The 69990-nt window shown below is 43.0% G+C and overlaps 1 protein-coding gene across 1 annotated transcript; it reads left to right on the forward strand.

Moving 5' to 3' along the window:
* Window positions 1–18662: 18662 nt before the first annotated feature.
* On the forward strand, window positions 18663–54408 carry AMDHD2 (amidohydrolase domain containing 2). Its single transcript, XM_073636641.1, has 11 exons — window positions 18663–18889; window positions 23470–23606; window positions 27447–27586; window positions 32683–32737; window positions 36431–36643; window positions 38550–38638; window positions 43784–43928; window positions 44100–44207; window positions 46703–46771; window positions 49888–49989; window positions 54034–54408. Exons 1-11 carry the CDS (start codon window positions 18807–18809, stop codon window positions 54117–54119), a joined length of 1227 nt encoding a protein of 408 aa, XP_073492742.1. The 5' UTR covers window positions 18663–18806; the 3' UTR covers window positions 54120–54408.
* Window positions 54409–69990: the final 15582 nt, after the last annotated feature.

A 69990-nucleotide genomic window follows, 5' to 3' on the forward strand; every position in this document is an offset into this window, starting at 1 on the left:
CCTGCTCTAGGGTCTCTGCTAAGAAAAAAACCATATATAATGTTTGGGGGTTCTTTGTAATTTTCTAGCAAAAAAAAAAAAATGATGATTTTTACATGTAGGAGCAAAGTGTCAGAATTGGCCGGGTTGGTAAGTGGTTAAGGTGCACTTATCCTTTGAATAGAAATCCCAGGCTTTCCTGTATGGCTGCACCGCAGTTTACAGTAAAAACTTGGATTGCGAGCATAATTAGTTCCGGAAACATGCTTGTAATCCAAAGCTCTCGTATGTCAAAGCGAATTTCCCCATAAGAAATAATGGAAACTCAGATGATTTGTTCCACAACCATTTATTCATAAGTCCTTCAGTTTATAGTCCATAAAAAAAAGATTAAAGCAATGTGCTAGGTTGTGTAACCATAATATGTCCATCCACAAATGAAAGCCTCCACAAGGGGATTAGAAGCAAAATCCAGCAGGAGCTACAGAGTATAAAAGAGAAGAGAGGCGCCTCTAAGTGTAGCAATATGGTTACATTGGATGAAGGTGCAACATTTAGCAACTCACATGGTTGATTAAAATAAGCACATCTAAGTATGCAAGCATCCGGGTTAAAGATGTCCACAGACCATCCTCCGCATCGCCGCTTCTCACCACTGTCAGTCTCCAATCATGACCAGGAAGACTACCTTGCAATAGAGCGATCTGAAAGTGAGGCTTGAAGCGCAGCGTGGAAGGGATGACGTCGATTGCGGTGAGGAGGATGGTCTATGTGGACAGATTTACCCCGGATGCCTGCATACTTAGATGTGCCTGTTTTAATCATCAACCATGTGAGTTGCTAAATGTAACTATATTGCTACACTTAGAGGCGCCTCTCTTCTTTTTATTCTCAGTTGTGACATGACGCTACTTGTATATCAAGACATCGCTTGTTTATCAAGTCAAAATTTCTAAAAAAAAACATTCGCTTGTCTTGCAAAATTCTCTTAAACCAAGTTACTCTCAATCCAAGGTTTTACTTGTAGTGTGAAAAGGAAACCATATGGGCTGGGTATGGCCTGCTAAGGCGGTGCAGAAACAGAATAGATTTGAAAGCACTGAAACATCGTGCTTCAAAAATAAGTCACTGGTAACCAGTCCTATAGGCTCAGAGCCCTGTCAATGACATGTTGAAAAGATCTACACCAACTGAATGATGAACGATTGTAAAGCGTTTTTTTTAAATCTGGCTCATGTACAGCGTCTCTCCTGCCTATGTTCAGGACATCTCTGATGTACAGAGTATTCACTTTTATTCATTTTTCTATGGTACATTTCCCTGGATCTCTTATAAATGACTTGTAGTGGTGCTGTGCAGTCATGCTATTCAGTTAGCCAACCCTTGTCAATTGAGTTTAATGATACTGGCCAGTTGTTGGCTGAAACTGACTTTTTGGTGAGTATGACAGTTTTTGTTTGTGTAACAAAACTACAATATCCTGTACTTAGGAGAGCCATAAGACTGACTGGTAGCAACCTGTAGCATGCATTTTTACCTTTCTGTTCATTTGCAAGACTGGACCCTGATTGTTTGAAGGAGTGTGATGTACCTGGATCCCATATATGTAGATGTCTGTTGAAGGTGGTTTCTCTTCTCCCACAAATGTTTCTAAATTCAGTTGTTTATCGATATATATAGAAATCTTTGCTTCTACCTTTTGTGTTTGATATGACAATGCATTTTTAGCTCTGAATTTCTGATGCGTTACAAGAACATGGACCTCTCCATCTCTATGAACCCTCCTTGTATACAGACAGAGCACAGGAAAGCCAACAGGTATAACAAAACTCTTCCAATCATACTTAGCAGACCAATAGGGCACAAATAAGAGAAGTTGATGATCCACTTTACATACACTTTGATGTGCAGGTATTAAACAAAGATATTTTCAAATGCATGGACATGCCCCAGGAAGCTTTTTACCATAAATTTTAGTGCTGATGCAGAACATTTGATAGTCTGGCAGGATAAATGTATGGGACTGCTACCCTGGCTGACCTGTTTTTGAAGACAAGCTCTGCAGTTGTCATCCTCCTATCACTACTTAGTCACTCATCAGGATTAAGTATGTGAATTTTGAGCTCCTCACCTTTGTTTGTTTCAGCTCAGTGCCTCTTTAACCACTTCAATTGCTAAGCCTTTCTCTGCTGTAGTCTAAGGTTGGCCATACATGGAGCAAATTTCTTTCCTGCAGCACAGTGCTGACAGGGCAATCACTTCTGCTGGACCATTGTCTTCTCCTGGTGGGGGAAGCCAGTGATTATTGCTAGCGTCTATAGCAGCCTCTAGCGATAATAGTAAGAGAATACAGCAGCTGCTATAGCCGGTAGTGAAAATCACGGTCTTCTCTAGGCGGGGGGCGGCTTTGCAGACAATGGCTCGGCAGGAGGGATTCCCCTGTCATCACTGTCTGTGTCAATGGGGAAATCATGCAAATTTCATTTATCCAACCCATTGTTGCAGGAAAGAAATTTGCACCGTGTATGGCTGGCCTAAATTGACATTGGCAATTAAGACTGTTGTGAATTGTGGTGCCAGGAATCTTCTGATTTTTGATGATTCTGACAGGTAGTGCTTTAAAGTGGACCTTCAGCCTCCCAAGCATGATCCTGCCTGTCCACCTTTCTTCCCGTCCTCTGCAGGAATAGGGCTTTTTTTTTTTCTTTTTGTTTTTTGTTTTTTTTTCTTGTGTTTTTAAATAGGATGTCCGCCCCGCCTCCCCGTGCACGTCACTTGCTGGTGAACTATGCGCCTCCTGGGATATGTACATCACATATCCCAAGAGGCATAGCCTTTTATTGAGGAAAGGAGGAAGGGGGTAGGTCTGTCAGCGCGTCATCGGGTGGCGTGGTGGCTGAACCATGAACACCCAGCAGCCTAGCAATGATGCCACAGGGAAACATGGCGGCATGGGAATGAGCACTGCCAGAAGGGAAGAAGCTCTCAGCTGGACCGTATCTGCTTTGGAGCACTGTATTATAATGCACTGTGTGTTAAGGCAGTCTATTCAAAGCACCAGGATGAACAAAAAAAATTGGAAATGTGCTTTTTATATGTATTATTATCCTTGGATGCGCGACGCACCACATTGCATGGTAGTTCTGAATATTAATGTCATTTCATCTGTTACCACAATGCACTAAGACTGACAGGTGTAAATTTGACACAAGCTGTGTTGCAGGATTTCAGAGCTCAAAGTTTCATTTTATGACATGACGTGATACACAAAAAAAAAAACTTAACTCCTTCAGTTTATATTATTATACAGTGTAGTTTGTGCAGACATAAATTAGTGCACTGGCACAATATTCATAGGTTTGTAGTTGCTACAATTCTGAACAATATTGACCTTTGAGGCTGAGTTCACATATGTGCGCCCGTGGGTTTGTGCCTGGGGTCTGGTGCATGTCTGTTCACCGGTTCAAGTTCAATTTGGGTACAAATTTTTGCCTGAATTTGCATCTGAACTGGACCCAAAGAAGTACAGGACCCTTCTGCAATCCACACCTCGGCCGCCCCGGGCCTGTGTGAATCGGCTCTATTGTGGCATAACACACATCCAATTTGCATATATGTGAACCTGGCCTTAGTGAGATTTTAATGTTCCCACACTTGGTGTAAATTGCATCTACAGCATCCAATGTTTTCATTAGGCCTTCTGCAGCAACAGACAAGGTATTGACAGATATTTTCCACATGTAGCAGATGACCATTGTTGCAGAGGGAGTGTTGAAACATATTTACCATCACTGGGATTTTCCATGTAACCACAATGAAGAAGCTTTGTGGTTACATTGTGCTTCAGAGCGCTCTGTAGCAAGACTGGAAACTTTGGTGAACATCTATGGATCTGCAGTGTCACTGACATCAGTCAACTTCATCACCCACCTGGACCCCCTGCAGATGCTGAAGCTATTTTGAATTGGGACTGAGAAAGTGATCACCACTGCACTGCTTTTATAAAACAATGCCAGAATTTTAGTATCCTGTTAGGATTGGGGCACCTCATATGGATATACTTATTCAGGGTCATTGACTTACAACAAAAATCAAAATAACTCCTGGAGTATAAGCATTCAAGAAAAAGTCAGCAATGGCAACTCCGCTATGTAGGCGACCTTAACTGGTTCTGAGCTGTGGTCTGCACTACTCATGGATTAGACACACAGGGGTTAGATCCCTGACATCTCCCCCTTGAGACAGGGCAAGGGACACAGATTTCCCAGTCCCTTTCTCTGCAGCCTTAGCTGCACTGAAGATGAATAGATAGGAGACAGAGGCTCCTGTCCATTCATAAACTGAAGCATTGTAAACACAGTTCAAGACGCTCAGCTATGGACCGAGTCAGTGATTACAAGACATATTCAGAGACAGGGAGGCATCATCAGGGCAGCCAGAGAAAAGGGACGCCTGCTCTTTAATGGCAATGGCATTACCATCTTTCTCAGTAGCTACCCAAAAGCAACGTGCCACCTTCTTGGCGGTTAAACGGCGCCTACGTGATCTGCAATTGCCATACAGCATGCTATACCTGGCGCGCCTACGGGTCATCCACCAGGGTAAGGCCCGCTTTTTCACCGATCCCAAAGAAGCGGCTCACTGGGCGGACACACTAGGCCCCTTGGAGCAGAGGAACCAGCAACGGAGATCCACTCTTCGCTGACCAGCACAATACCCCATTGAACATATGCCGACAGAACTTTCCATTTACTGATATCCTGACTCTACTGCCTATTGGTATCGACAGGAGAGACTGGGGGTCAACACACGGAATCCGGCATACCCACACTTGCACTTCAACTACAGGAAGGTTGAGACACCTGATAATGCTTCAAAGGAGACCGCATTCTCATTATCCTTTATGGCTGACTATCCTCATCACCGCCATGCTGGCTTAAACTATGAACATCCTGTAGTCAAATAATTTATCATGGCCGGGCTACTACCTATCCAGCCCAGTAAGCGCACAAGGGTGGTAGCGTACATCCACAGTCCCCCCCCCCTTTATTGTTATCTAGGGTTTGTTGACAACAGGACTACTTTAAACACCCCCTGCTTTGCAGTTCTAGTTCAGGGAACAACGCTCTCATGTGTTTGGGTATGGGAGCCAGGAGGGTTAGGGTGGCTTGGGAGGGTTGGAGAATTTTCCCTATTTTGTTGTGATTACATGACTGTTATTTTATAATAATTGTTTACAGGTTCACAGGCCATCAGGGTACTCAGGTATTAATGAATAGAAACACAATGTTCTCTCATATGTATTTATCAGGATGAGCCCCAACCTCTCGAGAGGTACAGGGTCCCAGGCCCTGGTTGGCTCTTGGACATCTCGAGAGATGGACGCGCACGTTTTTGACCAACACCCACGCATGATCTCATGGAATGTTAGGGGGCTTAACTCTAAGGTAAAACGCTCTATAATGTTTGATTACTTAGCACGACACAAACCGCATGTAATCCTTCTCCAGGAAACCCATCTCTAGGGCTCCAGGGTTATGGCCCTTAAAAGAGCCAAAATAGCATACGCTCTTCATTCCACCTATTCCACGTATGCCCGAGGGACGTCTATCCTTATTGCCAAATCGGCACCAATCTCAATTAAACACATCAAACTTGATCCTAATGGCTGTTTTGTGGTCCTGGTGCTGGAAATTCTGGGCAAACCTTATACAGTGACAAATATTTATGTCCCACCACCTTTTACAAAAAAATTCTTTGAGAAGGTGATGGGCATGATACTAGAAAATGCTGAAGGCCCCTTAATAATAGCTGGGGACTACAACACAGTTTTAGACAACTCTATGGATAGATTTAGATGCTCTACACTACCCCCACGCCCTTGGGATCCTTCCTAACCCAATTTGACCTGGTGGAGGCCTGGAGATGGAAACATGCGAATGTGCGGGAGTACTTATGCCAGTCTGACTCTCATGATACATTATCACGAATTGACCTCTGTCTGGTTTCATCCGATATACTTCCCCTAGTGGCAGGAATCTAATATCTCCCCAGGGTAATGTCAGACCACTCGCCTTTTATGGTGGACCTCGCTCTGAACACACCCTCATCGTACCGGGTATGGAGGTTGAGCCCATTATGGTTAGCAGACCAGGCTGTGATAGATAAGAGTTTAGCAGACATGAAATCATTTTGGGTAATTAACAAAGTGCGCCCTTCCCTGTCTGGGATGCTTTTAAGGCCACTGACCGTGGCTCCTTTGCAGCTGCAATCGGGCGGGCCCACAAGGCATCGCAGTCCAGACTGTTGGACGCTGAAGGAGGACTTAGGAATGCGGAAACTGCTTATTCTGCAAACCCTACCTCCGAAGCGCACGCTACCTGGCGACACAGGGCCAGAGAATTAGAACTGGTACTTCTGGAACGCACACAAAAAAAACTATATCAGAATCAACGAATATTTGAATTTGGGGATAAAAATAGCTGCCTACTGGCCTACTAAACTAAACTAAAACTCCAGGCCTTGATGAATTCCCTATTGAGTGTTACATGCAATTTCGGGACCTACTGGTCCCACACTTGTTGCGAATGTACAATTTTGCCCTTAAAACAGGACAGTGTGCGCCCTCCATGTCGGAAGCACTAATAGTTTTGATTCCCAAACCCCATAAGGATCACCTCCTATGCGAATCATATAGACCGATTTCGCTTACCAACTCAGACATAAAAATTCTGGCCAAAGTACTCGCCAAATGATTGAATACAGTAATTACAACCATTATAGGGGGGGACCAAACCGGATTTATGCCTGGACGATCAACTTCTATCAATTTGCGTAGACTTTTTACCAATCTACAAGCAGCTCATGACACGACTGGCTCCCGAGCTGTACTGGCCTTAGATGCTCTCAAGGCCTTCGACTCAGTCGAATGGCCATATCTTTTTGAAGTCCTGGCTGAATTTGGATTTGGCACTACCTTTATAAAGTGGGTACAACTCCTATACTCCAAACCCATCGCTAGACTAAGGGTTAATGCGTTTATATTGGATGCCTTCCAGATAAAGAGAGGTCCCAGACAGGGGTGTCCGTTGTCGCCGCTCCTGTTTGTGCTGGCAATAGAGCCCCTTGCAGCACTGATAAGGTCCAGTGGGGAGATTAAGGGACTGACGACTTGGGGTCTAGAGGAAAAAGTGTCCTTATATGCGGATGATATGTTGATATATTTGGAGGACCCCCAGTCGTCACTCCCAGCCCTGCTGGAGAGTATCCAGCGGTTCGGCCACTTTTCAGGGTTTCGGGTCAACTGGGACAAATCCCTCTTGTTCCAGATTGACCAAGAGACACCAATAACACTACCACCAGAGTGCCCACTACAAATAGTTCACACTTTATGATATCTCGGGGTCCCGATAAAATACCCTATCTCCTCTTATGCCAAGATTAACTTAGACCCCCTTATTAGTAGATTAAAAAACGCCCTGCAAACATGGAATAATCTCCCTCTTACGCTGTTAGGAAGAATAAATATTTTTAAAATGATCTATCTCCCGCGATTCCTATACGTCCTGAGCAACTCACCAATATACATAACCAAAGCCATATTTAAAGAGATAGACTCCATAATCAATTTTATATGGAGAGGCGGTGTGGTGAAGATTGCTAAACACACTCTACAGCTACCTACCTTGGAAGGGGGCCTGGCACTCCCATGTCTCCAAACGTACTATATTGCCTCGCAACTGGCGCATGCTCATTGGTGTCCTGAGGCCAACAATGCAGCTGCTGCCCTGGAGGCAGCCATCCTCACCTCATATGAATCTCTCCAAAATTGAGTACAACGCATGTCGCTTAGGGGGAGGGAAGGAGTAAATGTTCTGGCCATGACCCTGCGGAGCTTTAGAATTTCTAAAATACTACCACCCAGTACCCAAGCTATTTATTCTCCCAACGCCCCACTATGGGGAAACCCATGTCTTCCAGAATTCTATCAAAGAACTGACGGGGGATACTGGTTCAAGAAAGGGGTGAAAACAATGTCACACCTATTTGTAGATAATATGTTCCGATCCTTTGCGGAATTCCAGAGAGACTTTGGACTCCCACACACAGCCTACTTTCAATACCTACAGATAAGACATACCGCTGCTGCACAATTTGGGTTATGAAATATAGAGATGCGATCTTCCCAACTTGAGCATCTACTAACTGACTCCTCCCACACCAAACTTCATCTTACTATAAAATTTTACTCCACTCCACGACTACTAGGCTCACCACCATTGAACAAAGATGGCGCTCAGACATACCAGAGCTGACGGAGGAGATATGGGAGGAGATTCTTCCCCTGCAGGTCCCCTCCGTCATCTCTTCAAGGGACAAGGTGATCCAGACCAAACTATTATATAGAACATACTTCACACCAAACTTATTGTATAGACTAAAAAGATTACCCACTCCTTTATGTACTAGATGCGGAGTGGCCGATGGCACATTCTTCCATCTAATGTGGGAATGTGCTCCAATAAGAAAGTTCTGGTCGGAGGTTACAGCCTTCATCAGCTCTGTAGCTAAGATACCAAACATTTGTAATACTCTTGGATGCCTGCTGGGTTACATTGATGATGAAGAGTTATCCAAAAATGCACAGTCCCTTATACGCAGTGATGTTTTACGCTAAAAAAAACAATAACCATGCATTGGAAATCTCAATCCACTCCGACTATAAAGTTCTGGCTCACCATTATCAACCAAGGAATACCACTATATAAGTTAACATATGAAGCTAGAGGACGCCCCAAAAAGTTCTCTATTGATGGGTCAGCTCAGAAAGTACCATACCACCTGCCCCCTAAGTTATAGCAAATGATAGAGATATTATGGTCTAGAAACTAAACTGAAGCGATGTTTGCTATGATTATACACCTGTGTAACTATTATTGTTATGTTTATAAAAACAATAAAAAAGTTAACCTGTAAAATAAGGCTTACCTATAGATACTGTAAATATCTCCTAAACGTGTGCAGTTTAGGAGATATTTACTGCATGTGCAGCCGATGACATCATCGGCGCATGCACTCTGAAGGTATGGCCGCCTGTGCCATTTCTTCAGAGCCCTGTACCCTGACCGGCAGCGCATGCAGAAGAGTGACGTCACGCGGCTTCAGTCAGTCACACAGCCGAAATCCGCAGACCCAGAAGGAAGATGGGGGAAGATGCATGCAGCCTCCAGCGGTGACAACGAGGCTTCGTTTACAGGTAAGTTTCACATAATGTGCTAGTATGCGATGCATACTACACATTATAACTTTACTTTGCAGGTTAGGGAAAAAAAAGAAAAGAAAAAGGGAAGCACTTTAAAAGCTGCATTTGGCCACTAGATGGCGCTAGGTATCATAGCACCATCTAATGGCCAAATGTGGTATTTACCTTTTAAAAATAGTGAAAAACATTCATCCTGCACAGAAAATAGACTAATAACAATCGTTTTTTACTGCAGTCACACAGAACAAATATATGTATATGCACTTTCACTGGGCTAATTGCTATGCAAACTTTTAATAAATATACCCCATAGTGTCTGTTCCCATTTTAGTGCTACAGTGCAGTGCGTTTTAAAAAAATGCAACATTTCCATTTTTTTCTGCGTTTTAGTGAATTGGGAAGTTCATAGAAATCAATGGCAACAGTTATTTTTAAGCCCCGATCATTTGCAGTTAACCCTATCTGCTCATTGCTTAGAAAATTCAAAATGTTATTAAAAGTGAAAAGTTATGCCGCGTACACATGATCGGAAATTCGCCCAGCAAAAGACTGATGATAGCTTTTGGCCGGAAAATGTGACTGTGTGTATGCTCCATCGGACTTTTGCTGGCGGAATTCCTGCCAGCAAAAGATTGAGAGCAGGTTCTCAATTTTTCGGTCAGAAAAAGTTCCTATATGAAAATGCAATCGTCTGTACAAATTCCAAAACGCAAAATTCCTACGCATGCTCGGAAACAATTCGACGCATGCTTGGAAGCATTGAACTTCATTTTCTCGGCTCGTCGTAATGTTGTACATCACCGCGTTCTTGACGGTGGAAAGTTCAGAGAACTTTTGTGTGACCGTGTGTATGCAAGGCAAGCTTGAGCGGAATTGGGTCAGAAAAACCATCCAAGTTTTTTCCGACGGAAAATCCGCTCGTGTGTACGCGGCATAACATTTCAATCAACTCTCCACACAGCAGGATTTTGCGATGTGCTATAATGCCATCCAATGCACTGTGGAAAAATGCACCAGCATGTTGTGAATGTGGCACAAAAAATTTTGCTGACTGGGGTTGAAAAACGCCAGTCACTGCACATAGTGTGAATGAGCTCTCATGCTCCAAAACAAAATACACCTCTAGACATGTGCACACTGAAATATTTTGTTTCGGAATTTCGTTTTCGTCCGAAAAATAAATTTATTTAGTTACTCCCGAAATTCGTTTTTATCTATTTCGTTTTTCGCTAAAAATTGCATTCGTCCGAAAATCCAAATTAATTAAGGTCAAATCTGTCATTGAAGGCTTATGGTGTCTGTCGAATGTTCAAAGAAGATTCGACGGAGCAGCTAAACTGTACGATGCCGCAATCGTACATTTCCGATCGAATTTTCCGCCTACAAGCTAGCTGTAGTAGAATTCTAATGTTGTATTTATTAATTATTTTACTAGTCAACCGAGATTAGAATTTTTCTATAGCCTATGGGCAGATGCATTTGACCGAAAATGTACGATTGCAGCGTCGTACAGTTTAGCTGCTCCGTCGAACTTTCAACAGACACCATAAGCCAAGGATTCGGCGTTTGTATGTTTTTCGTTGCTTTGTCAAATCTTTATCGTTCATGTTGAATGGTCTACTCTACCCCAACAGTCAGCCAACTTTCACATTCGTTTCTCAATCTCCAAGTGCAATGGCGGGCGCGGCATCCGACGTTGTGTGAGATATGGCATTATAATATAGAATCTATAATAATAAATCCCCCCCACAACATGGGCAGCCTCTGAAGCTATCACAACACTAGCAACACTAGTATCACTATCAAGTTCACAACACTAACACAATACCCTGTTTCCCCCAAAATAAGACCTAGCGTGATTGTCAGTGATGGCTGCAATATAAGCCCTACCCCCCAAATAAGTCCTACCCTGTTTCCCCGAAAATAAGCCCTACCCTGAAAATAAGACCTACAAGGACTTTAACTAGGGCTTATTTGGGGGGTAGGGCTTATATTGCAGCCATCACCGACAATCACGCTAGGTCTTATTTTCGGGGAAACAGGGTAGCAGAAGATTATTATGAAAAAGTTAAGTTGAACTGTAGCTTGCTTCACTATTGTTCTGCTGCTGTGCTTATGCTTAATTGCTAAATAATTCAGGTTCTCTGACAAACGGACCAGCTAAGATTGACTGTCTTCTGAAATGATTCAGTGTGTGTGTCTCTCTCTGCTAGCAAATCATAAGTGAAAGTAAGTTGGCTGTACGTGTGTACTTAGTTCTAGCTATTTAACTGCCCCTCCTCTTTGGTTACAATCGGCCAATAACATTCATCATCATCATTATTTTTATTTTACTTCCCCCACCCAATTCCAGCAGCGATCTTTTCTCTCTATGTTGAATCTTTTTCTCTCTATGTCGAATCTTTTCTCTCTATGTAGAATAATCTTGGACTAATAGAGTTAAAGGGGTTGTAAAGATAGAACTTTTTTCACCTTAGTGCATTCTATGCATTAAGGTGAAAAAACATCTGACAATACTGCCGCCCCCAGCCCCCCCGTTTTACTTACCTGAGCCCTCGAATGTCCCGCGCTCGCCCCCGACATCCTCTTCGTTGATCAGCCTGACCACTGATTGGCTAGAGTGGATGGACTGAAAGCAGCGCAGCCATTGGCTCGCGCTGCTGTCAATCACATCCAATGACGCGGCGCGCCGGGGGCGGGGCCGAGTGATACAGTGAGCGGCTATGGGTGCCGGCTGTATCACGGGAGCGTGCCCGCAAGAACTCACCACCATGCGAGGGAGCTCGCATGAAGGTGATTAGTTCTTGCGGGGAGGAGCTGAAACAGCCACCAAGGGACCCCAGAAGACCAGGTTCGGGGTCACTCTGTGCAAAATGAGCTGCACAGTGGAGGTAAGTATAACATGTTTGTTATTTAAAAAAAAAAAAAAAAAATTTATGTTTAGTGTTCCTTTAAGGTTAGGCACATTCGACCACAGGTTCGATAGACACAGATTTTTATTGTCAGCATCATGTCGAATCTCCTATCTATATCAAACTGTTGTCGCAACGAAAACGAAAATAAAGCATTTGTTTATGTCGGATCTTTCGGTTTTCGTACTCTGCGCTTTCATATCGTTTGTTAAAAATTTGGACAAAAATGTATTCGGACGAAAACGAATGCACATGTCTACTCTATGCACACACATTGCTCTAAATGGACCCTTACACAAAAAAGGTTATTTTAGAGCTGCCCTTTTCCAAAGAAAGATTTGATCTGATGCTTAGCTGCACAGCAGGTCTACAGAATTAAATTTAACCCATAATTCATACACATCAGTCTTCATCCTGACCATCCACTTACCAAAGCCAGCTTCTGCCTTCTAATAGTCAGCTGATTTCATGTTTGACATGACATTCAAGTGTTACTAAACCCACAACAGTAAAATCTGTCTGTATATGCAGAAGAGCATGCTTGTTATACTCACTGTAGAACTTAAGGGGTTAATCCTCTGTATTGTGTAAAAAGTCTCTTTGATCCCCATATGCATAGATCCTTCCCCTCCTGCAGGGTCTCTCTGGGCAAGGCCAGATAAGACAGAGTCAGAGTGGTCCCCCTGCACATGCTCAGTTTGGTCTCTATTGCTGGAGAGAATATTTCCTTGTTGAGCTGAGCTTTTCAGGTCAAATGATATTGACATCACACATGTGGGCCTGTATACAGGTCCTAAATGACAGCCCAGTCCCTCCCTGCTCCTTCATGCCTAGTAACTAAAAAAGAATACAGTGGGTGGGATGTCAAATCTTGATTGATGGTTGATCCGCCTCCCATAACAGCATGAGGACACAAGCTATAGTGGAAATCTCCACCTACCTGAACACTCAGCACTTGGGCAGACCCTGCAGTTTATCAGGTGACCATGGTGAACAGATCAGCCAAAAATGTATCTAGTGGCAGTATTTTAATGTAAAAAGAAGATTTATAAGCTGTGGGCACTGTTGGGGTGGGGGGAGCGCAGAAGAACTATTTTCATATTACTGGGTTTAATAATACTTTAACTGTACTGCCTTCAAAGAAAGAAAATTGGCCTTTAGGAGGGATGTCCTTGCATGCACACTGCACAGTCTGACTCTTAGCCAACAGGCCAACCTTTTCTGTTGACAGAAATTGGGGGCAGCCCTGAGTTGGGTTTTCAAAAATCTGCACAGATAAAACCTGACATGTCAAAATATTCATCAAGAGTATCATTTGTAAAAAAACAAAAAAAAAAAACGCACCTGTCATTGGAATGAGATAATGTCATCAACCTGCTGAATCGGTAGCCAGCATTTCATCTTCTCACCTCTTCCCCAGTGATCACTACACCATTATTTTAACTTTTCTTTAGCAAGTCACAAGGTGAGAGGCTCCAACAGGGTTTGATCTGTGTCAAAAATGTGTGAACAGAGGAAGCCGGATTTACATGGCTGTGTAATCTCTATGCCAGCATCTCAATCCAAGAAGTAGATGTTATTGACCCTAGATAACGCCTGAGCATGGATGGTGACATCCTTTTGATAACGAAAGCAAATTTGCACAGGGCCATCCACATGATGTGAATATGATTCATCAGACCATGCCACCTTCTTCCATTACTCCATGGTCCAGGTCTGATGCTCACATGCCTATTGCAAGCATTTTCGACTGTGGACACGGGTCAGTATGGGCACCCTGACCGGTCTGTGGCTATGCAGCCCAATACACAATAAACTGTGATGCACTGTGTGCTCTGACACCTTTCCATCGGAGCCAGCATGACCTTTTTCAGAAGTTTAATATACAGTAGTTCTTCTATTGGACAGCCAATAGAAGGCCAGCCTTCGCTCTCCACGTGCATCAATGAGCCTTGGCTGCCCATGGCCCTTAACAATAAAGACAAGAAAGACTTTGCTCCAAGTGAGTAGATCTGAGTAATTCTATTCAATGGGTAGGACTCCTCTCATGGCTGCACGCCTCGGCTCGCCAGCCATAGGATATTCATGTGAAAAGAAAGTGGCTGCATACTGAGATATCGAAAGTCCATTTATTGTATAATCCTAGTAAAATACATCACACACACCACAGGAGTAATAGCGGGTACAAAGGTTAAAGCGTTTCACACAGTTACATAGTGCTTACTCATAGCCCATGACCCTGTTGCTGGTTCAATGGTTTTCCTTCTTTGGACCACTTTTGGTTGGTCCTGATCACTGCAGACCAGGAACATACCACAAGAGCAGCAGTTTTGGAATTGCTCTGACCCACTCATCTAGCCATTACGATTTGGTCCTTGTCAAAGTCACTCAAATCATTAGGCTTGCCCAATTTTTCTCCTTTCAACACATAAACTTCATGGACAACATGTTCACTTGCTGCCTAATATATCCCACCCACTTTCAGGTGCCATTGTTACAAGATAATTACAAACATTATTGGCGCACTAGAGACATGGTTGATCTGATAGGAAACAGCTGATAATAATCCAGGCTGACAGTGATCACAGCACAGTAATCTGTGAATGGAAAAATCAGTCCACAATGCTTGAACAAAAGCACCTCCCGCTCACCCCTTGGACCTGGATGTGATGTCACCGGCCACTTCCCAGTGCACCCGTGCCTTCAGAAAACACTGGAAGCCACCAGCATGGCCAGGACCATAGGCTGCACTTCCATCCACCGCACGGCGTCCTCCCTTAGAGCGGATGATCCTTTCATATTTACATAAGCGCTGAGAAGTTTCATACACTGTAAGTTGCTATCCTATATTGTCCAATTAAAATGGTTCTGCTGCACTTAGATGGCGCTGCTCTTCCCTCTTCCCTCACTGTTACAAGATAATCAATGTTTTTCACTTTGCCTGTCAGTGGCCATAATTATAGCACCCTTGTGTACAGTGTAGGAAAATTTAGTTGGGCTCCACTATAGGCAGAGGAGTATATATTGTTTAGCGTTAGTCTAGCAGACCTCCAGGGGCTGAGTCTCTGTTGCCTCCCCCTGGCTTCTAGAACAGCTGGAGAGTTCAGAGGGGCAGAGGGGCAGAGATGAGACCTGAATATTTATGGATTCTCCTCCAATCCCTGGGTAAGGATGGCCCAGAAGGTGGAGAGACAGGCCATAAGTATTCTGGAGCCTGGTCATGTGGGGAGCAGAGTCCAGGGTCCTGTCGCCTGGAGGGGGACCCCTGTGTTGAAGGGCTCTTCCCCTGGGCAGAAGGAAGGAGTCAGAGGAGAAGAGAGAGCAGCAGCTGAAGCCCCACACAATTTCAGCTAGGCTTTGCTAAGCCATCCTGGGAGCCTTTGGGACCTGTCCAGCAGGAGGCCTGTTCAGTAGTCACATGAGCTACAGGATCCATCATAGCTTCAACCACCACACCCTAGGGCCTATAGAGGAGAAGCAGCCAGGTGCAATACCCAGCTAGCCTTCTACAAAAGGATAGCTTAGAGTCACTTAAAGCCAACACAGCTACCCCACACCACTTGTTTGGGGAATCTAAGGAGAAGTCAGGTCCCTTGGCATCTTCTACGGAGAGAAAGCATCTGCATTCAGTGTTTGGAATCTTTGAGGCCTCAAGCTGCATTCAAGCCACAGTTCTGGGCATCCCATACCTTCCCATTCCTATCCAAGTTTATCTCTTAATAAACTATTAAAAAAAAAACAAAAAAAAAAACAAAGCACCCTGGACTTTTTTTTTTTTTACTACTGAGTGAATATAAGAATGAATAGATTAAGGGCAGGTATGCCTGGAGGGAGCACACCCCTCCTTATAGGCACAGGGATGCACTGGACACCCAGCAAACACACAATGGCAGTGAAGGCATCCCGTGTGTCCCTGCACCCAATTCATCCAAATGTTCTCATTGCCACCATCTGTACCACCGTCTTCATCTGTGACATCCTCAGGAGTCTAACTGTCTCTTCTGATTTCTTTAAGACAGCCCTCTTATGACATGCATGTGCCGTGTCATCAGGGGCCGGCTAAAGGTACCAGAAAGAGACATCTGGCCCCCTGACAATGTAATTGTGCATTAGCATACCCCAATAGCCTCCTGGATATGTGATGTGGATATCCTAGCAGACTGCAGGCAAGTGACACATCTTAGAGAGAAAAGTCCCCATTATTCCTCACAAGGAGAAATTATGGGAAACAATGGGATTTTGGAGGTGCCTATAATTAGGCTGCGTTCACATTGGGGCGGCGGGTCCATTAGTGGTAAAGCGCCGATAGTTTTAGCGGCGAGATACCGTTGTTTTAACCCCTGCTAGGGGAAGAAGGGGTTAAAGCACCCGTGTTGCAGCGCATCGGAAGCGCTTTTCAGGCTCGTTCCAGTGAAGGGAACTCTTAAGGCGTCAGCATACCAAGACATTTTGGACAATTTAATGCTCCAAACTTTGTGGGAACATTTTGGGGATGGCCCCTTCCTGTTCTAACATGATGCACACCAGTGCACAAAGCATGGTTCATAAAGACATGGATAAGCGAGATTGGGGTGGAGAAACTTGACTGGCCTGCACAGAGTCCTGACCTCAACCTGATAGATCACCTTTGGGTAGAATTAAAGCAGAGACTGTGAGCTAGGCCTTCTCGTCCACATCAGTGCCTGACCTCACAAAGTGTTTCTGGAAGAATGGTCAAACATTCCCATAGACACACTCCTAAACCTTGTGGACAGCCTTCCCAGAAGAGTTGAAGCTGTTATAGCTGCAAAGGGTGAGCCAACTCAATATTGAACCCTACAAGCTAAGACCCCATACACACTATTACATTTTCTGCAGATTTTTGTCTTCAGATTTACCAAAACCATATAATATGAGGCAGACATCTCAAGTCACCTGCGACTCGCGGGATACTCCCGTATTTGATGGCGGACTCACGGACACCCGCGAGTGCGGGACGATCTCCCAGCTGAGCCTGCACTGCCACTCAGCCTGGAGCAGGGCCAGACTTGCCTACCGGGATACGGAGAAATTTCCTGGTAGGCCGCCTGCCCTGGGGCCGCTTTGAGCTGCCGATCCAAATGCAGAGTCCTCCTCTCCCTCCGTTTGTGTAATCACAAACAGCGGGTGTCTCCCGCTGTGTCATGCAGCTGCAGTGTTAACTGTTCGGCGGTCGTCCACTGTAACAAAGCCCCGCCTCCTCATCCATGATAGACGGAACACTGATTCAATTTCCCAGCATTGTATCAGTGTTCAGTTGACCGTTCATAATGGATAAGGAGGCGGGGCTTTGTTATAGTGGACGGCCGCCGAACAGTTAAGACTCCAGCTGCATGACAAGGCGGGAGACACCCGCTGTGTGTAATCAAGGTACTGGCAAGGCTGCAGATGGGCACAGTGGGGCTGCATTGTTGACACAGTGAGGCTGCAGATAGGCACCGATGAGGATACAGATGGGCACAGTGAGGCCGCATTGTTGGCACAGTGAGGCTGCATTGTTGACACTAATGAGGCCGCATATGGTCACAGTGAGGCTGCATTGATGGCTCAATGAGGCTGCATTGATGGGCACTGATGAGGCTGCATTGTTGGCACAGTGAGGCTGCAGTGTTGGCACTGATGAGGCTGCAAATGGGCACACTGAGGCTGCATTGTTGTCACTGATGAGGCTGTAGATGGGCACAGTGTGACACAACATTATCTTTTAAAGCAGGGATATGCAATTAGCGGACCTCCAGCTGTTGCAGAACTACAAGTCCCATGAGGCATAGCAAGACTGACAGCCACAAGCATGACACCCAGAGGCATGATGGGACTTGTAGTTTTGCAACAGCTGGAGGTCAGCTAATTGCAGATCCCTGTTTTAAAGTATTAATTTATTATGGCATTTTACTATGAATGGGGGGGGGGGGGGGGGGCACGGAGCACAGCGCGTGACCTCCCTGAAATGAGTTTTTGTAGGTTGGGATGTCTGATGAGGTCAAACCTGAAGAGTTTCAATTTGTATGCAATCAGGCAGGCCCTTGCACTATATGGTTTTGGTAAATCCGAAGACAGAAATCTGCTAGAAAATCTAATAGTGTGTATGAGGCTTAAGACTGGGATGCTATTAAAGTTCATGTGTGTGTAAAGACAAGTGTCCCAATACTTTTAGTAATATAGTGTATGTGTGTGTGCAGAGTTCTCTGCTCTGCCTGTATATTGAATTCTCTGAGTTTGCCCTCTTGTGGTTAAAACTGAAATGACAACCCACTATAAAACCCCCCTTCCTGAATACATCATCAAGTCCATTTCCTCCTTCCTTTTATAAAAAGCATGTGCTAAAAATGGCCATTTCAAACAGAAGGACAATTTTTCCAAAGCAAATAGGAATACATATAAAGCGGCCTTGGTTTAAACAAATGTCTCATAGTAAAAATAAATGGCTTCTGCTGGAGTGACCTTCCCAAGATGGCCGACATGCCACCTTCAACATGGCTGCTACAGCCGGCTGGGTCACGTGAGGAGGGCAGAGCTCATCCTGTCATGTGACTGTGGCTCATGTGACTTTGGTGGAGTGTTGTGTAGTGAGTGGGGAGATGAGGGTGGATGGATGAGGTCAGGTGAGGAGTGCTGAGTGTCAGTTCCGGGTAGGAATGCCTTCCAATAAGTCAGTGTCTGATGCCCCCATCACCCAGTTCAGGAACTGCAGGATCCTCAGGGAGCACCGACTGCAGTGGTAAGTACCCCAGGAGGATCACACACTCCTCTGATCTGCGCTTTTTTAACTTGGATTTATGTATGAAGGGACGCTGTATGATGGTTTGTATAAAAGTCTAAAAATACTGGGCTAATCTACTAAAGTAATATGTGTCACGTTTCGCTTAATGAAAATCACATCCTGTAATGTGCGAAGGCACTCCCTGTTTACAAAAAATATATATTTTAAAGCGGAGTTCTGCTACAAAAAAAAAACAAATACTGCAGCTGCTTACTTTTAATAATCGGACACCTACCTGTCCCAGGGTCCAGTGATGCGGGGGGAACGAAGCCCCGCTCGTCTCCCCATCCTCTCTGCAGCGCCGGCATCGTAAGTGTGGGCGCCCGGCTGTGGCTTCACAGCGGGGCACCCACTGTGCATGCGCGAGCCGCGCCGCGACTGGCCGGGCAATCATCTGGGACCTGTGACGTGTCCCAGATGAGTGCCGAGAGGGAGGGGGGGAGAGGTGAACTTGCTCCTGGTGCCGCTGTGCGCCGGGAGGAAGTGGGAGCTGGAACCCTCTGAAAAGAGGGTACCAGCCCCCCCCCCAAAAAAAATTACATGTCAAATGTGGCATGTCAGGGGGTCACCTCCCTTAAAGCGGAAGTTCCATGTTTGGGTGGAACTCCACTTTAAGTTCATCTAAACCCTAACCGAATGACATTTAGTTTGCTAAAGCCCTATGTATCATAAACAATTGCCACCTGTTTGTTCACCTTTTCCTTTTTTTTTTTTTTTTTTTTTCTAGCATAGTGCTGATCTGCTGTCTCTTTGCAGCCACTTCCTGTCTGCATGCACTCCAGCAATGGCTGCATGGTGTTTGCCATGCCAGGCATAATGATGACATCAATGGACCATACTTGTACTGTGGGGTTCGGTTACTGAAAGCAAATAGACTGTTTGCCAGGGAAATTGCACTTTGCATGGGATTCTTCCTCAAAGTGAATGTGAAATGTCACTTTGCAAAGAATTTGCAACCACATGCAAGCAAAATAAGAAAAAAAAATGTATTTTTGCTAGCACAGGATTAACCACTTTAATCCCGGGCACTTTTACCCCCTTTTCAGCTTTCAGCGCTGTCACACTTTGAATGACAAATGTCATACAACACTAATTTTTATCATTTTGTTCACACAACTAGAGCTTATTTTGGTGGTATTTAATCACCACTGGGTTTTTTTTTTTTTTTTTTGCTAAATAAATGAAAAAAGGCCAAAAATTTTTAAAAATCCACATTTTTTTTCTTCTTTTCTGTTAACATTTTGCAAATAAATAACCTTTCTTCATAAATTTAGGCAAAAATGTATTCTACTACATATCTTTGGTAAAAATGGCCCCAAATCTGTGTATATTATTTAGTCTGTAGGAAAGTTATAGAGTCCACATACTATGGTATATATATCTGAAATTTAAAGAGGAGTTCCACCCAGGGGGTCCATTAAAAAAAAAAATAAATAAAAGTCAGCAGCTACAAATACTGCAGCTGCTGACTTTTAATTGGACACTTACCTGTCCCTGGGTCCAGCGATGTGGGGGATCGAAGCCCCTCTCGTCCCCCCCCCCCCCCCTCCGCTCGTCGGCGCCGGCATTTCAACTGTGGGCGCCGGGCTGTGGCTTCACAGCTTGGCACCCACTGCGCATGCGCGAGCGGTGCCACGCGCTGTGATTGGCCGCTCAGTCACCTGGGACCTGTAATGGGTCCCAGATGATTGACAGGAGGGAGGGAGCAGAGCCGAGCACTTCCTGTGCCAAGGGGGAAATGATGTCACCAGCCCAGGCACTGGAAGGGGCAGACTACGAGGGACCACCTAGCAACAGGCATTTAGAGGTAAGTAAAAAAAAAAAATATCCAAATGTTTTTTTTTTTTTTAGAATTTTTTAGGTATTTTTGTTTTTTTGGGTGGAACCCCACTATAAGGATGAGCTCCGGTGTGTTCGCACACTCCACATGCAGAGCCCGCCAGGAAGTCGACACGGCGCTGCGCTAATCACAGGCAGTGAAACATTGTCCCGATGTGTGGCTGCAGAGATCGGGAAATGTCTCACCGCCTGTGATTAGCGCAGCGTAGTGCCGACTTCCTGGCGGGCTCTGCACATGGAGTGTGCGAACACGCCGGAGCTCACCTTTACTGAAATTGATCAATCCTTCTGTACTGATGGCCTCATTCCTTCCTCACTCCTTGAGGCCCAAAAACACCGGGAAAATACAGGTATCCCCCAAATTACCCCTTTTTGGAATGTAGACAGTCCAAGGTATGTAGTAAGAGGCATGGCGAGTTTTTTGAGGTTGTAATTTTTTTTTAGAACTTTTTGGAAAATGAAAAAATTAAATTATTTGTTATCAATTATTGTCACCAGTGCAGTACAGTGTCATCATATAACTGGTGTGACTGGTGACAGTACGCAAAAAAATTAATATTTTTTTTTATTATAAATTTTTTTCTTTTTTTTTATGTTTTTTTTTATTTTTAACAGACTTTGACCAGAGCAATATAATGTTACCGTAGTAACATTGTACTACTCTGGGGAAGTGATCAGTATTTTTTTTTACACATTATGTAAAAAAATCATTAATTTCATTGCTATATACAAGCATTTTACTGAATTAAAAATGAATGTTTTATAAATAGACCCCTAAGTATACCGTCCTCATTAAGAGTGGGAAATAAGGGGGCATTAGTAAGGAGAGACTTTTTACCACTTGGGCAGTTAAATGGCTTGACGTTTGAGGAAAATGTAACTTCGTTCAGCTTCTGGCGCAGAAGGGTTTATAACCAGTACTTCCGGGTATGGTGGGTCATGTGACTATATACAGCCCTGCATTAGCTATTTATCCAGTGAATCTCAACTTACGCTGGACTTTCCATGGATTTTAAAGGCTGAACAATGCAGGGGGTGAATAAAAGGAGGGTAAGTGTGTGCTGGGGAGGAATACACTTGTCTTCTGTCTTCTGTGCATAGACAAAGCACAGGTTTACTTTAAAGCAAAAATCCTAAGAATGGGTAAATTATGCAGATATTATTTTTATACCTAAAATTGTATTTATCAAATGGTTCCACATGACCTAGTCTAAAAATTGATACCAAGCGTTTATCTTAAAATGATAGGCTATAAATCTGTAATACGACTACGGTTAGACTTACTGGTAATGATATTTCCAGGACAAGCTACCTGAAAGATGATTGGCTCCACCAAAAAGTGAATAAAAGTCCCTTCCACCCTCCCCGTCTTCTGTTGCCATAAAAGTAAGAACATGTGGGGAAAACAGAACAACAAACCAGGACACTAAAAGGAAGAAACCATGGGTGGGAATATCGACCATGTCATGTTAATACTGTTACGGTTCTCTTTTTGTGGTTTTCCCATAATCCTCTTCCAGGACAGCTACCTGAAAGGATAAACAAGGAACTTTCATACCTTAGAAATGACAGAACCCTTTCTTCTGAAGGCCAAATCATGGCTGTAGAAAAGTTATTTTTTTGTAGACACATCAACTTCCTGATGATTGCAGAAGTGAAAGAACATATCCTCATGAATCCTTTAGATGTGCATGCGCCAAGGAGGTACCTGGTCACTGGATGTTGTAGATTTTACTTAGGCAGTCTGCCTATTGGTTGCATTATTACATTCAAGTAGACTTGCTTCTGGAACAGTGATCAAGCAATTGATCAGCACAGCTAAAGTCTGCACCATCCATTGACCATCAGGGAGGAATCTAAAAGGTATGTGTTCTTTTACTAGTATATACATCAACATCCGGATGATTGCAGAGGTGAAAGAACATATGCCCACGAATCCCTTAGATGTGCATGTTCCAAGGAAGGACCTGGCTACTGGATGTTGTAGACTTTAGCTAGGCAGTGTGTCCATTGGTTGCTTGATTACATTCAATCAGACTTGCTTCTGGAACAGTGATCAAGGAACTGATCAGCACTGCTAAAGTCTGCACCATCCAGTGCTCAGCAGGGAGAAATATGCTTGTCTAAAGGGTTATCAGACATGTGTTCTTTTACAAGGCACATCACTTACACTCTGTGCTTTCAGTGCATCTGAATAGGTGGCTACGAAGGAAGATATTGAGAGAACTGGATAAAGTTTAGACACAGGCATAAAGGAAATGAATGCAGATGGAGATCTATGGAATGATTCTTAAGGTATTTATGGGGATTAAATGTACACAGGCTTTGAAACAAACAGGATGAAACAACCAAGAATTGAAACTTGAAGTATATACTGTATGTAGTTTTTTTATTTATTTATTTTACCTAAGTTATTCTTCAGATCCCATGGAGGTGTAGTCAGAACAATTCTGCACTCTCTAACTATAAGGAACCTCTTGATCGGGGATCCTCTGCTAGTCTATCTTTCAAAAATCCAGACAGAGGACAGAGGGGCTGGAGGGGCTTTTAGCCACTTTTTGGGTTGAGACCATCTAGAGATGGAAGAATACTGGCTCTGGTATTTGCACCTTTAAAATCAAATTAGAAGGTGAAGATTCCATTTTTTTTTCTACTGACTGCTTTCTTTAAAGTCTCACCTCTGTCCCTAACTATTGTAGGGAGAATCTATGGGTGCGGCAAGGGAGGATCCTCAATCCCGAAAAACTTTTCTTTGATGAGAAAGGGGCAGCTGATGTCAAGGTGGACTGTCATGGGAGAATCATTGCACCCGGATTTATTGACACACAGATCAATGGTAAGACATTTATATCTCGAAGAGTCCCTGTCCTGTCCTGCTTGTCTACAGTAAGAGAAGTGTGCTGCTTTTGTAGCCTGAATAGCCAGTTTTACAGAGAAATTATAATAGTTTTTATGTTTTTCTCATTATCTTTAAACTGTTTCTTATATAAAAAAAAAAAAAAAAAAAAAAATTCAACAATTTATACAATTCTTGTTTTGCATATAAGTAATATATGACAAATGGTTTGCAGAGCACTATGGGCTTTAAAAAAAGAGAGCACAGAAGTAGCTGTCTCTAACAGAATTAGCGCCGTCAATTTACACAGCGCTATATATATATACACATATATATATATATATACACATATATGATGTATGTATATATGTACATTCACATCAATCCCTACCCTCAAGGAGCTTACACTCTAAGGTCCCCAACTCACATTCATACATACATATACTAGGGCCAATTTAGACAGGAGCCAATGAACCTACCAGCATGTCTTTGGAGTGTGGGAGGAAACCGGAGTACCTGAAGGAAACCCGCACACGGTAAACATGCAAACTTCAGGCAGGTAGTACAGTAGTTGGGATTCAAACCAACGAACCTACTGCTGCTAGGAGGAAGTGCTAATCCCTTAGCCACTATGCTGCCCATGACATTTTTAAGGAGCGGTTTAGCCAGGGTACTGCGCCTGATACTCGAAATCAGAGAAAAGAAAAAATATTTATGGGAAACCAATCAGTTGTTAGCTTAAAGGACTTGTAAACCCTTACATATACCCAGTTCAGTGACTTGTTTCAGGTGATACACAGAGATGAAACAAATCCTCCCACATAAGTTGTACCTGTTTATCTGCAGTCTTCTCTACATCTGTTCTTGGTGTGAAGAGAACTCTGACAGCTGATTGGAGGAAAGGGACACACTCCCTTCACACAGGAACAGAGCTGAGGCTGTCAATCAGCTGGAGCTCCCTCCCTTGTCACCTTTTGTCTCTTGGTGTCAGGAAAACTTGTCAAAAGTGACTCGTGCTGATAGCAGAGGAATGAAGCAGCAGACAGAAGTGACACTTAGTGCTCTGGATTCAGACATGTACACACTATAAAAGGATAGGCTTTGTTCATCGTTCATGTCTGAGGTTTACAACCCCTTTAACTACTTAAAGACCGCCTACCGCAGATATACTGCGGCAGGGCGGCTCTATTGCATGAAACAACGTACCTGTACGTCATTTCGTGCAATAGACAACAGCAGCGTGCTTGCACTGATTGGCTCCTCCTCTGGCCAATAAGCAGGTCCGGTGGACGCGATGTGCGCCGGGACTCGCCAATCGTTCCGTCAGAAAGGTATAACCGCGAGCTGCCTATGTAAACAAGGCAGATCCCCGTTCTGACAGTGTTCCTGTTCTCTGTGTTCCCCCAGTCAGTCCATCCCCCACACAGTTAGCAAGCACCTCCTAGGGACACACTTAACCCTTTGATCGCCCCTGGTGTTAACTCCTTCCCCATCAGTGTCATTTGTACAGTAACAGTGCAAAATTTTTAGCACTGATCACTGTAATAATGTCACTGATTCCCAAAAAAGTGTCAGGTGTCTGATTTGTCTGCCGCAATATCGCAGTCTTGCTAAAAATCGCTGATCGCCGCCATTACTAGTAAAAAAATAATTAAATAGAAATGCCATAAAAATATCCCCTAGTTTGTAGACGCTGTAACTTTTGCGCAAACCAATCAATATACGCTTATCAAGATTTTTTTTTATAACCATAAATATGTAGCAGAATACATATTGGACTAAATTGATGAAGAAATTTGATTTTTTTTAAAAATTTTATTGGATATGTTTTATAGCAGAAAGTAAAAAATATTGTTTTTTTTTTTTCAAAATTGTCACATTTGTTTTGTTTATAGCGCAAACAATAAAACCACAGAGGTGATGAAATACCACCAATAGAAAGCTCTATTTGTGGGGAAAAAGGGACATCGATCTTATTTGGGTACACGCAATTGTCAGATAAATTAACGCAGTGCCGTATCGCAAAAAATGACCTGGTCATTATGGGGGTAAAACCTTCCGGGGTTGAAGTGGTTAAAGGGGTTTTCTACCCAGGAGTGATATTTTAGCAGTAGGTGAAGTTGGGTTGAGTCAACACCTATTTTTGTATATTGGACATTTTAAACAGGAGATCTCTCTTCCCAACTCCGTTCCTAACTACTCTTTGTACATGCTGTCCGTTTTCGTCCGATCTCTCCATAGGCAGCAGCGGCGCCTGACAAGCCCCTCCCCACTCAGTGAGCAGAGAGGGACCTGTCATCCGCCGGCTCAGCGGAGATCAACGGAGAGATCTCCCGCTGAGCCGGCGGACTGAGTCGGGGTCCGTGGAAACGGAGTCCGCCTCGTGTGAATGAGGCCTTAGCTGTATCAGCTCCATCTATAGGAGAGAGTATTCCCCTATAATGGCAATAGAAGGCGTGCAGACTGGGAACTCAACCCAGTGATCCAATCAATGGAGTCTCAAGAGATATAAGTAACTCCTGGGGGGGTTTAAGGACTCATGCACAAGCGTACAACGTAAAAACCTGACATTTTGAGCACAAGGGAAGCATAGGGGCAGTGTATAGCCCATTGCCAGCAGCCAGACAAAAGCAATGACAGGCTGAAGTATGCAGCAGCTGCATGCAACTGGGTGCTGTTCCAATCGAAATCCACGTTTAGGGCTGTGTACGAAGTCCACTCTTAATGTGAGTTCCACTCTCAACAGCTTGTCGTTGACTTTTTTCAGGCTGCTGGCAGCGTGTTGTATGCTGTACCCGGGCCTCACTTGCTCCCAAAAATGCTGGGGTTTTACGCTGTGCGGCTCCAACAGTCCATGTGCATGAGCCCTAACCAGCATCTCCTCTAATGGAAAGATGATGGCAGAAATCTGATTGCTATGGGCAACATTTAAGCAATATCCCTTCTGACAGTTTTAAGCTGCGAGGTCCATTATCATACTTTAAGAATGCAATGGCTTAGCAGGTCTCTTACATCTTCAAGGAGAACCTTTCATCTATGTATACATCTATGTGAGAAGCCTCAGGTGGAAACTGACATCTGTAAAACAAAGAAAAGAGGGCGCACCAACTTTGCGCATTACCCAAGTGGTATCTTTAATAGCGTAAAAAATGAAATTACTGAGAAGTATATAAATGATAAAAGTCCATAGTAGACGCAAAGCAACCAGGTCACTGAGACTGTTCCCAGCAGCTTGAAGGACCTTCCAGATGGCTGACGCGTTTCAAGGGGAGATCCCCTCTTCCTCAGAGCCAATTTTGGCTCTGAGGAAGAGGGATCTCCCCTCAAAGCGCCAGCCTTTAGGAAGGTTCTTCGACCTGCTGGGAACAGTCTCGGTGACCAGGTCGCTTTGCGTCTGCTACATACTTTGATATGCTTTTATCATTTTTATACTTATGATTATATTTCGTTTTTTACACTATTAAAGAAGCACTTGGTTGGTGCACCCTCTTTTCTTTTTTTACAGTGTTTCCTTTGGGTTTCTTCCCCCAACCCTTAGATGGCAGCAAAACCTGTGCTCTTGTTTTGAGCCCCCAAGAACCTTCAATAAATCCATTACACCACCCTCGAGGGCAGAAGAATACTTTTGCACTGTTTGTCTATGGAACCTGAGGTCTGCCAGCCATGCTGCACACAAGTGGCATCAATGTGGAGGATGCCACTGCCTCAAAACCTAGTATAAAGCCTGAAAGTTATTGGCAGCTTTTTTCCCCCAGATATTTAGTAGATTTAATGCCATTAAAATAATTTTGTACCTAGATTGAAGCTGCAGGTTATTCTTCACCCCCTTGTATATTTTAGGTGGGTTCGGTGTGGATTTTTCCCAGGAATCAGATAATGTTAAACAAGGGATTTCTCTGGTTGCTCGTAACATCCTGCCACACGGAGTGACTTCTTTCTGTCCGACTCTGGTGACATCGCCGAAATCGCTTTACCACAAGGTATGACCTAAGAATATGAGTATAGCAGTCTACAGCTGGAGTTTATTTTTAATGGACTGCTTGAGACAAGAATGAACGCCTGGTCCAGCCATTGACAGTCAGATCAAGTAGCCCTTGTGCAGCCAGGCCGAGGATAAAGGGGGGGAAGGTGGGGTGGGCAGCCACCCCAATCACAGAACCTTCACGTGGGGGCAGGGCACAGGACAGTACACCCATCTACCTCATGTGTTACCAGTGAGAAAGGTGTGGGCAGTTCTGCATTTTTTCCATGGGCACTGGGCGAGCACTGTATGCACGCCATACCCAACCAAGGCAACCTAGCTGTGTTTCTTGACTGTACTAGAGAAGATTCAGACCACCAAGCTGGCTGTGCTGTCTAGCACTGCTCTGTAAATCTCAGGACTGGATGGACAGAAATAAATTCCCTCAAATTACCCCAAACTCACTCATCCATGTCTTTATGGACCTTACTTTGTGCACTGGTGCGCAGTCATGTTGGAACAGGAAGGGGCCATCCCCAAACTGTTCCCACAAAGTTGGGAGCATGAAATTGTCCAAAATATCTTAGTATGCTGACGCCTTAAGCGTTCCCTTCACTGGAACTAAGGGGCCGAGCCCAACCTCTGAAAAACAAACACACACCATAATCCCCCTCCACCAAAAGATTTTTAACCAGTGCACAAAGCAAGGTCCATAAAGACATGGATGAGCGAGTTTGGAGTGGAGGAATTTGACTGGCCTGCACAGAGTCCTGTCCTCAACCCAATAAAACACCTTTGGGATGAATTAGAGCAGAGACTGTGAGCCAGGCCTTCTCATCCAACATCAGTGCCTGACCTCACAAATTAGTTCTGGAAGAATGGTCAAACATTCCCATAGACACACTCCTAAACCTTGTGGACATCCTTCCCAGAAGAGTTGAAGCTGTTATAGCTGTAAAGGGTGGGCCAACTCAATATTGAACCTTACAGACTAAGACTGGGATGCCATTAAAGGTCATGTGCGTGTAAAGGCAGGTGTTCTAATATTTTTGGTAATATTGTGTGTCTATATCTATATTCTCGGGCATATAAGAACGAACAAGTAGCTTAGGATGCCATTGCTCAGCATTTTCTCTTTACTTGGTACTGTATAATACAATCATGACCTTTGGTCTTCTGGTCTTGCTATCTGCAAGTTCTCCTGTTTGTCCTTGATTATACTGTTGTTAATTCTGCAACAGCTGCCAATACTTGAAGAATGGGTGTTTGCTATGGAATCTCACCCTACTATTGTTATAAGTCTCTGTATCAGGTGACCCAATGCCCCGCAGGTTAGACAGACTAAATATATAATATCTCTAAATAATTTATTTTCTGCACTTGCCTGTGCTACTTCTTCAGCCTCTGCTTTGGTCGGTGAGGCCAGGTGTCACTATATAGGACCAATAAGGAGGGGCCAGAGGTGCTAGAGGTGGGGCTAACCTTGACATGCACATAAAAGTGAAATCTGCACTCCAAAGTTTTTCCCCTCCAGAAAACTTTATTCATCCCTGAGATCCTGGACAAACCACCTAAGCTCCTACCTTGCTGAAAATGAGCTTAAAGCGGAGTTCCACCCATTTAAAAGCCAGCAGCTACAAAAAGTGTATCTTCTGACTTTTAATCGGACACTCACCTGTCCCACGGTCTAACGATGCGGCTCCTCTCCGCGGTGCCGGCATTCTAACTGTGAACGCCTGGCTGTGGCTGCACTATGCATGCGCGAGCCACACTGCACGCTGTGAATGGCTGGGCAATCTTCTAGGACCTGTAACGTGTCCCAGAAGATTTCAGGGAGAGAGGGAGGAAAGGTGATCTTCCTTCCGGCACCACGGTGCCAGGGGAGGAAGTGGGAGCTGGGTACCCGCTCCCCCCCCCAAAAAAAATGACATGCCAAATGTGGCATGTCAGGAGGTCACCAGCACTTAAAGCGGAAGTTCCATTTTTGGGTGGAACTTAGAGGAAGTAAACCCTGATGGGTTTTACTTCCTCTTTATTTACCTGCAAAAGGTAAAGCATAATGGGCTACTATGCATCACATAGTAGCCCATTATGTGTCACTTACCTGAAACCGAAGCCTGCAATGTCACTGCTGTCCCCACTAGCAGTGAGTGTCCTTCTTCGCCCCTCCGGGGCCGCGAACTCCGGCTCTGTGAGTGGCCAGAGTCGTGTGACGTCACTCCCGCTCGCATGCCAGTCACGGCATGACCCCTTTAGAAACGGCTCGATCTGCCCTTTCTAAAGTGCGCATGCACCATAGACATCGGCGCTCGGCTTTTTTGTAAATATCTCTTATACCGTGGAGGTTTAGGAGATATTTCCAGCACCTACACAGTCTCACCCTGCTCTGCACATTCTCAGTTGTGCTCTATTTTTAAGCACTGCCGAGTTTATAGAGGACAGTTTAGGTGGATGGCCATGTCTTGGTAGGTTTGCAGTTGTGCCATACTCTTCATTTTTGGATGATGGATTGAACAGTGCTCCGTGAGATGCTCAAAGCTTGGGAGATTTTTTTAGAACCTAACCCTGTTTTAAACTTCTCCACAACTTTATCCCTGACCTGTCTGGTGTGTTCCTTGGCCTTCATGATGCGGTTTGTTCACTAAGGTTCTCTAACAAATCTCTGAGGGCTTCAAAGAACAGCTGTATTTGTACTGAGATTAAATTACACACAGGTGGACTCTATTTACTAATTAGGTGACTTCTGAAGGCAATTGGTTCCACTAGATTTTAGTTAGGGGTATCAGAGTAAAGGGCGTTGAATATAAATGCACGCCACATTTTTAAGATATTTATTTGTAAAAAAAATTTGAAACCCATTTATTATCATTTTCATTCCACTTCGAAATGATGTGCCACTTTATGTTGGTCTATCACATAAAATCCCAATAAAATACATTTACGTTTTTGGGTGTAAAATGACAAAAGTGTGGGAAATTTCAAGGAATATGAATACTTTTTTAAGGCACTGTATATCCACGTCAATATTTTCTGCACATCCAGCATGGGATGCCAGTTCCTGTCGTGGCTCATCCCTTCCTTCAACTCCACGTACACATACAGTAAAAGAAGAAAAGGCACATTTTGAAGTTATTCCCACTGCAATAAACGTTATTTAACTTTTGGACCAAAATCTCATTAAAAAGTGGAACCCATAACATGTCCACACAACTGCCGCTCACTGGATAGTTTGTCTTTTTTGGACCATTTTCTGTAAGCCCAAGAGATGGTTGTGCGCAAAAATCCCAGTAGATCAGCAGTTTTTTAAATACTCAGACCAGTCTTTCTGGCACCAACAACCATACCATGTTCAAAGTCCCTTAAATCCCCTTTCTTCCCCATTCTGATGCTCGGTTTGAACTTCAAGTTGTCTTCACCACATCTAGATGCCTAAATGCATTAGGCTGCTCCCATGTGATTGGCTGGTTAGTAATTTGTGTTATTAAAGCAATAGTGTATATTATACATTCACATCGGTCCCTGCCCTCAAGTTGCTTACAATCTAAGGTCCCTAACTCACATTACAACATATACTAGGGTCAATTTAGACAGGAGCCAATTATCCTACCAGCATGTCTTTGGAGTGTGGGAGGAAACTGGAGTACCTGGAGGAAATCCCCAAAGGCACAGGGAGAACATGCAAATTCCAGGCAGGTAGTGCCGTGGTTGGGATTCAAACCAGTGGCCCTAGTGCCGTTAGGTGGAAGTGCTGGCCACTTAGCCACTGTGCAATTCCCAGTGGCTCTAACCCTAAAGCCCAACCACAGAAATTACATAAAAATGATCACCTTCTCGCCCTGCCAGGGTTGAATGGAATAGGGTGTAATACTTGCTTTACTTGTTGCTCTGGTGCTCTCTCCTGCTCTAGCTTGTGGGTGGTCCCTCACCGTCCTTATGTTCAATGTTGGTCCTGAATTGTGCTTGATGATGTCATTGTGTGACCACAGCCTGGAGCACCTTAAAGAAGAGGCTTCAGTTGGGACCGGTCACACAGATGAGGGAAGCCTGTAGGAGCAAGGATTAGGATGATTATTACTCATTCTCTAGTGGTAATGAGCAATTAACCCTTGCAGTGGGTGGGGTAGAAGGGGAGGGGTGGAGACTAGGGTTGCACCGATACTAGTATCAGTAACAGTGCCGATACTGAGTATTTGCACAAATATCAGTACTCATGCAAATGCACCGATACCTGAAACTGATACTTTCAGACTTGATTATTTGAGCTGTCAGTGGGTCTCCCCTGTTGACAGCTGAAGTGTTAAAGAAGTCCGGTAATTGGAGCTGTCAAAAAAAAAAAAAGCAGCCTGCAATGTTTATTAACAACATTGCTCAGGCGCTGAAACACTAAAATAAAAAGAAACATTGTTTCTTTTTGGATCTTTCTGTTTCTTCATCTGCAGATCAAAGGGATGAACAAACATTCCCCTGTTTAACCCCTTATTAACCCTTAATTTACTCTAATCAGCTTTAATTAACTCCTTATTCTCTCCCATTTAATTATTTTCCTCCTTTTTATTTTTTTTGTCTACATCTATTTTATAAATGATAAACAATTACACATTTCAGATTAAAAAAGCGCAACAGCAAAAAATCAATTTATTTCATTTGTAAATAACTTTTCAATGCTTTGTACCATTGCTGACAGCTCAAGTGAAAACAAAACAGTTGCGGTAGGTATCTGTAATTGGTATCGGCGAGTACTAAAAAAAAAAAATATCGGTGCATCCTTAGTGGAGACCCACTAAATGAGAGGTTGTTTTTTTTTTTTTTTTTTTTTTGTATGGCTAGCTTTAGGAAAACACAGATTTGCATTTTAGTTAGCTGTTATCCTCTGTTTCTTTTCTTATTGCAAGTATTGTTTTTGACCCATGTTTACTTGGAGTGCAGCTGAGCTATTATAGTGACGGGTGAGTCTGCTATGTTGTTGTCTGCCTGGATCTGTCTACATCTCGATGTGCATGTTGTTTTGGTGTGACCCACCTAGAAAAGGTTCATTTGTGGATAGAGTTCTTTTAGCATTAGAAAACTAGAGAAACAAAGGCATTTTGTGGCACTAAACCTCTCGTTTATCTACAGGTGCTTCCTCAGTTGACAGTGAACGATGGAGGACCACATGGAGCTGGAGTGCTGGGTAATGATCTTCTGCTTTGTACATTCAGACTCTGTGCCATCAACACGTTCTCTACTGGGATAGACAATTTCAGCTTTATTTTTCCTCCTGTGGTACAGAATTCTTCAGAAAATAATCACAAAACAATAAAGACTTTCTGGTAGACTAAGGCTGGGTTTGCAGGACTTTAATTTCATCCAATTCCTGAAATTTTAGCTGTTGGTGGCCCCGCTTACACCATTCGTTTAACAAAATTCAATTAAGGATTCTAAGGAGGCAGGAGGAAAACAGTCAGTCAAACAGTGACTGCGGCCAATCGGCTACAGTCACTGTTCAGGTGTTCTGACAGCCACAGGTGCCAGCTGTCAAAATACAATAATTTAGAGGCTGTTTATTGGAGTTGGGAGATTCCATGGATCTTTTACATGTATGGCTGGCTAAAGGCTGAGGTCTGGTTTATAATCAAAAATATTTTATAAAAATTGAAAAATTACAATTGTTTGATGCACAGTGCTAAAATAAGTGTCATTCAGTCAGAAGTTATATTAGCCTTTCTCAACCCCAGAAGAACCCCTAAAATTTTCAGGTCTCAGGGAGCCCCTACTAAAATTCATGTATTGGAGGTCAATGGCTAAAAAAATGCCCTTTAGATTAGTGGTCAGTATTACTTGATTTGATTGTAGCCGTATTAGTATCATGGACAGTACTCAATTTTCCCTGGTCAGTATTAGGAACGCAACCCTTACAGTGGCAATCAGAATGCCACCCCTTAAGACAGCTAAAAAGATTATTGGTAACATGCCACTGGCTCTTTCAAGTGTTGTTGAACCCTAAACTATCCAGGCATCATCAGATGGGAGGTCAATCAGCCATTGTTCAAGGAACCCCCAGAACACATATGTCAAACACAAGGTCCTAAGGCCGAATCTAGTCCGCCAGGCCTGTCATGTGGCCCTCGCACCCAGGTTTGCAGCTGGAACATGGTGGAACTCCATTCCGCCACTACCGGCTCTCGCCTGCCGCTTCTGCTCCCTGCTGTCACTTGTAAACACCGAAGCCTTCTGTGGTTACAAGGGACAGCTTTGCTCAGTAGCTCCTGGTTCTAGCAGATCCCTTAATGCACTCACAGTGGGGACAAATCCCCAGAAGGAGAGCAAATGATCTCCCTGCAAGGTATACCACCTACACAGGGAGGTACTAGAGCCTGGTCAGCGGGTTGGGGTTGCACACCCCTGAACCCTGCACACAGCACACCCCTAAACCCTGCACTCTGTACGTAGCACACCCCTAAGCCCTGCACTCTGTACGTAGCGCACCCCTAAGCCCTGCACTCTGTACGTAGCGCACCCCTAAGCCCTGCACTCTGTACGTAGCGCACCCCTAAGCCCTGCACTCTGTACGTAGCGCACCCCTAAGCCCTGCACTCTGTACGTAGCGCACCCCTAAGCCCTGCACTCTGTACGTAGCGCACCCCTAAGCCCTGCACTCTGTACGTAGCGCACCCCTAAGCCCTGCACTCTGTACGTAGCGCACCCCTAAGCCCTGCACTCTGTACGTAGCGCACCCCTAAGCCCTGCACTCTGTACGTAGCGCACCCCTAAGCCCTGCACTCTGTAAGTAGCGCACCCCTAAGCCCTGCACTCTGTAAGTAGCGCACCCCTAAGCCCTGCACTCTGTAAGTAGCGCACCCCTAAGCCCTGCACTCTGTAAGTAGCGCACCCCTAAGCCCTGCACTCTGTAAGTAGCGCACCCCTAAGCCCTGCACTCTGTACGTAGCGCACCCCTAAGCCCTGCACTCTGTACGTAGCGCACCCCTAAGCCCTGCACTCTGTACGTAGCGCACCCCTAAGCCCTGCACTCTTTACGTAGCGCACCCCTAAGCCCTGCACTCTTTACGTAGCGCACCCCTAAGCCCTGCACTCTGTACATAGCGCACCCCTAAGCCCTGCACTCTGTACATAGCGCACCCCTAAACCCTGCACTCTGTACATAGCGCTAGAGCTGGGCGATTTTCTCAAACAAAAAACAAAAAAATTCACGATTCGAAACAATTTTTTTTTTTGGGACGCCGTGTCGGTCCTGAGGAGCTGCAGGCAGGAGTTTTTAGGCGAGGCCGCGGCTTCGGCGTCAGCACCGGTCCTGGGGAGCTGCAGGCAGGAGTTTTAAGGCAAGGCCGCGGCTTCGGTCTAGTCCACAGCGTCAGGCCTCACGGACTAGGCCAAAGCCGTGGACTCGCCTAAAAACTCCTGCCCGCAGCTCCTCAGGACCGGCGCGGTGGAAAAAAAAAATCTAAAAAAATCGATTTGCTTAAATTTTGAATCGATTTGACCTCTCAACTTGATTCAAGATTTAAATCGATTTTTTTCCCCAGCCCTACATAGTGCACCCCTAAACCCTGCACTCTGTACATAGCGCTAGAGCTGGGCGATTTTCTCAAACAAAAAACAAAAAAATTCACGATTTCGAAACAAATTTTTTTTTTTTGAGACGCCGTGTCGGTCCTGAGGAGCTGCAGGCAGGAGTTTTTAGGCGAGGCCGCGGCTTCGGCGTCAGCACCGGTCCTGGGGAGCTGCAGGCAGGAGTTTTAAGGCAAGGCCGCGGCTTCGGTCTAGTCCACAGCGTCAGGCCTCACGGACTAGGCCAAAGCCGTGGACTCGCCTAAAAACTCCTGCCCGCAGCTCCTCAGGACCGGCGCGGTGGAAAAAAAAAATCTAAAAAAATCGATTTGCTTAAATTTTGAATCGATTTGACCTCTCAACTTGATTCAAGATTTAAATCGATTTTTTTCCCCAGCCCTACATAGTGCACCCCTAAACCCTGCACTCTGTACATAGCGCTAGAGCTGGGCGATTTTCTCAAACAAAAAACAAAAAAATTCACGATTTCGAAACAAATTTTTTTTTTTTGAGACGCCGTGTCGGTCCTGAGGAGCTGCAGGCAGGAGTTTTTAGGCGAGGCCGCGGCTTCGGCGTCAGCACCGGTCCTGGGGAGCTGCAGGCAGGAGTTTTAAGGCAAGGCCGCGGCTTCGGTCTAGTCCACAGCGTCAGGCCTCACGGACTAGGCCAAAGCCGTGGACTCGCCTAAAAACTCCTGCCCGCAGCTCCTCAGGACCGGCGCGGTGGAAAAAAAAAATCTAAAAAAATCGATTTGCTTAAATTTTGAATCGATTTGACCTCTCAACTTGATTCAAGATTTAAATCGATTTTTTTTCCCCAGCCCTACATAGTGCACCCCTAAACCCTGCACTCTGTACATAGCGCACCCCTAAACCCTGCACTCTGTACATAGCGCTAGAGCTGGGCGATTTTCTCAAAATTGAGTTTGACACCCCTGCCCTTAAAACCCTAGCTGGGAATAGCTAGTTTAGAATTGCTTTAACTGATCACCTAAGAATCAGTCTGTTGGTAATCCTGGTCTTCAGTTTGTTTAGTTCTCTCTTATTATTAAATTTGACACCTCTATCAATATAGTATGTGTTATTATAGCTCAAGTTTAATGTTTGTAAAACAGCACTGATGAAGCTGAGGCGTTCCACACCAGGTCAAATATTTTCTGATCTCCTCACCTTTCTGGTGGCAAGCATACCAGCCAGATCACCAGTCCAGGTCTAAAACTGGCAGTCTAATAAAAGATGTTGCTTTCGGTGAAAGACCTTACATTTCTTAGTCTTTGTGGAATTTTCTGATTACTGAATGTTCTCAATATGCCTTGCAGGCATCCACCTGGAAGGTCCATACATCAGCTTGGAGAAGAAAGGAGCCCATCCAGAGCATTGTCTACGGTCATACAGTGAGAGAGGATTCTCAGAAGTTATGGACACCTACGGGACCTTAAATGGGGTCAGCATTGTGACCCTGGCCCCAGAAATGGAAAGGAGTAAAGAGGTGATCGAGGAACTGGTGAATCGTGGCATATGTGTCTCCTTAGGTAGATATATACCATTAGTAACTTCACCTAAAATTGTTTTTTCTGTTTTGGTTAATGTGGGCCAAAGTTTACATCCTCAGAAGGGAGATTCCACCCACCCTCTAACTATTTAGGTGGGCTATATATTTCAACAGCCTGTGAACCCACTATATATTCCTGTGGAGAATTAAAGGATATGTAAACCCAACATTTCATATTCCTGATATGTGCCTGCTGTACCATGTGCTTCCTTTGAGTAAAATCCCTGGTGTTCCTGCCAGTCCCTCTGCTTTCCTAATTAAAAACTAAACCACACTAGGCATAAGAGCACAGCATGGTCAGTTTTCTGGCTGTGCTGGGGGCTAATCAAATGATCAGGCTTGTGATGACCCCCCCCTACTCATCGCAGCCATTCACTGGAAAAATCAGTGTGCTGCTGCTTTTCCTCCCACAGCTCTTATGCAGCTGAGAACAGAGGGAATGTGATCAATTATAAAAAAGAGGGGAAAAGGTATTTATAATGTTTTCTGATATGTACACACAAATATTTTGCCTTTCATTTTTATTTAAAACTGAATGGGTTGTTTTACAAGATGGGTTTACATATACTTTAACTAAATGTAGTATTTCTGTGTTAGTGGATCCTCCACAGGAATACAGAGAAGACATTCAATGGTCACAGCAGCTTGGATGAAAAGCCATGCTTTGCTTGCTACTGCTATGCCACAATGGGTATAAGATCTCTATGTTGAGGTACTGGATAACAGTACAAGCCTATTTAACCACTTAAATACCAGCCATTTTCACCCCCTTCCTGCCCAGGTCAATTTTCAGCTTTCAGCGCTGTCGCACTTTGAATGACAATTGCGCGATCATGCAATGCTGTACCTAAACTAAATTTTTATAGTTTTTTTTAAGACTGGTAGAGCTTTCTTTTGGTGGTATTTAATCACCACTGGGTTTTTCATTTTTTTGCTAAACAAAGGCAGAAAATTTTGAAAAAATTATGTTTTTGTTAATTTCTGTTTATAACATTTTGTAAATAAGTAATTTTTCTCCTTCACTGATGTGCTCTGATGGGCTCTGATGAGGAGGCACTGATGAGGAGGCACTGATGAGGAGGCACTGATGAGGAGGCACTGATGAGGAGGCACTGATGAGGAGGCACTGATGAGGAGGCACTGATGGGCGGCACTGATGAGGAGGCACTGATGGGCGGCACTGATGAGGAGGCACTGATTGGAATCACTGGTGGGCACTGGCAGGCATTGCTGATGGGGCTGCACTGATAATCATTGCACCGATCCTCAGGCGCTGTCAGAGTGAGCAGAGGAAATCCAGTAACAGCCACTTGCTATTTACAGCTGTGATTGGACACAGCTGATCACATGGTAAAGAGCCTACATCATGGCCTCTTTAATGAGATCAGAAATACGATGTGTCTGAGGGACACACTGCACCACGATCGCCGGAGGCGCGCACAAGTGGCTTGTTCTGAGGGACGTCATATGTCGTCCACTCAGAACAATGAAACCCTCACCCAGCTGTCCTTCTGCTATAGGCCGGGCGGGAAGTCGTTAAAGATCAAACCCTGCCCCAACCCATCCAAAAGTGAGTAATCTGCTTTAAAGTAGAACTGTGGCCAAATTATGGACATTGAAATATTGACAAATTATTAACAAGAAGTAAATAAGCTTTAAAACAAGACCTCACTGACCTCTGTAGATGCGGGCTCTGTGGAGCAATTCTTCCTCAAGGTTTGCATGTGAAGCTTCTCTGTATCGTTTTCTTTAAATAAAGATGAAGTTGCATGCATTTATTTGTGCCCCTTATATCTGCCTGGAGTTCGGCATTGTCTCTCCGATATACTGTAGCTAAGAAGAATTGTTTGAGAGAAATGTTGGTGATGTGTGTCCTTTGTCCTCAGGTCACTCAGTGGCTAATTTATCTCAGGCCGAAGATGCCGTGAATCAAGGTGCTTCATTTATTACTCATCTCTTCAATGCCATGCTGCCAGTAAGTCCGTGTTTCCTGCCTGTGGTGTATCTAAATGGCTGAAGGTGCATTTCTAGGATTTAAAGCTTCACTTTTCAGTTAGATCTTTGAATTAAAAATGGACCACAAGGATTGATGGGTAATATTCTATATATGATCTAGAAAGTCTGTTTTTTTTATTTATTTTCTGGATGGATGTTGGCCTTGACAGGGGATTGTATAAGGGTTTAATAAATAGACTGCCACATGCTTTTTGATTGGAAGCACTAGATATTTCACAGGGCCCCAGCGGGGAGCACAGCAAGGTAGGTATTAGTAGCAGAGAAGTTGAGCAATTAAGAAAATAGGCAATGATTCAATTAAAGAATATGGGTCTCTTTGCTCTCACTTTCCAGGAACTCGTACACAGGCAGTATTAAGATGGACATTTGCAAGTGCAGTAGAGAGTTGACACACAGCCTGTTCATTCTAAGATAACATCTCATTCAAAGAACTTCAGTATCATTCTGTGTAGAAAACCAGTAATGGAATATTTGGCTCCTCCCAAGACCCCTATAAACTTATCAATCAATAAAATGTCAGAATACATTGTTTACAATAAAAACCCCTAAAATTATCCTTTTAAATGAATATATGTGCACCTACCTCTTTTAAAGTGTCAACCTACACCTTTAGCAAAACAGGAAAAATAATCAGTGGCGGTACACACTCTCTATCTGGAGTTAAATACTTCAACCAATGTAACTTTTACTCAAACAATGATTGTGCAAATACATATATCATATTCGTAGATCCTTTAACAAAAAGAATCCACTTAAGTCCTCTTTTGTGCATACATGTTATCAAGTGTCCAACAGTGGTTTAATAAATGACTCCTGTGCCAGCTATATCACACCTTGTGCATGAATGGAGAAGTGCCCACTCACTGAATTAAAATGACCCCCTAGTTCTAGGTTGGTCAGTAAACACTTGGTTAGACTGCAACAAACTCCTTCCTCCTCCGCTTGCTTCAAAGGACCAGTGATATGAAATGCCTCCTTATTCCGTCTTGCCTCTCTTCCTCAAACCACCATCAAAGATATCCACCAGAAAGACCAACGATTCTCATATAGTATAGTATTTATTAATACTTGAATAAAAAACAAAGGTGAATTACCCTTACATTAACTGTGCCTTTTAACTACTTCCAGTCCGGGCCTTTTATGGCATTTTTTTTTCACATGTAACAATCAGTATATTTTGCTAGAAAATTACTTGGAACCCCCAAACATTATATATTTTTTTAAAGCAGAGGCCCTAAAGAAAAAATGCGTGCGGGACAAGTTTACCTTTGCGCGCAAGCACTGGAGGATGGGGGCACTTTAATTTTTTTTTAAATCATAAAATATATATATATATATATATATATATATATATATATATATATATATATATATATATATATATATATATATATATATATTATAGAGATATCTCATTTCACTTTTATTACTGTCACAAGAAAATGTTAATATCTGTGTGACAGGTCCTCTAAAAGACCCCAAATCCCTCTTCTGTACTTAAAAGCATTCAAAAAACACCAAGCTCGGTGTTTCTGAATGTTTTAGATTTTCAAAAAATGGCAGCGATGGTTTCAAGTAAACCGGACCGGGTTACTGTTACGAACAGCCGATCAAAGCCAGTCCCAGCTTTGTTTAGCTGTCCAGCCAGCCAGCAGACATGCCAGCTGGTCGCTCAGGTTTCCCGGTGGGATGGGAGAGCCAGAGAGAGCCGCGGAAGGCAGCAAGAGGGGGGATGTCTATTAAAAGAGAGCCGGCTCTAAAGAATGGTACCAGGGTGATGCCTGCAGCTGCAGGCATTATCCCGGTATGACCACTGAAAATCCAGTGACGTACGGGTACATTGCTGGATGGGAAGTGGTTAATTGGCACAAACACAATCTGAGAGTTTTCTTGGTAAGAAGCGTCGCCGATCCGCTCTCTCCTAGAGCCGATGTGTGTTCCAAATATCGGAAGCCATGTGATCACCAGGAAATCTGCTCCAACGCGTTGATGACGTCATCAGGAAGCAGGGCTCTACTGCCTGTAAACTGATGTCAGATGCGCAATTCTGCCACTTGTGACAAATCGTGAACAGCAGGGTCAATAAGGAGACTGTAGAAAAAATGATCCGCACTTCAGTTGTTGCTCTTAAGATTTCTTCATTTTATTGAATAGCCACAGTGAACAAACGCAGATTAAGTCAGTTGACGCGTTTCAGCCTATAAGGCCCTAGTCATAACTACCTGTCTCTCCTTATGGAATCGCTTCCTGACTACCAGAGAAAGCAAGATGATCTGACACTGGCCTAAATGCTGCTTCTCAATCACTAGCGATGGGAGTGATATATTGCTGCCTCCGATAACGAGGGAGTAATTCCATAAGGACAGACAGGCAGCCTCTTTAGTGATCATGCCACTGGTGATTTTTTTGGTAGAAGTGGAATTGCTTGCCTGACATCATCCTTACTATTCACAGACATTATTTTCACATTCATTAGCCTCAACTCACAATGATAACACATCACGATAAGGATACTTTTTTTTTTAAAGTGACCATTATTTTCAGCAGAGTCCAGTGAGATTCAAAATTCATTCACATCGCTAAATAAAGATCCTCATCCGTGTGTTAAAGCTTTGTAAACTGAGCCTACTGTCTGCTAAAATTACAAACTGAAACGTGTATTAAGCCTGTCACAAACCAATTCAGTTTGTATATTACTCATATAAAATTCCCAGTATATGCTAGCAATTTTAAATTTACTTCTTACTTTAACAGAGCCTTTTTAAAGTAGTCCTACACATATAGATTTTTTTTTCAGTTTAGCCTACATGCTGAGCAGAAAAAAAATCTAACAGATTTCTGCATCCACAGCATGGATAGACAAATCTCCCACTGCAGCTATTGTATTTTGACAGCAGGCGTCTCCAGCCTTCAAAATATCCAAATAGTGCCTGCATCTAACTGGATGCAGGGGCTGTTCAGCTGACACTTTTCCACCCGGATACCTCTGATCAGTCGAGGGATGTTGGGCAGGGGGTGTCCGACACTGCTATCCACTGAACAGATTTCATCCAGTTCATCAGGATCTGGATACAATTTGCTGTGTATGGCCAGTTTAACCTGTTTTACACCCCCCACCCCCTTCTGTCTGCTGTCCTATCACATAAGCTGATAAAAAAAGCTTAGTGAATCTTACAGTGCCTTGAAAAAGTATTTTTACCCCTTGAAATTTTCCACATTTTGTCATGTTACAACCAAAAATGTAAATGTATTTTATTGGGATTTTATGTGATAGACCAACACAAAGTGGCACATAATTGTAAAGTGGAAGGAAAATGATAAATGGTTTTCAAAATTGTTTACAAATAAATATCTGAAAAGTGTGGCATGCATTTGTATTCAGCCCCCTTTATGCTGATACCCCAAACTAAAATCTAGTGGAACCAATTGCCTTCAGAAGTCACCTAATTAGTAAACGGAGTCCACCTGCGTGTCATTTTATCTCAGTATAAATACAGCTGTTCTGTGAAGCTCTCAGAGGTGTGTTAGAGAACCTTAGTGAACAAACTGCATCATGAAGGCCAAGGAACACACCAGACAGATCAGGGATACATTTGTGGAGAAGTTTAATGCAGGTTTAGGTTATAAAAAAATCCCAAGCTTTGAACATCTCATGGAGCTGTGTTCAATCCATCATCTGCAAATGTAAAGCTTATGGCACAACTGCAAACTTACCAAGACATGGCCGTCCACCTAAACTGACAGGCCGGGCAAAGAGAGTATTAATCAGAGAAGCAGCCAAGAGGTCCATGGTAACTCTGGAGGAACTACTGAGATCCACAGCTCAGGTGGGAGAATCTGTTCACAGGACAACTATTAGTCGTGCACTGTACAAATCTGGCCTTTATGGAAGAGTGGCAAGAAGAAAGTCATTGTTGAAAGAAAACCATAAGAAGTCCCGTGGGGACACAGCAAAACAAGAAGGTTATCTGGTCAGATGAGATCAAAATTTAACTTTTTGGCCTAAAAGCAAAACGCTATGTGTGGCAGAAAACTAACACTGCACATCCCTGAAAACACCATCCCCACTGTGAAACATGGTAGTGGTAGCATCATGTTGTGGGGATGCTTTGTTCAGTAGGGACAGGGAAGCTGGTCAGAGTTGATGGGAAGAGGGATGGAGCCAAATACAGGGCAATCTTGGAAGAAAACCTGTTATATTCTGCAAAAGACTTGAGACTGGGGTGGAAGTTCACCTTCCAGCAGGACAAGGACCCTAAACATACAGCCAGAGCTACAATGGAATGGTTTAGATCAAAGCATATTCATGTTAGAATGGCCCAGTCAAAGTCCAGACCTAAATCCAATTGAGAATCTTTGGCAAGACTTGAAAATTGCTGTTCACAGACGCTCTCCATCCAATCTGACAGAGCTTGAGCTATTTTGCAAAGAAGAATAAGCAAAAATCTTACTCTCTAGATGTGCAAAGCTGGTAGAGACATCCCCAAAAAGACTTGCAGCTGTAATTGCAGTGAAAGGTGGTTCTACAAATTGACTCGGGGGGCTGAATACAAATGCACACCACACTTTTCACATATTTATTTGTATAAAATTTTGAAAACCATTTATCATTTTTCTTCCACTTCACAATTATGTGCCACTTTGTGTTGGTCTATCACATAAAATCCCAATAAAATACATTTACATTTTTGGTTGTAACATGACAAAATGTGGAAAATTTCAAGAGGTATGAATACTTTTTCAAGGCACTGTACATGCTAGCAACTCCAGCTTATGCCTCCTGAACACACCTGCAGCAACAGGACATCAGTCTGGAGGGTCACACTCAGCTAAAGCCAACCAATCAGTATACAGATCACTCCCCCCTTGCAGTGACCATGTGACTTGCTTTAGTGGCAGTGATTGTGAGCTGGCACCTGCTGGAGAGTGAATATTTTACAAAGATTTGTATAGCAATCGGGGTGATAAGATCATACGGGGGGGGTCAAAATAGTTATTTATAAGTGGATACACGCCTCGGTAGGAGGATGTCTTATATTAAGCAATTTGCTGATCTCAGTCATGAATGACCTGCTTTGTAATAATCATGAAAACTTCCTTCTAGTTCCACCACCGCGATCCCGGCATTGTGGGGCTGTTGACCAGTGATCGAATTCCAGCTGGGAGGACAGTTTATTATGGGATGATTGCAGATGGAATACACACAAACCCTGCTGCACTGAGAATTGCACACCGCGCACACCCCAATGGTGAGTGTGTTGTGATTTAGATTGGAAGGAGCTTGTTTCTGCATCATCACCAACAGCAAGCACAATGCAACAATGAGATTACTTTGAAGCAGCAACACCTCTCCTCCTTTCTTATACATGGGATCCATTTCCACGTAGAGACACACATTGTATGTATCTTGTGTATTGCAGGCCTGGTTCTGGTGACAGACGCCATAACAGCCATGGGTCTAGGACCTGGTAAACACACTCTGGGCCAGCAGGAAATCCTCATTGATGGGTTAAATGCCTATGTGGCTGGTGAGTAGATTACTGGAAACTGGACTCTTTGTATACATATATGGAATCTCTTGGGGGCCTCTTTTATCCTTTATAAAGCCAAGTATTTTTTCTTATTTTAGATTAGGGTGGGGAATAGTTAAAATTATTATTTTTTTGGCCGTTTTTGCATTATATAAGAGATTTCGCTTCTTACTTTCATGTAGGCACCAGGCATGGCTTTTTTTTTACATGGTTACATTGGTCTAGCTTGAACCAATGTACCATACCCATGCAACCCTTCTAGAATCTAGAAAGCACTGTAGTAGGCACCTGCTACTCCAGTGATCTCCACTGGCTTCTGTGTCCTGTGCCAAGCGGCTGGTCTGCTGCATTGTGAACATAGAAGGTCAGCTGGTCTACATGGTAGGGTTGCCACCCCACCCCTTTAAACCCAAACACGTATTAATTACACAGGTTCTGAGGCTAATTTAATGCAGATAAGGCACTAAGTTTAATTACCACCTTAATCCGCCACAGGCCCTGTGTAATTATTATGTATTCGAGTTTAAAGGGATGAGGTGGCAACCCTACTACATTGGCATCATTCAGAGAATGCTTTGCATTTTCTCAATGAATGCCAACCATTTTCTGATTGGACAAGGTGGAGATGCAGAGTGATGGGGTCAGGTTTGACAGAATGACAGGTTTCTTTAGAATGTAACTTCTTTTTCTTTCTTGGAAGCTATAACCGGGCCACTGGTATTCAGTGGAAAAGATATGGTTGCCAGGCCACTGTCCAAACTGTGAGTAAACAATACAGTGCTACAACCTCCCCAATAATCCTCCACGGCTGGGATACCGGTGCTCTGGCATGGGTTGCTGAAGCCACTTGAAAACTGTATGCATGAAGAAATCTGGCACCACAGTAAATCTCAGTAAAAACAGCAGATTTATTGAACAGCGGTGTGGACAGCCAACAAATGTTAACACGTTTCAGCCTAGTCGCATTTGCACATAAGGCTGAGCAGGCAGAAACGTGTTGACATTAGTTGGCTCTCCACACTGCTGTTCAATAAAGCTGCTGTTTTTACTGCAATTTACCTTGGTGCCGGCTTTCTTCCGGCATACTGTCAAAACTGCACCTGTTATTGCCTAGAACTACTAAAGACCACCAACTGGAATAAATTGTTATTACTAGTAAAAGCTGTTTATCGCAAAGATAGAAAAAATTATTCTGGCCATTCAGTGCTGGATTAAACCCTGTGGAGCCCCTAGGCAGTCGAAAGCTTTGTCCCCCCCCCCCCCCCCCCCTCGCAGATTTCTGGAGGTTTCTCGTGTGTGCGCTCTAGTGAGATAACATTGAACCAAATAGGGTGCATGTTGAACGTTTAATGGAGATGGGCATCGTTATCGTACATTACAGGTACATAGGTTGCACCAATTTTTTTTTTTACAAACTGACAGCTGAAAGCAGATGAGCGCTTAACCCCTTGGCGTCGGCCGTACGTAAATATGCAGCCTCTCGGCACCTAGTCCTTAGCGCCTATGGCTCACATATTTCCGTGAATTCTTGCCAACACACTTGTGCTGAGAGCGCGTGCGCTCCTGGCACAGTTACTGTCACCTAACCGAAAGTAGGAATGGGCTCAAGGTGTGTTCGGGATCCCACCTGCCCCATCCCGCCATAAAGCCCACACCACTAATCACATGCAGTGAGATATTTCCCGATCCACAGCTGCACAGATCGGGAAATGTCTCACTGCCTGTGATTAGCCGCATGCATTGTCGGCTTCCTGGCGGGATCGGGCAGGTGACCCGAACACGCCCGAGCCCAGCTCTAACCGAAAGCTCCCTATCGCTCCTTGCAATCAGGAGTTTTTGAATCACATGACCGCCATGACAGCCAATCATGGCGGTCATGTGATCTTAAGCCCTGCCCCATCTCCCGGCAGCATTAACCTCTTATATATCCGGGGGCGGGGCTTAAGCTCACGAGGCACACTGTAATGTAAACCTGATGTATTAGATTGTTATTGGGTACATTACATTAATACAGTATTTTCTCTATAGAGACTTTATTGTAAAGTTTTTGGTTCCTTTTGAATTGATCAATTTTTTGCAAACCAGTTAGGAAAGTGTAATTTTCTTTCAAGATCAAATCAATATTTTTTTGATCTGTTGTTGCAGGGCCCTTAAATGGCATAGGACCCATAGGCCGGGTGCCTACTCTGCCTATTTGGTAATCCAGCACTGTGGCCATTGATGTCTGAGAACACTGGGAGAAATTTACTAAAACTGGTGCACACAGAATCTGGTGCAGCTGTGCATGGTAGCCAATCAGTTTCCAGATTTTATCATCTAAACTTGATTGAACAAGCAGAAGTTAGAAGCTGATTGGTTACTATACATAGCTGCACCAGTTTTAGTAAATCTCCCCCCTATTTCCAGTGTTTGTATTCACTATTATTAGAAGGACATTTTACCGACTTATTAGATTATAAGATTTTTATTTTCTTTTTCATTCTGCTATACAGGAACACATACGCTGGCAGGCAGCATTGCTACAATGGACATGTGTGTAAGGCACTTTCATGAAGCCACAGGTTAGTGACATCAGTATTCCAGTACCTGGTTCAGACTTTTCAGTGGTGTTCGTTTCACGCACATACATGGCTTCAATTCAGCAAACGTGCAGTCATTTCTCCACTGTGAATGTTTGTTTTTTTAACTGAAAAGCAACTGGAATTAAGTGCACCCTGCACTTGTAGTTTGTTGATATTTCCTCCAGCTCTAAAGCTTAAAGTGTTACCAGGACCCTGCATTCGCTATATCTGGTCTCAGACAGAACATGGAAATGCAAAAGTTTTAGTAAATATATACTGCTAAATACCTTTTCTCATCAACAATATATAGCAGTCTTGTGAATTCTATTAGTGTCTGTTTAAAGCTTGTAGGAGTTTTATTCTCCTCTGACTGTCCTATGATGCTGCATGACCCCTGACCCTCTGTCTGGACAGTGCTGATTGGCCCTGTGCTTATCACATGCACCCTCCAAAAAAAAAAAAAAAACACTATTTAGCAATACACACCAAACTGAGCATGTGCAGAGTGCCCCCAAGCCTCTGTTCCATCAGGAGATGGATTGGGGACAGCGGAAGAAGGGAAGGGTCAGAGAAGACAGGATCAAACAGCCTTTTTATACAATGCAGATGATTAACCCCTTAGGTTCCACGGTGAGTATAACAAGTATGCTTTACTGCAAATACACACTCATTTTACTGTTGTGGGTTTAGTAACACTTTTAAGGGAGTGCCTGCAAGAGCCAGGGCATTGCACCTGTGATCCACTTATCATGGTTGCAATGCTTGGTAGGCTACAATGCAAAAAAATATAAAAAAAAAAAATTATATATATATATATATATATATATATATATATATATATATATATATATATATATATATATATATATATATATATATATATATATATATATATATATATATATATATATATTTTTAAAGGTATAATTCTCCTTTAGCAAGCAAATAGGTTTAATAGTCGTTTCATATGAAATGTCACGCTGAGGAACTGTCTGTGTTTTTGCTCTAGCTACCAACCCTCTACTCCCTTTGATGTCTAAAATGCCTAGCAACAGGAAAAGGATGTCGTTGCTAAGGAGGGACTACAAATAGTTGGCAGATGCTGCTTAGATATTGTCCATTCTTCCTGTGATTTTGAAATGTGCACTGAAAATGAAGTCTAAATCTTGTCATCGTTGGCAACTCACATAACTTTTCTTCCTTCTGATGCACTGATAATTGAGGTCCACATAGAGAGAGTACTAGTGCATGGGCCATATTTCTACATCAATAAATGACATGAACTGTGTCCACTCCTGTGCACCATGACGATTGTCTGCATTCATTGTTACATTCTGAGTATTGATTGTAGTGCTGGGGTTAAATTAATCCTCTATTGACAGCTGGGGGTTTTAAATGCCAGAGGCAGGCTGTCCATGGTGACCCGTGTATCCATCTGCTCTTGTTTAACTCTTCCTGTTTGCTTTGGGTTACTTGAATTCCAGGATTTCCCTTTTTCCAAATGACTGATGAGTGCAAATGAAAGGTGAAGATGTACACCTTCCGCTTAGAAATTTACAGACTGACTGTTTTTTAAATTTGTCTCATTTAAAGCATCAGGCATGTTTAATTATTAAACTGGATGCAACCCCTAATTAGATGGGCTTAGTTTGCACTGTGTATTGAGTTCAGTTGCCATATTTGTTTTTCCTTTTTAGAAATACTGTTTTCAGATTTTTAGATTTTTTTTTTTTTTTTTTTTTTTTTTTTTTACATTTTTTTTTTTTTTTTATCCTTGGGTGCATTTCAGCTCTGCTTATCTACTCTGCAGCCTCTTAGCAGCCACTTCCTGTCTGCATGCACCCCAGCTGCCCAGACCGTGCCTGTGTAATGAGTGCCAGCAGGTTTGCCTAGGCTGTGTATACACTGTTTGTTGGCTGAACAAAAAAAAAAATTTAGGGCTATTTAGTGGCTATTGTCCCACCACGGATTGCTTTCCAGAGGGCGGCATAGCAGCAGCAGCAGCTGGTAATCATTCAGGAGGTGCTACTGCCACCTATTTCAATGGTTGATTTTTTTTTTTTTTTTTTAATTTTATTTATTTTATTTTTTTTTACTTGCAAAATGGCAATTTTACATTGCGGGACTGCTCTTTATCAGTGATGCCAAGCATTTGGCTCACTGATTGATCTCAAGTTTTACAGGCAGTGCCATTTGTCAAACACTGCAGCCCAAGTTAAAATTGCTGCAGCCGCAGCCCTGTCAGGCTGGGGGGGGAGGGGGATACGGGACGGTAAAACTGCAGTTCAACCACCTGTAGTCGCTTCAGCTGGTAATCAACTAAAATTTTTCAACATGTTCCTTCGACTTGTGTTGAGTGGGGAAGTCCGCGCACTGATCAAAATTCAGCCAGTCCCTACTGGCATGGCCAAGTTTTGACCAGTGTATAGCCCCCTTTATAGTCTCCACTGGAAGCAAATGGTACAGGGTAACACAATTGGGAGACAGAGCGTTGTCATCCCATAACAGGAACTACCTGAACAAGGACCTTATTCGCAGGAGATCAGCTGTGCTGGTAGACAACAATGGACCTAAAAAAAACAAAAGGTGAAAACAGTATTCATAAAAATCCAGTGGTCTATTACATGTGATGCTTTAGCAAAGTAAAGCTCATTGTTAGTTCACATGTACTGTACTTTAAATGCTTACAAGCAATGGTATGACATGAAGGAACAACATGCTTCACAAGGATTGCTTCATCATAAGGTCCTTATAAATGTATAGTCCTTGTGAAATTCCTCAAGGCACTTCATGTCACACTGTTGTTTGTGATCACTTAGCTTGAATAAATGGGCTCTATGCCTTGATGTTCCTGTGTGTGGTCCTTTTTTGTCTTGGAAGGTTGAATTCTAGTGTGGCAGATTGGGACCAGGAACCCGCCCTGGGATGAAAGTGAGCCGGCCTACCTTGCTTGACAATAACATTTTATATGTGAATATGGCCAACTTTATCTGTGTAATTGGTTGTGTTTCCAAACTCACAAGATTGCCGGACACTCTTGTCTGTCAGTAGTGCTAACAATATTGTACCTTGGTCATAGTATGATAGTGATTTACCGAGCGTATGTTTTCTGCCAGGTTGTACAGTGGAGGAAGCACTAGAAGCCGCCTCTCTTCATCCAGCACAACTCCTGGGCCTACAGAACCGCAAGGGGACTTTGGATTTTGGAGCAGATGCAGGTATGGTTGAGACATAAATCAACACGGTCCTACTAGATGTGGAGATGATAGATATATAACATATGAAAAAGAAAAGATTATAACTGCAGCACTCACGAATGTCTGAATACAGGACATAAACAAGTAAATAAAACAATAAGTGTGCATGTCCCTTTTAAATGCAATCATAAAGTGAAACTAAACATATTATATATAATATATAATTTTTTTTTTTTTATTATAGTCAGGTCCATAAATATTGGGACGTCGACACAATTCTAACCTTTGTAGCTCTATACACCACCACAATGGATTTGAAATGAACAAGATGTGCTTTAACTGCAGACTTTCAGCTTTAATTTGAGGGTATTTACATCCAAATCAGGTGAACAGTGTAGGAATTACAACAGTTTGTATATGTGCCTCCCACTTTTTAAGGGAGCAAAAGTAATAGGACAATTGGCTGCTCAGCTGTTCCATGGCCGGGTGTGTGTTATTCCCTCATTATCCCATTTACAAGGAGCAGATAAAAGTTCCAGAGTTCATTTCAAGTGTGCTATTTGCATTTGGAATCTTTTGCTGTCAACTCTCAATATGAGATCTAAAGAGCTTTCACTATCAGTGAAACAAGCCATCATTAGGCTGAAAAAACAAAAAAAAACCCATCAGAGAGATAGCAAAAACATTAGGTGTGGCCAAATCAACTGTTTGGAACATCCTTAAAAAGAAAGAACGCACCGGTGAGCTCAGCAACACCAAAAGACCCGGAAGACCATGGAAAACAACTGTGGTGGATGACCGAAGAATTCTTTCCCTGGTGAAGAAAACACCCTTCACAACAGTTGGCCAAATCAGGAACACTCTCCAGGAGGTAGGTGTATGTGTGTCAAAGTCAACAATCAAGAGAAGACTTCACCAGAGTGAATACAGAGGGTTCACCACAAGATGTAAACCATTGGTGAGCCTCAAAAACAGGAAGGCCAGATTAGAACATCAACAACATCTGCTACAACATCTAAAAAAACCTTCACAGTTCTGGAACAACACCCTATGGACAGATGAGACCAAGATTAACTTGTACCAGAGTGATGGGAAGAGAAGAGTATGGAGAAGGAAAGGAACTGCTCATGATCCAAAGCATACCACCTCATCAGTGAAGCATGGTGGTGGTAGTGTCATGGTGTGGGCATGTATGGCTGCCAATGGAACTGGTTCTCTTGTATTTATTGATGATGTGACTGCTGACAAAAGCAGCAGGATGAATTCTGAAGTGTTTCGGGCAATATTATCTGCTCATATTCAGCAAAATGCTTCAGAACTCATTGGACGGCGCTTCACAGTGCAGATGGACAATGACCCGAAGCATACTGCGAAAGCAACCAAAGAGTTTTTTAAAGGAAAGAAGTGGAATGTTATGCAATGGCCAATCAATCACCTGACCTGAATCTGATTGAGCATGATTTTCACTTGCTGAAGACCAAACTGAAGGGAAAATGCCCCAAGAACAAGCAGGAACTGAAGACAGTTGCAGTAGAGGCCTGGCAGAGCATCACCAGGGATGAAACCCAGCGTCTGGTGATGTCTATGCTTTCCAGACTTCAGGCTGTAATTGACTGCAAAGGATTTGCAACCAAGTATTAAAACGTGAAAGTTTGATGGATGATTGTTATTCTGTCCCATTACTTAATGGTACATATACAAACTGTTGTAATTCCTACACCGTTCACCTGATTTGGATGTAAATACCCTCAAATTAAAGCTGAAAGTCTGCAGTTAAAGCACATCTTGTTTGTTTCATTTAATTTCGAATTGTGTCGATGTCCCAATATTTATGGACCTGACTGTGTGTGTATATATATATATATATATATATATATATATATATATATATATATATATATATATATATATATATATATTATATATTATATATTATATATATATTTTTTTTTTTTTCAAAATGCTAACCACAACATACAAGGCCATCCACAACATCACCCCCAGCTACATCACCAACCTCATCTGCAGATATTGCCCAAATTGTCCCCTCCGCTCCTCTCAGGACCTCCTGCTCTCTAGCTCCCTTGTTACCTCCTCTCATGCTCGCCTTCAGGACTTCTCCAGAGCCTCTCCCATCCTCTGGAACTCCCTGCCCCAGTATATCCGTTCAGCCCCTACCCTGTCCACCTTTTAGGAGATCCCTGAAGACTCATTTATTCAGGAAAGCCTATCCCACACCCACCTAACAACCCCATCAAATCATTCCCCGCATCTATTACCTTTTGTACTGCCACCCCCTCCCTTTTAGAATGTAAGCTCTACAAACAGGGCCCTCCTGTCCCTTCTGTATTAAACTGTACTGTAATTGTGCTGTCCCCCCTCTACATTGTAAAGCTCTGCGTAAACTGTTGGCGCTATATAAATCGTTAATAATAAATTATATATACACACACACAAAATACACACACACACTATAATAAATATATATAATTTTTTTTTTGGTTTAGTTTCATTTTATGATTGCATTTAAAGGGGACATGCATATAGTATTATTATGTCATTGCAGAAATAAAAACTGAAACTGAATCTCGTCTTCAGGCTGAACTCCATCCTTCCCTTCAGTCTTGCACAGTTGTACAGGCTCCTCCTCTCCTGTACTGAAATAGTTTACTCTGATTTCTCTGCACACTGTCAGCTTCTCATAGTGTGCATTAGTAGCTGCAACAGCCCACCTGGCCATCTAGCGGTTTCCTCCAGCCAATCTATCCCTGGCCCATCCCTTTTATTCACTGGATTTCAGTTCTTCCAGTCATGGAGACTCTGCATCCCATGTGGGTATTATCTAGAGTCGTCTGTGTGCAAATGCAGCCCACCTAGGAACTCCTTCCCAAACCCAGCCTACTACTTGCATCAGGGTTGAGGACTCTTGAGAGAAGTACTGAAGCAGGGTGCTTTGGTGTTTTCAAGAAGCTATGTACAGCACACTGTGAAACTCTCCTACGGGGCTTGATCTGCATGTATTTTATAGAGAAGCACAGAGACCCAGTAATGATGTCACAGAATTTTAAATTAAGGCATGCAACAATAGCAACAAATTTGTATTTAAACATTTAATTTGTTGTTGATGAGGAGGGGGGATGGAGGATCCAGGGAAGGCAAAATAGTAGTTTAACCGTAAGTGATCTGGTACTCCAGGGTAGGGGGTGCGCGAGCACACGCCTGCTGGCCTGGCTGTGCTGTCATTCGCTACAGCACAAGCTGATCGGTGGGTCCCGGCCAATGATTTATGGCCAGAACCCACCAATCAGCTGAGCGAATGACAGAAGAGAGCCCTGGGTAGATAAACAACACAGGGCTCTCTACTGAGAGCAACGATGTCATTTTTTTTCTCCCTGCAAAGCAGGGAGTAAAAACTGACACATTGCTTAGTAAAAACAGCACAATAGTTAGGCACACATTTAACCTCTTGATTGCCTAAGATGTTAACCACTTCCCAGCCAGTGTCAGTGGTAGTGACTGTATACTGTATTAGTGTCATTGGTGATGTCAGTGGCAGTTAGTCATTTCCCCCCAGCGTCAGTTAGTGTCAATTTGCCCACCACACTATCACAGTCCCACTAGAAGTCGCTGACCACTGCCATTACTAGCATTAAAAAAAAAAAAAAAAATTCCAGCATTTACAGTGGGTAAAATATGTATTGAACACAGCACCATTTTTCTAGGTAAATATATTTCTAAAGGTGCAATTGACATGAAAATGTCACCACATGTTGGTAACAACCCATGCAATCCATACATACAAAGAAACCAAAACAAATGCGTCCAGAAATTAAGTTATGTGTAATAAAATAATGACACAGACATAAAAACCGGACAGAGGTTCTAACCCCCTCACTGCTCTATCCATGACTATAAATGATTAGGTGATTGATTTCTCTTGTACCCTGAAATTAACCCGTTTTAGTTGAGTAAGTCCAACATTAAGCTCTAATATAATGTCATCAAGCATCCAATTCATGTCTTTTCTTGCACTTTTTAATCTTTTTTTTTTTTTTTTTTTCACAGATTTTGTTTTACTGGATGATGGCTTGAATGTGGAAGCCACCTACATAGCAGGAGAGGCTGTATGGATGAATCGGGCTTTAACATAAGATATGGCAGTGCGAGGACTTACCTGAGGAACTGCTTTATTTCCATCCTTCTGCTACAGTGCCTTATTTACTGGCTGCTGATCAGGAGAGGACTCTATACTCTTTTGTGCATGACCATATAGCAGCCACAAGATGTCGCCAGAGTGCCAGCTATGGAAAAGAGCCATCGATCATCTCTGTTATGACATCGTGATCAGTGGATAGACGGGACAATCTGGTTATCTGTGAGAAAAGACAGTCAGTTGCATTCTGTAATAATCACAGAGCAATAAAATATACCTGAAATATTCGTTTTGGGTTGCTATAGGGAGTTGAACCTTTTTCAAACTTTTTATATCTCTTCTATAAAATCTAATGATGAGATTTCTCCCAAGAGTGGCCTTCTCCATCTCCCACAAAACCAAAGCAAAAATGTCTTTGGATCTTACAATTTACCCATTAAATCTACATCGTGAAAAATCCTAAAGGGATACCTTAACCACCTTAGCCCCGGAAGATTTGGCTGCTCCAATGACCAGACCATTTTTTGCGATACGGCACTGCGTCGCTTTAACTGACAATTGCGCGGTCGTGCGACGCTGTACCCAAACACAATTGACGTCCTTTTTTTTTTTCCACACAAATGGAGCTTTCTTTTGGTGGTATTTGACCATCTCTGCGTTTTTTTTTTTGTTTTTTTTTGCGCTATAAACAAAAAAGGGACAATTTTGAAAAAAAATATATATATATTTTGTACTTTTTGCTATAATATCCCCATTTTTTTTTTTTAAAAAAGCAAATTTTTCCTCAGTTTAGGCCAATTTGTATTCTACATATTTTTGGTAAAAAAAAAAAAAAAGCAATAAACGTATATTGATTGGTTTGCACAAAAGTTATAGCTTCTACAAAATAGGGGAAAGATTTATGGCATTTTTATTTATTTTTTTACTAGTAATGGCGGTGATCAGCGATTTTTATAAGGACTGCGACGCTATGGCGCACAGATCGGATGCTTTTGTTACATTTTTGAGACCATTGACAATTATACAGCGATCAGTGCTATAAAAATGCACGGATTACTGTGGAAATGTCACTGGCAGGGAAGGGGTTAACACTAGGGGGCGATCAAGGGGTTAATTGTGTTCCCTGACTGTGTGTTCTAACTGTAGGTGGATGGGAATGATTGGAGGAAATGACAGATCGTGAGTTCCTACTAGCTAGGAACAAAGATCTGTCTCTCCTCCTCACAGAACAGGGATTTGTGTGTTTACACAACCATAAGTCCCTGTTCTGGCTCTCGTGCCCGTGCGTGGCCGGTGGTCATCGTGGCTGCCTGGCAACACGCATCGTCACCCCCCCAGTGCAGCGGGCACGTGCGCGCCTGCTATCCCGCTTAAAGGGACTGACGTACAGCTACGACGGTTCCCGGGATCGTGCCAACCTGCTGCAGTATAATGACGACGGCTGGTCGGCAAGTGGTTAAAGCGGTAGTAAACCACTAAAAAAAAAAAAAAAAACCTGCAAGGAAATGCCATAATGTGCTAGTATGCATTGCATACTAGCACATTATGAAATGCTTACCTTAGAATGCAGCCCTCCCAGCGGCCGCCTGGTCACCGCTGAGAGGGCTGACATCTTCCCCCAGCCTTTCGTCCGGGTTCGCAGGCTCCAGCGCTGTGAGTGGCCAGAGCCGCGATGATGTCACTCCCATCCGGCGAGCAGCTCTGAAGATCTGGCAAGATATGCTGGACCTTTAGAGTTCATGCGCCGCTGATGTCAGCGACGCATGAAGGGTGAATATCCCCTGAACGTTTATGAGATATTAATTTTACCTAAATTATTATATTATTATAATTATATATAATAATTATAGACTTACCTGTAGGTAAAAATAAAGCGGGGTTTACAACCGCTTTTAAAGCCCACTTCAAGTCCCAAAATATAGATATTGGGGTTGATTTACTAAAACTGGAGAGTGCAAAATCTGATGTAGCTGTGCATGGGAACCAATCCGCTTCTAATTTCAGCTTATTCAATTACGATTTGACAAAAAAAACTGAAAGCGGATTGCCTACCATGCACAACTGCACCATATTTTGCACTCTCCAGTTTTAGCAAATCAACTTCTTCATTGTATTTCCAGCTTACACTTTCTAGCCTTACCTGCACTTTCCTTATACAAGAGTTGTGTAGAGTATTGAAATATGAATGTGCTGTTCAATAAATACCAGAGTTAGATCCGGAGCTCTTAATAGTTCACATTTGTTGACAGACCTGGTCAGATACACCTTACCCCTCCACTCCTTCTCCACAATACAAGTCTATGTAAGGGCAAGTGGCTGTTTATTATGCCAGCATAGGGCAATATTGGACATGAGGAGTTCATCTGGCCATACATGTTAAGATTTCTCACATTCACATTTTTTACAAATAAATATTTGAAAAGTGTAGCATGCATTTGTATTCAGCCCCCTTTACTGTGATACCCCTAACTAAAATCTAGTGGAACCAATTGCTTTCAGAAAGCACCTAATTAGTAAATAGAGTTCACTTGTGTGTAATTTAATCTCAGTATAAATACAGCTGTTCTGTGAAGTCCTCGGAGGTTTGTTAGAGAACCTTAGTGAACAAACAGCATCATGAAGGCCAAGGAATACACCAGACAGGTCAGGGATAAAGTTGTGGAGAAGTTTAAAGCAGGGTTAGGTTATAAAAAAAAATATATCCCAAGCTTAGAACACCTCACGGAGCACTGTTCAATCCATCATTCGAAAATGGAAAGAGTATGGCACAACTGCAAATCTACCAAGACATGGCCGTCCACCTAAACTGACAGGCTGGGCAAGGAGAGCATTAATCAGATAAACAGCCAAGAGGCCCATGGTAACTCTGGAGGAGCTGCAGAGATCCACAGCTCAGGTGGGAGAATCTGTCCACAGGACAACTCTTAAGCCTCGTACATACGATCTGACTTTCCGATGGGGCTGTTGGCGGTAAATCCGACCATATGTATGCTCCATGGGACAATTATTGGACTTTCTGCAGACAAATGTTGGATTGCAGGCTTTAAAATTTTCCAACGACAAATGTCTGTTGTCGGATTTTCCGAGCGTGTGTACACAGGTCAGTCGGACAAAAGTCCAAAGTATAAACACACATGCAGGACAAGCCAGAAGCGGTCGGTCTGGTAAACTAGCGTTTGTAATGATGAATTAACATTCGTGAAGCGGCAAATTATGAAATGTCGAAATGCAGCGCACATTCTCTTCTTCTTTAAATAGGATAATAATGAAGCTGCTTTGCTGGTGATACTGATGGAGTTCTGCCAAACGTATTTAAAAAGGCTTTTTTTTTTCTAGTGATATCAAGAATAATATGTTTTTTTTTTTTTTTTTGTTTTGTTTTTTTTTTGGTCAAGTTACCACAATACCATTATCCCATAGTTTTTTTATATCAAAGATACAACTATGTTGGTGTGCCTTGTTATTTTACATTGTATTTTTTAAATGTAACTGCCGACTCCCAAACTGTCATTTGAAGTAAAACACATAGCCAAGTATTATTCTACACAATTTTTTTTATTGTGCATTAAAAAAAGAAAACACATAAAATTAGACATGCTATCTGCCAATAGAACTTAACCAAAAGTGCATTCTATGCATCTAAAAATATAACAAATCAAATCATTATTCAACCAAAAAAATAAAATAAAAGCCTCATGCATGTGTCCTGTTTCTTAATATAGGGGGTCAGCAATGCCAAGAGTTGGTGAAAGCAGGGGTCCGTCATCCGGAGATAATTCCGAAAATCATCTGGATTATTATCCTGGAGCTCCCGCAGCAAAGGCATATGACATAATTGGTCACGATTAATAGAGCAACCAATTTTTGGTCCAAGAAATTCTCCTCCTCCTCCTCCTGTTCCTGGACTGGACTTGGGTCAGAGCAATAACTCCAAGGCCAATAATAAATAACACGTTATCTCCTCCGATTCCGCAACATGTCTGGTTGATGATTGGCTGTTGAGAAACAAACTGAAAAGCACGAAATGAAAAGCGTGAATCAACACTCGCCAAACTTCTACTAACACGAAATTAGCAGAAGGAGCCCAAAGGGTGGTGCTAAAGAGCTGAAAAAACACGTAGAACGTCACTATGTTTTGTGATTGTTGGCCAACAATTTTGTGCCGTGTGTATGCAAGACAAGTTTGGGCCAACGCCCTTCGGACAAAAGTCCATGGTTTTGTTTGCCAACAATCCGATCGTGTGTACTAGGCTTTAGTCATGCACTCCACAAATCTGGCCTTTATGGAAGAGTGGCAGGAAGAAAGCCATTGTTGAAAGAAAGACATAAGAAGCCCTGTTTGCAGTTTGTGAGAAGTCATATGGGGGACACAGCAAACATGTGGAAGAAGGTGCTCTGATCAGATGAGACCAAAATTGAACTTTTTTGGCCTAAAAGCAAAATGCTGTGTGGCAGAAAACTAACACTGCACCCCAAACACACCATCCCCACTGTGAAGCATGGTGGTGGCAGCATCATGTTGTGGGGATGCTTTTCTTCGGCAGGGACAGGGAAGTTGCTCAGAGTTGATGGGAAGATGGATGGAGCCAAATACAGGGCAATCTTAGAAGAAAACCTTTTAGAGTCTACAAAAGACTTGAGATTGGGGCGGAGGTTCACCTTCCAGCAGGACAACGACACTAAACATACAGCCAGAGCTACAATGGAATGGTTTAGATCAAAGCATATTCATGTGTTAGAATGGCCCAGTCAAAGTCCAGACCTAAATCCAATTGAGAATCTGTGGCAAGACTTGAAAATTGCTGTTCACCATCCAATCTGACAGAGCTTGAGCTATTTTGCGAAGAAGAATGGGCAAAAATTTCACTCTAGATGTGCAAAGCTGGTAGAGACACCGAAAAATACTTGCAGCTATAATTGCAGCGAAAAGGTGGAATACAAATGCACACCACACTTCAACATTTTTTTTACAAATAAATATGTGATAAAACCATTTATCATTTTCTGTTCCACTTCACAATTATGTGCCACTTTGTGTTGGTCTATCAAATAAAATCCCAATAAAATAAATTTACGTTTTGGTTGTATCATGCCAAAATGTGGAAAATTTCAAGGGGTGTGAATACTTTTTCAAGGCACTGTATGTATGCATGTGAGGTAGGGACTTTAGATTGTATGCCTTTGCTGCCAGCAAGGTTCTACAAAAAAAAAATCATACTCCCAAGGTTGCAGGCTTTTTTTTTATGCCACTGCTTGCATTGCCTTCAAAAAACTTCCTTTCTTTGGAAGAGACTATATCGCAGACATTTTAAAAATTCAATCTGGTGCTAACTCTCATAAGCTAAATACACTGATGACATATCTAACAAGGTCCCAGGCCTTCTTCGGTCTAATGAGAACCTCCAGGGCCAGAGATAGCTGACACCCTTCTGTATATAGTGGGTTGTGAGGCATGGTGGGTGCAAGATGATTAAAGTCATTGTGTGCCAGACACTTCTTGAATGCAAAAGAGATTTAATTTCTCTTAACAAACTTTTTGGGGGAGAGAGGGTTAGGGCCAGGACACCCTTAAGTAGTTGCAAGTTCAATTGGCAGACTCCAAGACTTTAATAGGAGGACAGCCATGCAAGGAAAGGCATCCAGCAAGACGCCACATCTGCATGTGTAGGAATGCTCTCTCCTATGGCAACAGTCTTTAACAGTTCCTAACAAAGCTCAACAGTTCCTTTCACATCCACTACAATCACTCCTTGTAGTTCTTCAGCCCACTGAGCTCCGGGTCTCTCACTAGAGGCGCTGATTCACTGCCACTGCGCTCCTCCAATCTTCACGGTGGTATCTTCCTCAAGCGTCACCCCCGCCTCTCTGCTGGGTCCTTAACTTGGCACTCTAGATACCTCAAGCTTCACCCCGTCTGGCCTGCTCGGTCCCTGACTTGACACACAAGTCTGCTCTGCAAGCGTCACCTCCGCTGGCTGTGTCCCTGGCTTGATACCCACTGAAGTTTCCCGATTCTTCACCGTCCCCGGTTGGTGAGAATACTGCTCTGGTACTTGCTTTAGTTACTTACTGTGGTTCCTGGTAGAGGTGGTCGGTCCCTTACTGGTGACAGCTTCCCTTCTACCTCCGACCACCACAGGTTCTCCGGCCGATAGAACCGTCAGTTTTGGTTGGACTGTAAGCCACAATCCCAACCCTGCACTGCTCTCCTGTTTCTGGATAGGCCCTCAGACAGCCTAGCAGCCAGATATGCCCGGGATAAGCCCAATCTCCGGCCTAGCAGCCCGGGCAATAGGACACACGTCCACCCAGACAGACGTCCAGGTGGCACAGAACATAGATCACCTGACTCCACCCAAATAAAATTATATATATATATATATATATATATATATATATATATATATATATATATATATATATATAGGCTCTCCCAGCAGGCCAAGGGATTCAAGAAAACCCCTGTCCATTGGCTGAGATACCCCACATACCCATAACTTGACCTTGTGTTGCCCTTCTTATATCTAACCCCACCAAGTACCCGGCCACCTAGTGGTAGAAGAGAAAAGTGCAACAAGGCCAAACTTAGGGCAAAATCAATAGATCTCTAACAATCAACCAGGATAATTATTCCTGGCAAGTAAATTTGTGAGGAGCAACCCTACCTAAACTCCAGGGTGCTACACATACATATATGTTTTACTCGTAAAAGAATTTGTATTTATGTCGACCCAGTTCTGAGATTTACTAAGCTTTGTCACACACCCCAGTCCCATAAACCCGGGGAGGAGACCTGTGCTTTCTCTGCTGCAATCTCAATTTAATTGATAGATCTTTTTTCCATCAACACCCTGTTACTGGACAGTGATAGGAGAAGCAGCGCACTGATGAGCTCATCTCTGAATAATAGGCAGGGCTTTTTTTTCTCAAACAATAGGTGCTGGAACTTAACCACGGCCCCACAAAACCCCTCCCCCTACACACACCCTCCAAATCACATCAAATAAAGGGGCATTAAATACCAGGATTGCATTACATAGAGAGTGCAGAGCTGTCACTTGTAAACACAGAAACCAGACTTCTGAGTTTACAAGTGATTGTGGTGAGCAGGCACCAAAGGGTCTGAGCCAGAGGTGGTGGAACTGAGTTCCACCATGTTACCCCTGGAAAAAAAGCCGATAATAGGAAAAAAGAAAACTGTGAGCGCGAAGATATATGTACCTTTATACATGCAACAGGCAATGTCTGTAAAAAAAAAACAGTCACAGTTCATCAGTCCATAGGATATAATGAACAAGTGGCAAGTCCTAAAAAGGAATGGTGGTGGGCGGCAGCTATCCTCAGAGAGAAGCCAGCTCTGTAAAGTAAAATGTAAGTGCATTATTTGTTGTGCTATTAAACCCTACTTAACCTATTGCACTTAGGTGGCGCTTCCTTCTTATTCCCTTGTCATCTCTGAATAATCACTCTGCTCTCTCCTCCTATCAGCATGTTCCCATCACTGCAGCACAACCAATTGGCTCTTTGTGCTGCTTCTTCCCTGAGCACTGCTGTACAGGGACTGCAAGAGACGGATACCAAGTCAAATTTAACTACTTACCCTGATTTCATTTATATTACTTAGATGATTACAGAATTACATTAATTTGTGCCTTTTATACCAGCCTGGAGTTCAACTTTAATGAAACTATTATTCAAGGTACACTCCAGTCAGAGCTGAAAAATAGAGAAATTGAGAAATGTGCACCAGGCCACCTAGTCTGTTTTCTCTGTAATCTGGGAACACCTTTCACTTGTCTGTCTGCAATGTAGGAAAAGTGTTCCCAACACTTCCATTGAAGAATTCTTACTGTCTTTTCTCTTTTGGGGAGATTTCACCTCACTGTCCCTGAGACAGCAGGAGAGGACCTTACAGTACTAACCCCCACCCACCTTCCTTTTTGGTATCTGTCTGGTAGAACCCAGATTAAGGGGTATATATAATATATATCTATAAAGAATTTGTTGCACAAATGTCAAAAGCATTCTGTAAGCTGAACAAAATGTCTACATTTTTTTTTTTTTTTCTAATAGATGAATTATCTATTAGAAGATCACTGTCTCCATCCTGTGGTCTAATTGCAGTATATTTTCTCCTTGAGGTAGTTCAGAAAAATATACTGTATTTTGGCCACTAGATGGAGCTGACACTAAAGGAATTACTCCATCGTTATTATTATTATTATTATTATTATTATTACTATAATACAAACTTTTAGAAAAAAATATGTGAAATTCTGTTCAGCTTGCACAAATGTTTTTGACATTTGTCCAACAAATTTAAAAAAAAAATAGACCTATTAGTGTCCACTGTTATGTTTATTGGATAACATTAGCAGCTGACTTGATTGGTTTTTACTGTTTACTTGAAAGTGCTCTTTGACCATAGTTGATTGTTTTTTTTCATAATCTGCTTCCACAACCTCTACATAGGGGCAAAAAAAAAAAAAAAAAATCACTCAGATGAGTCTTTGACCCGGATATCCTAATATGTCCTTATTTTATTCCACAAATATACAACCAAGTAATAGTCTAAATGTTTAATCATTTTCCTAATAATCAGAAGCGCCCAGCAGTCTTGTCTTCCACACTATATTGCACATCAGTTCTTTAGCCTGGTCTTCCATGATAGTGCACATCAGTTCTTTAGAATACAGCCACAAGGTGGCACTACAGCACCTTAGTATGTTTTTTTTTATAAAGAAAACATACAAAGAGCAGTGGTTTTAATCAGACCACAATATCCAATCAAAATGCAGCTTTTAGCTGCTTGACACAGTCCACCTCCTGAGAGGTCAGTCCTGCAAATTTCTGCACACCGTTGAGCCGTTGTATTATGTTATATAAAGTCCACTATTGTATTGCTTTAGTGTATGTTTGTCCTGATAAAACTTTTGGAATTGAAAAAAAAAGGATATTCAGCTATTTGAGGGAACGGTCCCGCTTGCTCCTGATCAAGTTACCTCTGTAGCAGCCAACCACAGTAATCACTTGATTGGATAGTCCCTTCCTGCCCCTTAAGCCTAGTACACAGGGGCCGAATGCTGGGCGACGGAGGACAGTTCAATAAAAACCGGACAATATTTGGCTGTGTGTGTGGCAGCCGGTCCAACAGAAGCCGGCCGAACATGCTAGAAAACCAGCAGCCAACTGGCTCCCCAGCAGTGTATTCAGCCAATGGCTGAGAGCGCTGACTGGAGTGTTCTGGTGGGGGGGGGTTCCCAGTTAGAACACAATAGCTCAGCGGGGGAGATCTCTGTACTAACATCGGATTGTTAGTACAGCAGCTCCGACCTGAGCTGTCAGGCTCGGTTCACACAGGGGCAACACGATTTCAGCGCGACTTTGTACGGCGACTTTAACGCGACTTCAGCGCGACTTTAGCAAATTACAACGCGACTTCAAGTCGCCTCCAGGACAGGCGACTTTGGCTGTGGCCAATCACAGGATAATCAGCTCTCTGGGAGGGAGGGGTTTGCCTGGGCAAACTAAATTTTTTCCCTGCAAAGTCGCTTGACTGTAGATGGAGATCCGACTTGGAGGCGACTTCCATTGATTTCTATGGTACAGGTCGCCTACCAAGTCGGATCCAAGTAGTACAGGGAGGGAGGGAGCGACTTCAGTAGTGTCTATTAAGACGCTCCCATTCACTGTAATGTGAATCTCTTTCTGGGGCGACTTGGGGCGACTTGAGGGCTTACAAGTCGGATCCCAAGTCGTCCTAGTGTGAACCGAGCCTCAGGCTTTTTTTTTGGGTTGGACGAAGTGTGTACGAAGCTTTAAAAGGAAAGGCAAACTGTAGATTATTGCATATAGTGTGGTGTATACTGTTTCAAACACCTGCATGTTACTATTGGCAGTCTTCCATGTCCATTGTGTTCTGGTTTTTGTATGCCTTATTTCTTATGCTCAATAAAAATCTTTTGCTTGAAAAAAAAAAAAAGGGGGCCTAAAAAAACAAAACAAAAACAGATAGGGCGGCCATACATGGTTCAGCAGGGATCGGCCGAGATTGGAACTGTTATGCCGCATACACACGACCGCCAGCAAAAGTCCGATGAGAGCTTTTGGTCGGAAAATGGGACCGTGTGTATACTCCTTCAGACTTTTGCTGACGGAATTCCAGCCAGCAAAAGATTGGGAGCAAGTTCTCAATTTTTCGGTCGGAAAAAAGTTTTGATCGAAAATTCTGATCGTCCGTACCAATTCCGACGCGCAACATTCCAACGCATGCTCGTAAACAATTTGACGCACGCTCGAAAGCATTGAACTTAATTTTCTCGGCTCGTCGTAGTGTTGTATGTCACCGCGTTCTTGACGGTCGAAAGTTCAGCAAACTTTTGTGCGACTGTATGCAAGCCAAGCTTGAGCGGAATTCCGTTGGAAAAACCGCCCAAGATTTTTCCGGCGGAAAATCTGCTCGTGTGTACGGGGCATTATTGTTAATGGTCAGGCAGAAAGAAATTTGCACCGTGTATGGCCTGTCTTAGAGGGATGATGGGACTGAGCAGGAAGGGGTTAAAGTCTAAAGACAAAACATCTTATTTCATCTTGGATAGAGTAGGTACAGTTGGAACTGCTGTGCTTTTTAATGCCATTTATGGAGATTTCCCTTTACTTCCTATCCTGTAGACTCAATGGGTAGTGAGAGGATATCCCCTCTTAGCTGTCACAGGAACAAGTATCTCCATTGGAAGATTTCCTTTCTATTCCTGTTCTGGTGGCAATGCGAAATTTCAGCTTTTCCATCATTTTGATTTCCCATGACATTGATGATCAGGGTAATTAGAGAGGGTGAATCTCCCTACTGGGGACACAGACAGCAATAAAAACCTGTCAGGAGTTCTAACTCTTCACTACTCTATCCATATTTAAGGGAAAAAAAAGTTTTACCCTTAGTTATACTTCAAGAATAACTAAAGGCAAAACTTTTTATTTTTTTTGGTTTTGGATAGATTGGAGAAGGATAAGAACACCTGTAGGTTTTTATTGCGGTCTGTGTCACCCTCTCTAAAACGTCCTGTTTACCATTATCAGTGAAAGTAAAAGAAAACTCAAAATTTGAGGTTGTCCCTAAAAAAAAAATACTGGAGGGAAAATCCTCTTATCGGACACTAGTTCTGGTGACCTGGGGGTCACTAAGAGATTCCTTTAATTTGCAAGGATTTCTTCTCGCTTCCTGTTTTGGTTATGGGACAAGAAGTGAAGGGAAATCTCCCCAAGGGGACACCGATGGCAAAAATAAACCTTACACAGGTTATAACTTTCCATTACTCTATCCAAAATGAAAAAAATGTTTTGGCTGTAGTTCTACTTTAAAGCATACAAAGCCATATATAATTTTTATGCTGTTCAAAAGGTTTATGCTTTTTCAGATGTTGGTTAGGTTGCTATAAAATAAACAGTGGAGCATAATGTATGGCATAATGTACTGTATGTATGGCATGGGGACAATAAACATGTTTAAAAATACAAGCTACAATAAAATACATCTATCCAAATCACGTTTTCTCTTTTTTTTTGCATGTTTAAGTCCAATGTTCTTGTTATAGTCTTGATAGGGAAACTTCATTGATCTAAGCAAAAGTGAGTTAAAGTGGAACTCTTGTTCCAGTGACCACCATTACTTTCTTTTTAGGGAAGAAAAATTGTCTAGTTACACTCCAGAATCTTTTCCCTTTATTACACCATTCTTATGATATGTAATAAATTAATGAGTTGTGAGAAACACAGAGGCTCTCATTGGTGACCGTTCCTTCACATGTGTACAAATATAGAGAAAAAATCTGTGCTACAGGTAAAGAAGACCTTGAAGCTGCCGGCACTAAAATTTGGGATACCAAATTAAAAGAGAAGTATGTAGGTTTTTTTTTTTTTTTTTTTTTTTTTTAAGAATCATACTTGCCTAGTTTGATGCAGCATTAGTCTGATTGAGAACCGAGCAATCAAACACCACTGATCACTCGGTTCTCAGGGCTCCCTAAGCAGAGAGTCGGTGACTGTCAATCACCGTCTCTCTGCTCTGAACATCCCCCCCCATCACACTCACTGGAGTGCTGGGCTGTGGAGGGAGCAGGAGCGGCCGGCTCAGGCTCTCAGCAGCTCACTGAGAGGCTGAGCCAGGTGCCAGTGTTCTGTTGAATAGTGCAGATCGTCGGGTTATGCCTCAGACAATCTGCACATAAGCCGTACGTAACATCACTCCAGCTGATCTGCTGATCAGCTGGCATGACGTCAACATTGCGCATGCGCAGATTTTTTGAAGGCATTATCCGACGATTAGCAAAGCACGGAGGTAATCGACAGAACACCGGTATAATCCAACAGTCATAGCTGTGCCAAAAAGGCAGCAAAGCACAGCTCACTAGTCTCCATTGTCAGCAGAGAGGAGCAGCTGTGCCTGCGTTCCTATTGGTGGTTGGGTGAAGAGGTTCTATTGGCTGGGTGGGCAGGAATGCAGACGGCAGGGAAGTGTTGTCCCCGGTTAACAGTGAAGAGGTTCTATTGCTTGGGTGGGCGGGAATGCAGGCGGCAGGGAAGTGTTGTCCCCAGTTACCAGTATACAGCTGTTGGGTCACACTGTAACCCTCAGTGACCGGTGTTCTGTTGATTACTGCTGATCGTCGGATAATGCCTCAGACAATCTGCACATGCACAGTGTTGACACCACACCAGCTGGAGTGACGTTACGTATTGTGCATGCGCAGACCATTGGAGGCATTATCTGACGATCTGCACTATTCGCCAGAACACCGGTCCAGGCATGTGGGGGGGGGGGGGGGGATCCCGACTTCATTGTCGCGATCTTGCCTGAGCCTGGACCGGCTCTGTGATGTTAGCTGACAGCAAGCTTCAGCCCGCTGTCTACTGAAAACAAGTGACAGGAGTGCAAGATGAACTGCACTCCTGTGATCCACCGGAGAAGTACAGCCACACCAGCTTTGGTTGTATTCCTCCTTTAAACCTAATAATGAAAGAGAAAGTGCAGCGCTACCAATACAAATTGTGTAAAACAATAACAACATAAAAATGTGCATACGGTCAAATACATTGTAAATCTTTAGGTATTAGAAACAAATGTGAATGTAGTGTTCCTCAATACATAACCAATCACCATATAATAGTGTCTATAAATGTCCATAGACAATCCAGAAATACATAAATGTGATCAAAAGGTTAAATCCAAGTCCATAGAAACTGTGCACCACTAAATTTTCATAGTAGCTCTTAATCCCAAATAAGCACTCAGTGCTCAACAGTATGCATGAACAGGACTCTTACCAGAGATAAATGATCATTATGTTATAAATGGTCTGAAAGTGCATAAATAGTTAAACATTCCCGGTCTCAGCTGTACTACACCTCGTGTCCAAACAAGGTGGTATCCCAACAAAAGCGGAAGACAACTGGCATAGGGTAATAAAGTAAAACCAAGCCTATTTATTAAAACAAATTGTGCCCTCACGTATTGTAAAACAGTATGGGCAGTATACAACAAGCATCCGCTCAGCAAAAGATATCCCGGCCAATTCGCTGTCTGGCAAAAACGTACTTGCGTGATGACGTCACCTCTGATAGCCTCACCCTACGCATTTTGTCCTTCTTGATAAATACACATGTTCGTCAGCACACCATGGATCCCGAATAGCAGTCCAAAGCTTTTATTGTGATCTTTCTACAATAAAAGCTTTGGACTGCAATTCGAGATCCATGGTGTGCTGGCAAACGTGTATTTATATCCAATGTCCAGCTGGTGATCGCTGATCACTGCAGCACCTACTACAGATAAGAATTTAATCCAGGAACGTGTGCAATGGGAATATGAACAATATTGTCCTTGTAGATGTCATCAAATCTACATAAAAACAGAATGCAATGATCTGCACATTTTTGTAAATCCACATTTTTTTTAACAATAGAAAATATATCAAATGTTTAAAGTGAGAAAATGTACCATTTTAGGAAAAAAATAAGGTCATTTTGAAATTGATGGCAGCAACACATCTCTAAAAAACTGAGGCAGGTAAATAAAAAGTTGGCAAAGTAAGTGGTACTATCAAGGAAGATCTGGAAGAACATTATGCAACTAACTGGGTTTATTGGCAACAGGTGAGTAACATTGTTATGGAAATGATTAAGAGCTCCAATCGAGCCCAAGGTTATCTGCTGCTGTCTCTAATTGGAAAGTGTGGCTATGCATGCATATAAAAGTAAACACTCTGAGACACGCTCAGCACCGTTACTTTTTACACTTCTGATTTATTCAAGGCGGTGCTAATGTTTTATACACACAAATACGTCATTGCTATGTTAGTCTAATAGGTACATCTCATTGGTTAAGATAAAAAAAGAAAATGGAGAATCTTCATAACGAGGTCTGACTGTCTTTGGTTTTATCTTCAGTTCCGCGTTCTTCTGATGTGTGGGATGCAGGGGGTACCCGCCATCTTGAGAAAATATAGGAACAGAGCAAACCTGTATACTTATATAATGAGTAAGGAGAAAAATATGTATGCACATAAGAAAATAGACATTTTCAGATTACTATTATTATTATCTACATCACATTCCTTCACAACATGACTGGGTATAAAAAGAGCATCTTAGAGAGTCAGAGTGTCTCAAAAGTAAAGATGGGCAGAGGTTCACCAATCTGCTCTAATTTCATCTTAAAAGTGTCTTCAACCACACAGAACTGGGCGAGAAAATCTGTTATCTCAGTCAGGAAATACTTCCGTGAATGAATGCAGCATTGTCACTTGAGCAGTAACATGGTTCCTCTCTTTAATCTGGGGGCAGAGTAGCCTTTATCACGGGGGGTTCAGGGGTCGGATTCAAAATTGCTGAAATATTCATGATGTAGAATTCTCACTTTTTGTGATTTTACTTTTCTGGTTCTTCTGTCTCCAACAGTCCTTCAATTCTTTATCTGTCATCCCCATCTCTGCTCCCCCATATTTATACTCTATAATATTGATTGTCCTGTTCATTATTCCCCAGTCATGGCTGTGACATGGCGCTTGTTAGCAGAAACCTTTCAAAACAGAAAGAGGTAAAAGGGACTCCATTTGGTACGGTTGCATGTAATAAATCCTATAGGTAACGAATCAGAAATGAGCTCCTGATCTAGCAAAAGTATATTGAAACCTGGTTGCTGGTGCTCCTTGTGTTGTCTAAGGCCTTGTTCACATAGGTATACCTAAGAGTATGCCCGTGCAAGGGTTGTGTTTGCATTCATGGGGATGCACAGGTGTTCTGTACAGACAGTCCCATTGGGACACACTGGGTGCACAGACACTGCTACTGTTCCGAATTTGACATCTGTGCGGGTGCACATGTGGGACCCTGAATGCACACTTTTTGCATTTTTGGACCTTCACCCGCATGAATGTCAAATTAGGACCAGTGTCCATGTTCCTGCAGCCACTTGACATAAATGGGACTGCCTGCATGGAACATCTGTGCATCCCTGTGCTGGCCAACACGGCCTTCACACAGATATGCACTTGAGTCTAAATCTACCACAGACTCAGGAGAACAGTTGCATGTGTAGACACAATCTGGCTGCCTGTAGGCATGACTTTTGGGTGGCAGGTGCATAACCATGTACGCTTAGCTCAACCAAGAGTTCATATTTATGTGAAGGGAGTTGAAGGAAGTGCAATTAGAACTGGAGAACAGGATAGAAAGAGGGCATGGATTTCTATTTTCATCAAGTAGTTTATATTGGAAAAGAACTACTTTCTTCAGTTTTTTCATAGTTTGGGTTACAAAAAAATGAAAAAACAAGTACAGAACATGAAGGGGATGAATTGCAGCCATTAACCTGT

The sequence above is a fragment of the Aquarana catesbeiana genome, linkage group LG06, assembly GCF_042186555.1.
Source record: "Aquarana catesbeiana isolate 2022-GZ linkage group LG06, ASM4218655v1, whole genome shotgun sequence".
Taxonomy (NCBI): domain Eukaryota; kingdom Metazoa; phylum Chordata; class Amphibia; order Anura; family Ranidae; genus Aquarana; species Aquarana catesbeiana.

Excerpts from the sequence above, each read along its gene's own strand:
- AMDHD2 (XM_073636641.1), top strand. The coding sequence starts at position 18,807 with ATGCCTTCCAATAAGTCAGTGTCTGATGCCCCCATCACCCAGTTCAGG. Across the intron at positions 27,587-32,682 it reads CGAAATCGCTTTACCACAAG|GTGCTTCCTCAGTTGACAGT; the intron begins GTATGACCTAAG and ends GTTTATCTACAG. Across the intron at positions 46,772-49,887 it reads GCACTTTCATGAAGCCACAG|GTTGTACAGTGGAGGAAGCA; the intron begins GTTAGTGACATC and ends GTTTTCTGCCAG.